This window comes from Polypterus senegalus, chromosome 4 (assembly GCF_016835505.1).
Source record: "Polypterus senegalus isolate Bchr_013 chromosome 4, ASM1683550v1, whole genome shotgun sequence".
NCBI classification, from domain to species: Eukaryota; Metazoa; Chordata; class Cladistia; order Polypteriformes; family Polypteridae; genus Polypterus; species Polypterus senegalus.
In genome coordinates this window covers 178,854,133-178,926,221 of record NC_053157.1, presented here as the reverse complement: position 1 = coordinate 178,926,221, position 72,089 = coordinate 178,854,133, and positions in this window count along the sequence as shown.

Below are 72,089 nucleotides of genomic sequence, written 5' to 3'. Positions count from 1 at the left end.
TCAGAAACAAAACTTGTAAAATATAGCTTTGTATTCTATATTTGATTTGTATACTATTTTCTTTGTATTTGCTTGTTGCTTGTGGATGGTTGATTACTGGAAAATATGCTGCACTGATGCTGTGCCATGAACAATGAAGTATTATGATGAAAATGAACAAAAAGCTTGTTTAGTATTGTTAGAGATGATGAATTTTAAGCTTCTTTTCTCAGTCAGCTAAACTCTTCAGATTTGATTAAGAAGGCAGTGTGTTAAGTAGCAAGGAATGACATTTATGATGGCATTTCTGATATAAAGTACGTGCAGGCAATATTAGATGCAATTTCTTTTATGTTACATAATTGGAGTGAAGGGCCAGGGATATTAGATATATTAACCATTCAGCCGTGCATTTTTAAGACACAAATATCTTTCATTGCTGCAATGCACATTGATCAGCAAGCTCAAATAGCTGACAGAGGCAGATCAGTACTTGAATTCATCATGAGGTACCTCATAGTATAGCATGAGCTTAAAATCATAGTCTTTGTTTGACACTAACAATGAATATGTTATTTCAAACAAAGGTCTCTATTTGCAAAGGAAAACATTGGTTTTTTTGGAAAAAATATATAAGTATGTAATCTTTCTTTTATTTGTTTTCTTATTCAGTTAGGAAAATTAGGCTGAATGCCCTGTTCTCGTCTAGATTGTTCTAATGCTTTAATGTACCAGTAGTCCTTAGATCTTTAACACTATACACTGAAGACTCCACATAACTCTGAATCACATGCTAATAATTTAATACAAAAAAGTGACACCTAGTAAGAGAAGAATTTGCACTGATGTACTATATAAGAGAGCAGCAGGATACCAAAGGACTCCTGTAGCCAAGATTCTTAGCGTATCCCTCAGATTTCTTCATTCCTCCACTTTCTTCAATGTAATTGTTTCATAAGCATTAGGCAGTATTGTAGAAGCTCCATTGGTGTTTCTAATTAAAGATTAGCAGATTATGCGACTGAGCACAGATGCCGGTGAAACCTTTCGTTAACAGTGACAAACACAAATGTTTGACAGCCTGGACTCCAAATGAAACAACATGTGAATGCCTATGAATAGGAGAAGTAAGAACAGAGGAAGGTAGTCTACAAGCATTTATTTTTTTCTATGACATAGAGTTAAATCTGAAGGACTTTCAGGATAGAAGAATAATTTGAACTGAAGCATTTTTGTATTATGCGTGGTGGTCACATTATTTAAAAAGGTCACATACAATTCACAGAACTTTCTGAAAAGTGGGAAGCAATTATTTTTTGGGAGCTAATAACTTTGGGCATGCAAAGTAAGTAATAAAAACGAAAGAATCACAGTTTATATAAGACTAGCAAAATACCCACACTTCGCATTGGCAAAGTATTGCCTTAAAATTTTTATTAAGAAGAAAAGTAAACCTTTTTAAACTGAAGGAAAATATACCAATAATTATTTGTTAAGGATCTCTTTGTATACCACATTGTCAGTTCGGCCCTCCAGTTGTAATATGACCAAGCTGTGCGCTGAGTTTACTCTTGAGCATGCAACGTACAGTTGGCCATGTGAAAAGCAATCTTGCCTCAAATCTCACAGCTTTGATTGCTGCTGTCATAATTGGTTTGAGTTTCATTGTTTGTTTTAATTAAGACACTATTTGCAGGACTTGTTGTGTTGAAGTGACATTCGGCATCTGTCAAGCGTTGTAAGCATACAACCGGTTTCATCGATAACTTTGAATCTAGCTTTTGAGAGTTTAAACATTCATAAACATCAAAGTGTCCACTACTGAAATCGTCACCTGTAAATCTAAGATGTTTAAGAGGCATTGGCGGTTATCAAAAGGTGTAAAATATTTGGCCATTTCGGTACACTTGAAAGCGACAACCGAACAATTCAGCGGCAGCCATCAACTCACATGCAGAACCATAGGTGAAGGGCCTAAGCATTTCACTCTTATAGTGCTCCTGTGTAGTATAATTATCTCCTGTGCCGTCATCAGTCCACACCTTGAACCTGTCCCAGTCATTCAATACATAAGACACAATGTTCCTCCGGATATCAAGAGTGAGCCTGATATGGCCGTGCAATATGTAATACAGAGAATGGAAAAGGCAGGTGCCATCTCCGGGCATGGAAGCCACTCGGTAAGTGACAGTTCTTTGATCGATGGTGATCACCTCGATAGACATGTTAATGGGGTTACAGTTGGAACGATAAAGAAAATGGGTACCTGAACAATGTAAAGTAAGTCTAAAATACCTACACAATAACTGTAATCGCAATAAACGAACAATAAAACAGCGGAGAAGCCGCGGATTAAAAAAAGGCTGCAGTTATCAGCAGGGCGACGTGAATCCCGTGGCGAAGCAAGGAAGGGAATGAAGAGACTGGAGCGATGGATGGCCTTATATAGGCAGACAGCCAACAACGTGGGAGGCGTTGGGATGGGTGACCCAACGGCACCTCACACGGTGACCGAGCTGCAGACTATGGACGTATATATGTATGTAAGTAGAATTCTGTTAGCGTTGGGAACCCGCGTACCAAATTTCTTGAAGATGGGCCCATAAGTAACAAAGACCGTTGGAAAGTTCAATATGGCGGCCGACAGTGGCATCATACCACTGAAATAAGTATGTACATCGTTTTCGGTTAGCGCAGGGAAGCCGCCTACCAAATTTCGTGAAGATGGGGCCATAAATAAGAAAGTTCAACATGGCGGACGTTGTCGACCGTTATGACCGTTACACATAGAATTTCAAAATGAAACCTACTTGACTTTTGTAAGTAAGCTGTAGGGAATGAACCTGCCAAATTTCAGCCTTCTACCTACACGGGAAGTTGGAGAATTAGTGATGAGTCAGTCAGTCAGTGAGGGTTTGCCTTTTATTAGTATACCTGTAGATTGCGGAGATCAGTGTCAGAAAAGCAGCTGATGAAAACAAAAGATGTTACATCACCAAGTAGTGACAAGTAGAACAGCAAAGAAATTGGAATGCTAGCACACTCTGCAGCGAGACTATACACTGGCATCATACCCTGTTACCATAAAAGTGCCCAAGAATAGGTTGGATCAGTTGCAATATACCTGAGACAGTACCTTAATAACAGCTGATCAAAACCAGACTAAGTAGTATGGAACTAACAGCAGACAATTCTCAGGTCTAAGTGCTGTTGCAATGAACAGCAGAAAAAGATCATTACCAGGTTTAACTAACCTGCAGCTATTCTTGTTTTGGCCTTGTGTTTCTCAGTTTGCTTAGCTGGCTGTCTGACTGCCAGATAACAGCGGCCTCTCTTACCTTCTCTCAATTAAAGATGTGCTGCTACACATTCCTCAAGAGCACAGTCCTCATGTAGATTTAAAAAAAAATAATTGTAATCATTTAACTACATTTGATAAAAATGCATGCTGTTGTCTTTATTGTAAATGTTATTCCTTTCATGCATGGGAAGAGGAACTGTAATTCTTACGTGGAAAGTAATGACGACATGAGGTACATGTTAGTAGAATCGTATTTGAAGTGTAATTGTTTTTCTGTAACTCATTTCCCAATTAGAGAGATAATATAGAAGAGCTAATAAGTGTCATTTATGGTGTTCACGTCACTTTGATACTATCCGTATGTATGGTGTTCACGTCAATACCTCGACTCTTAGCTCAAGTTAGAACCATGCAATGGGACTCTGCCTCTGTAGTTAGAACATAACGTGGCAAATGCAGACGCAGTATTGCATGATTGGCTAAGAATGTTCGAATGCTACAGTGACTCCGCTGAATGGCCGAGTATAGTAAGTCAGTGTTGGTTCGAGCAGATAACAGTAAGTTTGATTGATTTTTGCAACGTTGGTTTTGTGGGGCGTATTTTCCAGGATGAACATCGTCGACTGCCTTAAACCCTTCGACAGCTCCGGAACCGTAAGTAATTTAGAACGTATTACCATTTGCTTGGTACGTCGAAATCTATCTTTGGGCAGTTCGGTTTTGGCATCCGTCCTTCTGACATCTATTGGCAAATTGAGTAATGACGGCTAGGTATTAACAATGGACATTGTTTAAATTTTAGCCAATCTCAGATTTACAGTAAAATGACCACGCCAACATAATTATTACTCTGACTCTGATTAGAGTTGTAAAATATGTTTTTTTTTTTTAAATTAGTTTCCCATAAAAAATCAAATGAGGTGTGCTAAAGAGCTGAGTTCAAGTCTCACAGCCCCGTTTAAACAGGAAGCTCTTCATTACATCATCCAAAAAGGTCTATTTTAAGCACAAATCAGTGCCATGATAACAAAATCATTTCAAGGACTTAAAAAAACAATTCTTTGCAGAGAAAGTATAGATTTCACAAACATAGAATTTGTAGCCCGATTTGAAAGATCTGAGATATTCAGTGTCAGAAATTTGTAATAATAATGGAAATTAACATAGAACAACTATTTTTTCATGGTACTCTATATCCTGCATGACATTATTTCTACTTGACTACATAATTGAATTGCATGAACCTTAAGTTACTTTAAATTTAACCTTTTTAGATGCATTTAAAAATCTTTAGGAAATGTAGCTATACGAAAATAGTATTGCTATAAATATCATTATCATATTTGTGTTTCTTTTTCTTTATTAATTTTGTATGCTTATATTTTTTTCATTATTTTATTTAATTTTATATTATGTTATTTTTTTGCTTTATTTGTTCTTAACTGGTAATGTTTAACTTACCTATTTTATTTTAACCTATAACTATTGTTTACTTATTCTTAACAATGAAAATTATTTATATGTCACATATCAAGGTATTAGGACTCTGCTATGTCTATTTCAAATATGTTTGTTAATTGGAATGAGATGGGTGGACTTTGCTGTGTAGCGTGTTAGAGAAAACTGATTTTCACTGGTTTTGCTTTTACCTTTTCTGGGAGAAGTGCTACAGATATTGAGGGATTGGGAAGTAATTAAAAGTTAAATCTTATTTGTTTATAACTTTCTTTGTTATTTTTACTTTTTTTGTTCAACTGCCTTGCTCTAAGTAAAAACTGCATGGCTTATTTTTAATTAGAAGAGAATCCTTCTCTGTTATGAGTAAAACTATTAACTCATGCACCATCAAAGAGTTTCCTAGTCTGGACACTATTCAAGGAATGAATGTGGAGGTGGTACTCTGCTACAGATACTTGGAAGCCAACATCAATGACAAGCTGGACTGGTCTAGAAACACAGAGAAACTATATTAGAAAAGGCAGAACAGGATCTTTTCCCTTAGTAGACGGTGTTCCTTTAACGGGTTGCCAAATTCTTGAAATGTTTTTTAACTCTGAGATAGTTAGTGCAATTTTTATACATTGGGGTGTGCTTGGCTGATACTGTTTCTTCAAGATAGGCCCACCAAATGAATAAGCAATTCAAGAAGGCAGATTTACGTTTGGGATGCGCTCTTGGAACACTGGTGGTATTTGTAGATCAGAAAATGTTGACAAAATTGACAAAGATGCACAGCTTCTCAATATCATTCTGTACTTTTAGCCAACAAATTATTACTAGGGTTCCTACGGACCTACATAAATATATAAACTCTTATGATGCTTCATTGAGACTGTTTTTTTAGTATTTTAGACTTTTTGTGTGTGCTTCAGTAAGTATGTAAAATTAGTATGTGGAATTGTCTTTATGCCAAGAACTGCAGTTTCTAGCTGATGGTACCAACTCTATTGCAGTGTTCTGGATTTCCATTTGAGTGTGTGCTTGTGAGTGTGTATTCATATGTAACTTGAATTTTCCAGTTTGGTGCTGGGGATTGAAAAATATATCCATTAATACTGTACATATATCTGCTTTTCTAGTTTGAGTTTTTTCCAGTCAAAGTAATACAGTGCAAACCATCACAAATGGATGACAATTCCAATACCATTTGCTGCATTAAAGGTGGACTCGGTAATTTTCAGAAAAAAAAACCCACCAAAGTTAATATCAAGAATGCATCAAGGCTAAGACATTAAACTGATCAGATTGAGGCTGACAGACATCTGATCTTCTTCCACAGCTGTGGAGGATTGCCTGATAGTGACAAATGTGAAAACACCATAAAGAAAGCCTTACAATTCCTCCCTTCCACTTTAACAACAGAAACAAAAAACCCTCAGTATGATGCCCCTGTTCCAAAGATGTGTAGAAACAACAGATATATAGAAAATTGCTTTTCCAATTTTTTGCCCATCTCATGCTGCCAGCAAACTCATGGCTACACAGTGGCCAGCATTGCAGATAGATGGTTGCAAAGTCTTGTTTTTGATTTGTGTAGTGTGTGTGTGTAGTCTGCACATTCTGGCAGTGCTATTGTGGCTTGTCCTTTTTTACCTAAAAGTTTTTCGATTTGTAAATTTGAGATATTACTGGTTGAATGTATATAGTTCATAACCAATATATTTTCCTGTGCAGTGAATGGTTGCAGTGTTCTCAGTATAAATTATGTTTAAATCTATCTTGCTATATTTTTGTCAGATGATAACAATGTCTGATGATATCATAATTATCTGATGGCAATAAAGACATAACAAGCAATAACATACCATTGACCGATTAATTTTTTTTTTTTTTTTGACGTAAATGATGTGAGAATTTAAATGTCTAGCTGGTCATTAGCAAAAAATGTACAGATATTGTTAATTTGGTAAATTAATGAGAAGTCTGCTCACATAAAGAAAAATTGTGGCAAGGCCAACCAGAATTTCCATGCCAAAAAACATCAATGGTGGTCCATACTGTACAATGAGAAATTACCATTTCACGTCATCAAAAATGTAAAATGTGCCAATCAATTATTCCTTTTATTCTTTGCATTGAATTGTTTAATTTCCTAAGTTAGAAACATTATAGAGTTATTTATAATTAACTGAATGCATTGCATTAATTGGTAAATGTTATGACTTAAGTGTAAAAATTTTAGTTCTCATCAAACATTATTTAAACTCTTTTTTCTATTTTTTGTTTACATTTAAGTTCTAGATGGCTATACTTTCTTTTTTGTAAATATGGAACTGTGGCATTGGTTCTAAGTCTAACTTTGCCCATTGGCCTAAATAAAAACATAAATTAATTAATAATCAGAATCTCTATTCATTAAGAAACACATCTGGCCAGTTTGAAAATATGCAAATCAATTTTTTAAGTTTTAGCTATTAACTATTGCAATTCAGTATTAAAAATTATAGGAATTTAGGAATTCCCTTTTTATTTGACTTGAGATAAAGTACAAATCATATCCCAATAGGTAAAAATTAGTCTCTTAAAAAGGGTATCCCAGTCAGGTATTAATAAGTTCAGCTATTATGAGACAACTAAGCTACCTACTGTGTTGAACTTCAACCAAAAGCAGATTTTTAAAATATTTTTACTATACGTAGCATTACTTGATTCAAATTATGCCTGTATGTTTTATTAAGACTCAACTCAACTCAATTTACAAATTAATGTATTTATCTTGACAGGCTCTGGTGAACCAAGCCGAATTTGCCTCATTATCATATATAGGTGAATGAACATGCAAGATGATGACAAACTAAAGGTCATCTTTACAGTTTATGTGAAGAAAATCCTTTTTTAGATATTGAACTGGAAGTATGTGGAATGACCCAACAAGGAAAGTTGTTGAAGTGAAGTCAATAGAAATTTTTGAAAAGAAACTGATTTTTTTTTTTCAGATTAAACAGTTACTCTTGACTGCTGGAACAGCAATCCTGTAGGACAGGGATTCCCAAAGGTTTTCCTCTAAACCAATCTTTTTTTCTCCAGTCTCATGCTCCAATGGATTCAAATTTACTGAATTTTAATTTCTTTTGGATTGATCCCAAGTGGGCTCAGTGGCCTTCTCTTGTATTCGTCCTTGTCCTTGTTTATGATCTTATGTTACTTTTGCTGAAGAGTGCAGCTTCAAATAAAAGTTTATGATCAGATTCAAATCAAAAGGGTGCTGTATTGTTTTTCCATATCTAAAGAGTTTTTAGGATGTTTTACAAAGCAGGTTTTAATCCCACCATTCGCACCACTGAAGGTAAGCTTATAATTCAAAGGTTTAGGCCACAGGGCCTCAAAGTCATACTAAAAATCAAGGCAGTTGCAAGGAGCATTACTGTATTATGTATTTATGTATGTGTGTTTATACATATGTAATGTCTCGTACCAACCACATACCTTTCAACAAGAGCATCAAGAAGTTGTGCCGAGGATAAACCAGGGTTAGTGTGAAACGTATAGACAAGACAGTACAAACTATGACAGATATTTATTGAAAACAATGTGGCACTAATAAAGAGCAAAATATTAAAAGTTGAAGTCAATTGAGTTCTGTGAAAAATAAATCACTCTAGTAAGTACAATAAAAATTCACAGTTCATGTGTATGAATAAATATGAAATAAAACCAAAAACATTCCCAAAAACAGACAAAAATTAAGTTTGTCTAGTACTGTTCCCTTCTTCCATGTCTAGGCTGCTAGAAGAGACCATCAAGACTTTCAGAACCCAAAAACACAATAGAAGTCACTGTCATTTTTCCCTTTACCTGCTTTCAAGAGCACTTCTTACAAAAAAACAAAAAAACAAAAACAAAACAATGTCCCAGCTCATCATATTATCCCTGTTTCTCAGTACTTCTAGGTGGTAATCAAGAGTAAGTGCACCTCCCTCTGTCCTTACTTCAGGCTGTGCAGGAGTATCAGAGTGCTCCCTCTAATAGCAACAGATTTTCTGTTGCAGAAAAAGATGAATTTTGATATTAATCTTCCTCTACTTCTGTGCTCCTGGGATTACTTCCACTAATCCCAAAGGATGCCACACCCTGTTCCCTCCAGATACCAAATGCACCTTATGAAGTCTACTCTACGTGCCTTAACCAGCCAGGCCATGTATGCTACAACTCCAGTTACCGTCCAACAAGTTATAACTTTCTCTTTTCTCTCACTCAGGCCCTCTTACTTAAAAGGCTTTGCTGCTGTTTATTCTTTGCCTCACAGCTTGGTACCTTGCACCTGGATGCCTCCTCACATCCCAGCGGGGAAGAATCATGTAACGCTCCACAAATTCCTGCCCACACTGCTGCGGAATGCACACTTGAACAGCTACCTCGTAATTTCTCACTAATGGCACTGTCTCAATGGCACCACCATACAATGCTCAAGGTAACATGCCTTTGTGTAGCTGTTTAAACCAACCAAACAACAAACAATTCTATAAATAGTTACATACTCACACATACATGCAGATAAATTCTGTTGCCATACTGCGACTTACCACAATGTATTATACGAAGGAAGTAAACAAGAAGATTTGGAAAATTAATGAGGTTACCGGTTTAATACATGTTGCGTTAGGTTAGAATTTTAGTAATAAACATCTTTAATGTCAAAATGATTCTTCAGTAACTATCTTCAGCAACTGCTCGTCCAAAAAGAATGGCAACTTCCTGTTTCCAATGGCTGTTATAGTAGAATACAGAAACTGGGCTAGAGGCATGCTTAATTGTTTATCAACTGGGTTTTTGGGTCTAGAGACGGAAGTTTCACATACAAATCCTTCCACCGGTGTTGTCCCCATAATTACAGGCATATTACACTACCAGTACCCTCAGCTTATGCCCTAGCGTTTAGACCAAGAGCTCATGGGCATGAGAGAAGAAGTCTGCATTAGTATAAAGACAGTGTAGATATTTATCTCTTTTTTCCACCATTCATTTCATGTCAGTAATGGTCCATGACCAAAGTGATTTCCCAACCCAACAAGTATCATGTATGTGTTTGTATCTGCCAGTACCCAGCAGCCTTCTTTATCGGGTGACTTTTGACCGTGCAGGAGGAGAACTGATTGAACAGTTGGCCCAGCTGACTGTAGCGAGATAGTATTGAAGATTGCTCACACGGACTTCTTGGGCAGTCATCTGGGAGCTGAGAAAACTAGGGACCAGGTCTGGGAGCAGTTTTATTGGCTGAATATGGACAAGAATGTTGATCAGTTCTTTAAGTCTTTCCCTGACTGCCAGGTGGTCTCTGCTCACAGACCTTCTAGGGCACCTCTATCTCCAATGCCTATTTTAGATGGTCCTTTTCAATGGTTTGGGTTGGATATTGTAAGAATGGTTACCAATATATTCTTGTGCTGGTTGATTGTGCAACACAATATCCTGAAGGCAACTCCTCCACTGTGGCAAAGGCTGTTTGTGAAATCTTTACTTGTATTGGCATTCCGTGAGAAATTTTAACTGACCAGAGTATGCCCTTTATTTACCACATGATGAAACAATTGTGTGAAAGCCTTGCCATTAAAAAAATGAGAACCACTGTTTACTATCCATAGATGAATGGTCTGACAGAGCAATTTAACAAGACTTTAAAGCAGATGATCAGGGGGGTCGCTCATGATGACCTGACATCCTGGGACTCTGTTGCCATTCCCCATGTTCACAATTTGAGAATCACCCCCAGCGTTTACTGGTTTGAGTCCATTTGAGTTAATGCTTGACAGGAGTTTGCAGGGTGTCGGATGTTATTCATGAGGAGTAGATGGGAGTGTGGACTAATCCTCACGGTCTGTGCATTGCGGACAGCGTTGATTTGCTGCAGGAACACATTTCTAAACTGTCCTCTATCGCTATGGAACATCAACAGCATGAGCATGATGCCCAGAAACATTATTATGATAAGAGATGCAAACTCTGAATTTAAACCTTGTGATCGGGCACTGATTTTGGGTATTGGATTCCTTCTGACCCACATAAATTCCTTGCAAAATGGCAGGGTCCAGCTGTGGTAGAAGAGTGTGTGGGTCCAGTAAATTGCAGTCAGGATGCAAGGCCAGCAAAAGACCGTACAGATTTTGCATGTTAATCTCTTGAAAGACTGGCATGAGCTTCAGGAGATGTTAACTTCCATGGCTGCAGTCTCCCAGACCAACGTTACTATTGGTGACGATTTGACTGGATCTCAGAAATCCTACTTGCTGTCTGTGATAGGATGGAACACTGATGTCTGTACCTCCCTGCTGGACCTAACTGGACTAGCGGAACGTAGCATTATTACTGAGCCTGATGTTAAGGTGCAGGTGTGCCTGTATTGAATACCAGAGGCACGGTTGAATGTAGTGCATGATGAGGTCAGACAATTGAATTAGGTGTTATTCCTGAAAGTAAGAGTGATTGGTGTAGCCCAGTCATTCTGGTACCGAATCCAGATGGTTCAATTCAGTTCTGTATCGATTTTAGACACTTAAATAATGTTTCCAAATTTAATGCTTATTCAATGCTCCGTGTTGTCTGGTTTGAAGGCTGCTTTGTTATCATACCCAGTTTTAAGGATTCCCAACTTCTCTAGGGAGTTCATCCTGCAGACAAAAACTAGCGCATTTGGATTAGGGGCTGTCCTATCTCAGGTTTTCAATGGTGTGGAGCATCCCATCATGTATTTGAATAGGAAATTGCTTTGCAGGGGGCATAATTACTTAACATATTGAGAAAGAATGCTGGGTGTTAAAAGGGGCAGTGCTATTGCTTTGTTATTATTTGTGGGGGCGTAAATTTACTTTGGGGCGGCACGGTGACGCAGTGGGTAGGGCTGCTGCTTCGCAGTTAAGAGACCCGGGTTCGCTTCCCGGGTCCTCCCTGCGTGGAGTTTGCATGTTCTTCTCATGTCTTAATGGGTTTCCTCCGGGTGCTCTGGTTTCGTCCCGCAGTCCAAAGACATGCAAGTTAGGTGCATTGACAATTCTAAATTCTCTCTAGTGTGTGGTTGGTGTCTGTGTGTGTGTGTATGTGTATATGCCCTGTGGTGGGCTGGCGCCCTGCCCGGGGTTTGTTTCCTGCCTTGCGCCCTGTGTTGGCTGGGATTGGCTCCAGCAGACCCCCGCGACCCTGTAGTTAAGATATAGCGGGTTGGATAATGGATGGATGAAAATTTATTTTGGTGACCAATCATACCCCCCTGCAATGGCTCTACAGACAGAAGGATACACAAGGTGGTTCATTAACGTGGTTCATTATTGGTTCATTAATTTTATTGTCTGCCATTGTCCTGGCTCTGCACATGTCAATGCGGATGTCCTGTCTTCGTTAGCTGAGGCTGGTTTGGTAGTTTGCTTAGTTCATGAAGGTGTGAACAAAGCTGAGGGTGGGAGTGTGACCGCTACCATTGTTTGGGAACATGGCCGCTCTTCAGAAACTCCCTCTTAAACAGTATTTTAATGGGAAATAAGCACACTCTTGTACACTGTTAACCCTTCTGTGGGCGGGACCAGCTGCAGGCTTGCTTGCAACGCGATGTGCTCCTCGCGTGGAGCTTCAAACATTTAAAAGACTGAGCTGCGCCCATCCTAATATCTCACTCTCCTGTCCTCTCTCTCCCAAACCCTCTCTGCTCCGGTCGCTGCTCCCAAGCTGCTGTACCCACTTGAGGAGGAAGACTTTGTGTTCTTTTGACCAGGAGTCATGTGCCAAGCCATTTGACAGCTGTTTCCTGTTAGGGCAGACCCCCTCTGAAAGGGTCTTGTGTTTGTATCTGCCAGTACAGCAATAAAATGTTTACTCATCTGGAAAACGAAAAACCTTCTCTGCTCTCCTATGCAACTTTGTGACCATAGACTTGACAATTTAATGACCTATTTAATTGCTAGGTCTTATCTTCAGTTGTTGCATACTTTCTCTCTTGAAGTACATCACAGGGTGTTCTTCTCTGATGAAAATCTGTCATATGTGTCTTTCTGCAGGATAGAAGACTAAGAAAAATTATGCAAAAACCATACATGAGAAGTAGTCACACCCAACTTCAGTTCAGTAAACACTGTCTTAGCTTCCGTATTTCATCCCACGAAAGAGAGGGAACTTTTTCAGATTATATCCATCAAAGAAGCCACTTTCTTAACACTAGAATTACCAGAGCCTACGAAAAACCCGTAGATCCGGCCCACCTTAAATCCCATTGCACCTCTCCATCACTGTGTTTTGTCCTGTAAATGTGCTGATAAAGACAAGGAGCAAATAACCTACTATTCCATCCCCCCACCGCCGCAGAACGTGCTTAAAGTTCTCCCAGCTCATTCCTTGATTATCTGGGAGTGAAGTGCTGGAGTTTTAGAGTGGAAAAAAAAGATTGTTATTTGGAAAACATGCATTTCATGTGTTTTCCGTTTCTACAATAATCTGTGTAAACACATTGTTAAAACAGAAATGTTTTTCATATTTTAGTAGTAAATGACAAAATGTTGGCATAAACTATAGAATGTGTGAAGCCTGAAGTTAAAGATTACTGTAGAAATGGAACACACATAAAATGCATGTGCTTCAAATAATGATCTATTATTTCCACTCTAAAACTCCAGCAGTTCACTCCCAGATAATCAAGGCATGAGCTGGGAGAACTTTAGGCACATTCTGCGGTGGTGGGGGGATGGAATAGCAGGCTGTTTGCTGCTAGTCTTTATCAGCACATTTACTGGAGAAAAGATGCTGATGGAGAGGTTCGATGGGATTTATGGCCATATCTATGAGTTTTTTTGTAGGCTATGGTAATTCTAGTGTTAAAGAAGGGGGGAATGAACCTACCCCACTAAACATTTGTTTTGATGGATCCATTTCTATTTTTTGAGTGGCAAAGTAAAAATCTGATTCCTATGCTTTTCTTTGTCTTTTTTTAAATATATATCCCAAAAAACAAGCATGGTGAAGTCATTGGTGGCTTCCAATTTGTTTGGTTTGAGAGAGACTGGACATGTGCCTATATTTGTACTCTGCAAAGTACCAAAGTCCTGGCCACAGTTAATTCGAATGCATCTAGAATTATGTTTGCTAACCAATAAAATTGTAAAGGAGTGAACAAATGACTCAGTTTGGAGGTGGTATTTTTCTCCATATTATGTTTAATGTGTTATGTTTATTTTTATTAGCAGTAACTTGATGGCAGCAGATAATAGTTGACCTTTTGTACACCTGCACCCATTTTACTCATGAAATATGAATATTTGAAAGTTATGGAAAATGTGATGTTTAAGACTACTGAGAGAAAGAATAAGTGTTATATAAATATAAGATGCAATAAATGAACATGACTTTAAGTTGTATTTTTGGGCTGGGAGCATTATTAAATCTGTCCCTAGCTGTTCCATGTTTTAATTTTCTTTTGTGTTCCCCACATGTATATTCTCGCTTAAGCAAACAATAAAAAGAACCACTCACAGGAATGCCTACTGAAGGCTGCTTGTGCAGCTTTTGTCTTACAATGGTATGGTTTATTTACTTGAACAATGGTTCACAGTCCTCTAAATTAGTGCCTGATTTTTAATTTACAACATAGATGAATAATAACAGTTTAGCTCTTTGTGACGTCTATAATTTCAAATTTTAAATCTAAATATGCTTATTGAGGCTCTGTTTATAGGCCGTTGACAATTCTTTTAATTCTAATTGTATGGAACTGGTGCTTAAGGGATCATTTCAGTAAGAAGTGGAGCAGATGCCAAGAAGATTACTGCCTCTGTTTACTATCAAATTAAAGTTGATGAATTTGAAGTCTAAGTACAGATTATCAAAAAAGGTGAACAGCAGCCTGTAACTTTGGAAAAATATTGAGAAACACTGGTATGGTACATTTCAAATTTTAGATTTTGATTCTGAATGAGGCAAGGTGTCTCCATTAGTCAGTCTTACTTTTTCTGTTCTTATGGGGTTTTCCTCTAACTCTCAGAACATGCTATTATTGAGTAACTCAAACCTACTTGTTTTAAAATATAGTTTATTAATCACACAAGAATTACAGAAAGAAACATGCATATACAGTATAATTACTAACAAAAGGAAAGCAAACACAAACTAAATCTGGAGCTAAAATATGATTGACATGGCCAGGTGGGTGTGCTAAATCAGGCATGTCAAACACGCGGCCCGCATTACAGATCCTAGTTAGCACTAAACTTGTACAAAATGATTACAATCGTTTGTGATTGAATCATTCTGCATCTTCAGCGTTACTTATTGACTTTTCTTATTTCTGCCTTCTGACAAAAGCATGTTTTCCCATGGCATTATGGTACCGGAAAAGTCATCTGCTAGTATAGTTGCAGTCGCAACTGAAGTGCTAGGCTGCGGTCACAATAACAGGCCGCGAGAGAACTGCTAGCAACGGAGACTCACTCAGTGAAGGGCTACAGCAAAAAGGCTGCCTTCTTCACTGAGGACACTTTTCAGAACGCTAGGTTGGCGGGGCTTTGCAGCGGCGCAGAAGAGGAGAAAGACAGCGGTGAATGAGTATTACAACAATGTATTTTTATGTTTCTGACAGATTCCCCATATGACACGAGTCCACAGAAATCTCATTACTACGAAGTACATTCAGCAGCAGATACTTTCATTACAACGAAGTGACCTTGAAATGCTTGAATGAATCATCCACTGAGCAGTTAGTTCTGCGGTCACAGCTCAGTTGTGGACATTTGCACAATGATGCCCAAACAGAAACATTGTAAAAAAATGTTCTTTCTTCGAACTTTCCTTGTACTGTTTTTTTGCTGCTTTTGTTTTGTGTGGTTTTAAGTGATACATTTTCCTTATTGCTCATCAACATTTGAAAAACATCCATTAGAATTAAACCCATTATCACCCTTCTATAGAAACAGCATACTTGTTATATGCTAAAAAGCAGAAAAATCTCGGGTTGAAAAATCTCGGGTTGCAAATGTATGCGAACTGCTGCATTTGAAGCCCATTCATGCCCTAAAAGTTCCACCACTAGATGGCGCTTTGTTCTATGTGCGCTGAGTTGCACGTGATGCTTGTTCAAGAAACATTCTTACTGCTCTGTACTATTCTGTCCTCTGCATGTCCTGGAATGCGGTCACTCATTCAGCGTGTATTCAAAATCTGACGCTAATATTGCATGTACTTAACTATGTAAATGCATGATAATTGTAACGGTTAGCTTTTTTAAATTGATTCTCTCAGTCGTTCACTAAACCCCCTGACAATGCTGTTTTCACATAAAGACGCGCTATAACTCAAATGTGATTTATTTGGAGACGCTATAGCTCGAATGTGATTTATTTGGAGACGCTATAACTCAAATGGATTTATTTTTTATGTCAATGTGATGATTTTATACAGCACGGATCGGAAATCAGCAATTCTTAGCATTCTCTTGGGATGCTTACCATTTACTACTACAATATGAAAACAATGATCTATTATTTCCTCTCTAAAACTCCACTTCACTCCCAGATAATCCAACAAGGCATGAGCTGGGAGAACATTAACAAAAGACACTGGCGGAGAGGTGAGAATCTCATGCTTTAACTGTTGTCTTGTAAATCGTTGATTAAACCTATGAACACAGCTGTTCAGCAGTCCTAAACACAAGCGCATGGTCTATTTTTGTCCTTAATTAAAAGACATCAATACGTTAATAATTAACACAAAGATAACATTGTTTATTTTGCTGAATAAGGTAATAAGCTATATTTAAAATAAAACAAACCAGGAAGTTAGTGTTTTATACATTAAAGTACTCTGTATAACCAAGTGCCCTAACAAACAGCAACAGTGTACAGTACAGACAAAGAGTGTGTGTGCTGGTGGGGATTGGAAGGTGAATTAGGATACCTCATTTACAAGACAAAAGACGGTCTGAGGTGTGAATGCAGCCCGCTTTGCTCTTCGTGTGTGTGTGTTTTTTTAGGTTACTAGGGGTGCATTCTTAAATTCAGTCTGTCTAAATCTTTATAAACGCCAAGTTGGAAAATCATGTTTGAGAAAATGACAACAACAATTAAAATCTTGATCATTTTGTCCGTGCTATTTCGGCTTAAGTGACCCAAAATATTTTTCTTAGTTTTCTTAGAACTTCATTAAAAGACAAACTTAGGAGGAGTGGAATGTGAGAAATCTCAACGGAGAATGTACTGACTTCTCCTTATTACTGACTGTTAGATGGTGCTAAAATGTTTTTTTTCGTCCTGCTGGCGCGCAAATGTGTTTGTGTTAAAGCCAGCTCAGACAAACCTGACGAATGCCGGAGCGCGCGCACACACACACACACACACACCGGTGGCACTTTGGCAGTTAGTGCTTCAACGTTAAACGAAGCCCCGTAAACTTGATCCTGAACAGCAGACTGACTTTAACAATAATAGTTGATTGTTTTTATATTTATGTTTTTGTATATACTGTATTTTTAAATGTTCAAATGAACGTTTCAGAGTATATAATTTGTTGTGTCATCTGTTTACAGTGTTGGCTGATTTTGTGATTGAGACCCATGGGTTACATTGAACTGGAGTGGGACAAACGGCAAAGCCAAATTGTCCAAGAATTTAAAAGAGAATGTGCACGAGACTGTCATGCAGAGATTTCCGGATCTGACAGCGCACCACTGGTTCCGAGTCGGCTATTCCATCCCCCCAACGACTTAAAACATGCACAAACTTCTCCCAGCTCATGCCTTGATTGATTATCTGGGAGTGAAGTGGAGTTTTAGAGTGGAAAGAATAGATCATTATTTGGAATACACGATTTCACGTGTGTTCCGTTCTACAGTAATCCGTGTAAACACAACTTAACTGGGTCGGGAACACTTAATATAAAGCATTTAATGTGCTACATTAATTAATGACGGGTTTGAGAAAATCTAGTAAATTAAACATTCATTTTAAGATTTAGTTTAGTTTGCGACATTCTACTGACAAAATAAACTATTAGAATAAAGTGGAAAATGTCGACTTTAATCTCGACATAATTGGCGACAATAAAGTGGAAATGTCGAGAATAAAGTCAACATGTCGACTTTAATCTCGACATTTAGATTTTTTTCTTCACTGTGTCCGTATTTTTTTTTTCACCGGGGCCCTAATACGCTTCCGTAATGTACACTGGCTCTTACAGACTGACTGAAATCAAATTTATGTTTTATTCTAAAATAGTTAAGTACATGCAATATTAGCGCCAGATCGGGTTTGAATACACGCTGTTACAGAAGGAGTCAGCTTATTCAGTGCAGCACTTTCAACGCACAGTACATGCAATATTATTTGAAACGAACAGCGTTCGCTATTCGTTTTCAAATAATATTGCATTAGTGCGATGATGTTTTTACATATATTGTCTCTTTCATTCATCTTGCGGTTTGTAATCAGTGACGCGTTTTTTCCCCGAACTTGCCAGTTCGCACATGTTGCTGTATGGTGCTGTTTCTTTTATACTCCAGGACATGCAGGGGACAGAATAGTACAGAGCAGTGAGTTTAGCGCTATATGCAATCAGGCAGAAAGACAGACAGGCAGAGAAGGCACTAGATATATAAATAAACAGGGAAGGCACTGTATAATAGATATATAAAAAACAGCTAAGGGGATAGATATATAGATAGGTAGGAAGGAAAGGCACTATATGATAGGCAGACAGGGAAGCTCCTATATAATAATGCAATATTGTTTGAAAACGAATATGTAAATGCATGATAATTGTAAAGGTTAGCTTTTTTTAAATTCAGTTCCATTCTCTCAGTCGCTCACACCCACCCCCAAATCTGACAATGCTGTTTTCACATAAAACGCGCTATAACTCAAATGGCTATAGCTCGAATGTGATTTATTTGGAGACGCGCTATACTCGAATGTTATTTATATAGGGAAGAAAGTACAATGTCATAGCATGTCGTGAATGTAGGAAGGGTGTGTGGAATTGTTAATATTTGAATGTGATGATTTTATATAGCACGGATCGGAAATCAGCAGTTCTTAGCATTGCTTTGGAATAAAAATATTTTACTAACTAGTTTTATTAATTCATTATTTAATAATAAATAGCATAATCATCATGGGTTGTGTATTGAGTGATTTAACAAATCTGTTTTATTAATCGTCATCTATTTATGAAACTATGTTGACAATACAAGAACTGCCTATACAGTATATTAAAGATACGGTATAGGGCTTCCTGGACACTGCAGTTAACTGAAGCATTCAATGCTCCATCTGGCGGGATTATACAGCATTGCAACTTCAGCGCGAACTGCTGCATTTGAAGACGCCAAAAGCCGACATTCATATTAATGCGGCACTCATTCAAAAATATATGAGGTTTTTTAACTCTCTTGGGACCCGAACAAACAATCTCACTCGTGGCAATAGCGCGACTTGGTCATGAAGGGGATCCCAAATCCCAAAAGAGTTCAGAAACCTCACAATGTGAAGAAGAAAAGGATAATTTGGCTTCTGATTGATAACGCTGCTGACCACAACATGGTTCTGCATTTAGATAATGGTCACGCTGAATTCCTCCCAGTGCTTCAGCCATTGGATTTGGGCATCATTCACACCCTGAAAATGCATCATCGCAAGGAAATACTGAGAAAAATTCTCGTCAGCATAACTTGTAGACAGGAGAAGATTAAAATAATGCGAAAGAGGCTATTGAAGCTGCTTCCATTTCCAACATCCTATCTTTGTGATGCACGTTTTCTGCAGTGACAGCAACCAAAACGAGATTACGGAGTATACTGAACATAAGCAACACACTTCGCGTGTCACTGTCTTCCATCCTCCCCAGATGGGATTGTCTGGTTGCAGGAAAACAAGCTCAGGGCTCTCACTGATTCTGCATTATGGTAAGCTGTATAATTTCTATTACTAAAATATAACTTAATAATAATAGAAATGTAATGTAAATTGTGTATAAAACTGCCTTACGGACCCGCCCATAATCACCCCATAAACTCCAAGCTCCAACAACCCACTGGTCCCTGGAAAAATTTGCTTCTAGTAAAGTGGTCCTTGGTGTCAAACAGGTTGCGGACCACTGGGCTACACTACTGGCTGGGCTGTTGAGACTGGGCACAACTGACCATCACGAGTAGTAATAGCTCACATATTTTCACGTTTTTTTGCTCTATTTTTATGTAATTTTGTGCTTATATTGTAACAAACAGTTAGTGCAGACTACAGCTGAAGATCTGAAGTGGACGCACGAGGTTGGTGAGTTGTTTATTAACAGATTTTTGTAATTTCGAGTTTGTATAATTAGTGTAGGTCAGGGGGTTTTTTGCATATCGGCTTATTTTACAATATACACCTTGAAGTAAACTTAGTAAAGTAAAAATTTATTTTTGCAGGATTTGTTTTCCAACTTGTATTACAGAGCAATGAATTCAGTGAGCGTTTTCATGATTTCAGTTCACATGAACAGGACTCTTACAATGTTGAGAATGCGCCTGAGAATATCCAAATTGAATTGATTGAACTGCAGTCAGATTCTATTCTAATGGCAAAATACAACAAAGTTGGTGTGCCAGGCTTGTATGCTTACCTGCCACCCTCATATGTGCAGATCCATAAGTTGGCACCGAGAGTACTGTCTATGTTCGGAAACACTTACCTTTGTGAGCAATTGTTTTCGTTAATGAAAGCTACCAAAACCCCACATCGCTCAAGACTTACTGTCGAGCACCTTTCATCCCTCATAAAAGTTGCAGCTGCACAAGATTTCAAGCCTGATATTGAGAAACTGGTTACTAACAAGAGATGCCAAGTGTCAGGACAAAAGAAACAAATCTCACACTATAAGACTCCTATATAAGCAATGAATATAATATAATGAATATAATATAATAATATAAGGACCTAGCTAAGAGGCTAAGACTCTAATTGTACGCTGTTGTACGGAGATTGTATGGAAATAAATTGGTTTTCTTTAAACTTTAAGTGTTACATTTTTAAAAGTTTTCAGTATTGGAAAGAAAGCTACAGTAACTTTGTATAATAGTATAATAGTATTTGTTGCAGTGACGCACGTATGACAGTCAAAATGGCCCACCAATGGTAATGAGTTTGACATGCCTGTGCTAAATAATAGTGCCTGAGATATCAATACAAATTCTGATACAATATTCACAAAACAATATTCCCACGATGGAGTGCATACTTGTAACAACAGACAAAATAATAAATATGTAACATATAATTGTGAAAAAAATATAAGGATGAGCTTTGCCAACACAATGGATTTGAAACAAAGCAATCAAAATGTGATTGAAATATAGACCATCAGCTTTAATTCAAGGAATTTAACAAAAATATTATACAGTGGGAGCCACGTCAAACAGCCGCCTGGAGCATGACAGGTCCATGACAGGACCATGCACGATCCATGCATGGAATATGATCCCAGCGATGCGCGGGTAGCGATGCCCGCCCATAAACGCCCCCATGCGCTTTCTAAAAAGATGGTTACAATGCTGTATAATCCCGCCAGATGGAGCATTGACTGCTTCAGTTAACTGCAGTATGGGAGTGAAGTGGAGTTTTAGAGTGGAAATAATAGATCATTGTTTGCAACACACGCATTTCATGTCTGTTCCGTTTCTACAGTAATCTGTGTAAACACATTGTTAAAACAGAAACGTTTTTTATATTCTGCTAGTAGATGACAAAATGTAGGCATAAACTATATAATGTATGAAGCCTGAAGTATCAAAGAAATAATTTTACAAAAGATACAAATCTAACACAATTGCGCTTTTATTCAAAAATATAACTGCAGAAACAAAAAGCCGTTTTAACATGCGACATTGACACCTGTTTATTATGACTGCCTCTGTAGTGCAATAGAATCAGCTCCTGGCTGGGAATCAAAAGGTCGCAAGTTCAATCCTGCACCACTACGTTTTGAGAAATAAACTGCTCTTAGTCTTACTATTTTAGAATAAAAACATACATTTGATTTCAGTCTGCAACAGCCGATGTAATTTATGATACTTGTAAAGGTTCCCCGCTGGGGAGAAAATTTATTTATTTTTAACCTTCGCCGTTCTGCCTGCCTGAACTCCCTGTCTATCTATATAGTAATAATAGTAATTTTATTATTATATAGGAGCTTCCCTGTCTGCCATCATATAGTGCCTTTCCTTCCTACCTATCTATATATCTATCCCCTTAGCTGTTTTTTATATATCTATTATACAGTGCCTTCCCTGTTTATTTATATATCTAGTGCCTTCTCTGCCTGTCTGTCTGTCTGATTGCATATAGCGCTGAACTTACTGCTCTGTACTATTCTGTCCTCTGCATGTCCTGGAGTGATTTATTTGGAGACGCGCTATACTCGAATGTGATTTATTTGGAGACGCGCTATACTCGAATGTTATTTATATAGGGAAGAAAGTACAATGTCAGGTGCTCATTCAGTGTAATAGGAACCATAGCACAGAGAGATGTGTACACTGCAACAAGTACACATGTCGTTAATGTAGGTAGGGTGTGTGGGAATTGTTAATATTTGAATGTGATGATTTTATACAGCACGGATCGGAAATCAGCAGTTCTTAGCATTGCATCACGCAAGCTGTCGTATCAACCACCTACTGTAACTTGCTTTATTTTTTCTTCACTTATAGTCTAGAATAAAAGTGCACTTGTTTTGTTATACTTGTACACCAACATATGTTCCTGTGTTTGAGCAACACGGGCATGCTCAAAAAATAGACGTGTAATGCCACGAAAAGTGCATGCAGGCACTTCAGTTCGCAAGCATTGGTACGAGAATGCAGTCACAAGTACGCTGCAGAGCTACAGCGCATCTTTATGTGAAAACAGCATTCTCAGATGGGGGGTAGGGAAGGATCCTGAACACGACTGAGAGAATGAAAAGTGAATAAAAAAAAACCTTTACAAGTACAGTAATCCTCGCTATATCGGCTTTGACTTTCAGGTTTCACTCTATCGGATTTTAAATGTAAGCACATCTAAATATATATCACAGATTTTTCGCTGGTTCACGGATTTCTGCAGACAGTGGGTCTTTTAATTTATGCTACACGCTTCCTCAGTTTGTTTGCCCTGTTGATTTCATACAAGGGACGCTATTGGCGGATGGCTTAGAAGCTACCCAATCAGAGCATGTATTACATATTAACTAAAACTCCTCAATGCTATAAGATATGCATCCCGCGCGGAGCTTGATTGTTTGCTTGTCTCTGCCTCTCTCTCACCCTCTCTGACATTCTCTGCGCCTGACGGAGGGGCTGTGAGCAAAGGTGCTGTTTGCTTAAAAGATACTGAAGCTCCTCTAAAAAAATGCCGCTTTATTGCAGTGCTCGGCATATTTAAAAGCACAAAAGCACATGTATTGATTTTTTGATTGTTGCTTTCTCTCTCTCTGACGTTCTCTACGCCTGACGGAGGAGATGTGAGCAGAGGGGCTGTTTGCACAGAGGCTGTTTGCTTAGAAGATCCTGACGCTCCTCTAAAAATGCCGCGGCAAACTTAAAAGCACAAGTACTGATTTTTTGATTGTTTGCTTTTCTTTGCGAGCGCTCTCTCTCTCTCTCCCTCTGAAATTCTCTGCTCCTGAAGAGAAGAAGATCTATTTGCATTCTTTTAATTGTGAGAAAGAACTGTTATCTCTGTCTTGTCATGGAGAACAGTTTAATCTTTTGACTAAAGGGTGTTATTTAATGTCTAGAGGGCTCTAATAATGTTAACAGTGTGGGAGAGTTTATAAGGGCTTAAAATATATAAAAATAACTACACAAACATATGGTTTCTACTTCGCGGATTTTCGTCTATCGCGGGGGGTTCTGAAACGCAACCCCCGCGATCGAGGAGGGATTACTGTATCATAAATTACACTGGCTGTTATACACTGAAATCAAATGCAGAGACAGATTAAATCCCCATAAACATTTACTCTTGAAAACAATACTAACAGAACTAAACAGTTCCAGAGGGTTAGCACCTGTTATCGCAGGACAGGAATCACCTACAGGATATTACTGTATTTTTCACTGCTTATATATTTTTGCCATAGTTTCATTTGGTTTTACACGATTTCATATATTTGTGTGTGTGTGTGTATGTGTGTGTGCAAGAAAGAGTGAGAGAGAGAGCGCGTGTGCGAGAGAGGGCTTATATTGTGATTTGTCCACGGTTAAAGCCTGACGTACTACTAATAATAAAAAACATTTCAATGTAACCCATGGGTCTCAATCACAAAATCAGCCAACACTGTAAACAGATGACACAACAAATTATATACTCTGAAACCTTCATTTGAACATTTAAAAATATATACAAAAATATAAATATAAAAACAATCAACTATTATTGTTAAAGTCAGTCCGTGGCTGTTCAGGATCAAGTTTACGGGGCTTCGTTTAACGTTGAAGCACTAACGGCAAAGTGCCACCGGTGTGTGTGTGTGTGTGTGTGTGTGTGCGCGCGCGCTCCGGCATTCATCAGGTTTGTCTGAGCTGGCTTTAACACAAACACATTTGCGCGCCGGCAGGACGAAAAAAAACATTTTAGCACCATCTAACAGTCAGTAATAAGGAGAAGTCAGTACATTCTCCGTTGAGATTTCTCACATTCCACTCCTCCTAAGTTTGTCTTTTAATGAAGTTCTAAGAAAAATATTTTGGGTCACTTAAGCACGAAATAGCACGGACGCAAATGATCAAGATTTTAATTGTTGTTGTCATTTTCTCAAACATGATTTTCCAACTTGGCGTTTATAAAGATTCAGACAGACTGAATTTAAGAATGCACCCCTAGTAACCTAAAAAACACACACACACACACCGAAGAGCAAAGCGGAGATGCCATTCACACCTCAGACCATCTTTTGTCTTGTAAATGAGGTATCCTAATTCACCTTCAAATCCCCACCAGCACACACACTCTTTGTCTGTACTGTACACTGTTGCTGTTTGTTAGGGCACTTTAATGTATAAAACACTTACTTCCTGGTTTGTTTTATTTTAAATATAGCTTATTACCTTATTCAGCAAAATAAACAATGTTATCTTTGTGTTAATTATTAACGTATTGATGTCTTTTAATTAAGGACAAAAATAGACCATGCGCTTGTGTTTAGGACTGCTGAACAGCTGTGTTCATAGGTTTAATCAAAAATTTACAAGACAACAGTTAAAGCATTTGTGGATGAGAGGTGTGTGTGTGTGTGCGCTCCTGCATTTCTCCGATGGCTTTAACACAAACACATTTGCAGACAGGTCTAAAGAACCCTCCCCGCCAAAAAAACACACACAGAGCAATTAGCACCATGTCATAGTCAGTATTCTCCACTGAGGTTTCTCACCTTCCACTCCTTCTAAGTTTGTCTTTGCTCTTTTGATGAAGTTCTTAAAACCCAAACAATTATTTATACTGAGAAAAAATTATGGGTCACATTATTACAAACACAAACTAGCACAGATACATATGATCAAGTGTTTAACTGTTATTTTCATTTGTTTCTATGACCAGTAATAATATTAATAATAATAATTATTATTATTAGCCCAACTCTTTGACTATTTAAAATAAAGGCGTCTCCCATTTTTTGCCCATTTACTGTAAGTAGTTGGTTCAAGTAAATGTTTTTTTTAAATACCCAAACAATCCCCCAACAATTAAAACACGCACACATGACTTTAGAAATAAAATTTATTCTTCCAAAACTAGTCAATCGCTTCTTAAAACCGTTCTCACCTCTCCGCCAGTGTCTTTTGTTAATCTAAATGTGCTGATAAAAGAAAAGCTTCAAATAGCCGGCTATTCCATCCCCCCAACGACTTAGAACGTACACATACTTCTCCCAGCTCATGCCTTGATTGATTATCTGGGAGTGGAGTTTTAGAGTGGAAATAATAGATCATTATTTGGAATACACGCATTTCACGTGTGTTCCATTTCTACAGTAATCCGTGTAAACACATTTTTAAAACAGAAACTTTTTCATATTGTAGTAGTAAATGACAAAATGTAAGCATAAACTATATAATGTATGAAGCCTGAAGTCCAAATATCAAACACTTTCACAAAAGGAACAAATATAACAGAACAAGTATGCTTTTATTCAAAAATATAACTGCAGAAAAAAGCTGCCTTAGCATGCCACATTGACACATACTTACTACAGCTACCCCGGTAGTGTAATGATATCAGCCGCTGACTAGTATTCAAAAGGTCATGAGTTCGATCCCACATGGTTCAGTTTTGAGAAGTAAACTGCTCTTAATCTTACTATTTTAGAATAAAAACATACATTTGATTTCAGTGTGTAACAGCCGGTGTAATTTATGATACTTGTAAAGGTTAGTTATTTTTTTTTTATTCACTTTTCATTCTTTCAGTCGTGTTCAGGATCCTTCCCTAAAACACCTATCTGAGAATGCTGTTTTCACGTAAAGATGCGCTGTAGCTCTGCAGCGTACTTGTGACTGCATTCTCGTACCAATGCTTGCGAACTGAAGTGCCTGCGTGCACTTTTCGTGGCATTACACGTCTATTTTTTGAGCATGCCCGTGTCGCTCAAACACAGGAAAATATGTTGGTGTACAAGAATAAAAAACAAGTGCACTTTTTTTCTAGACTATAACTGAAGAAAAAATAAAGCAAGTTACAGTAGGCGGTTGATACGACAGCTTGCGTGGTGCAATGCTAAGAACTGCTGATTTCCGATCCGTGCTGTATAAAATCATCACATTCAAATATTAACAATTCCCACACACCCTTCCTACATTAACGACATGTGTACTTGTTGCAGTGTACACATCTCTCTGTGCTATGGTTCCTATTACACTGAATGAGCACCTGACATTGTACTTTCTTCCCTATATAAATAACATTTGAGTATAGCGTGTCTCCAAATAAATCACATTCGAGTATAGCGCGTCTCCAAATAAATCACATTTGAGCTATAGTGCGTCTTTATTTGAAAACAGCATTGTCACATTGGGGGATCGTGAACGCGACTGAAAGAATGGAACTGAATTAAAAAAAAAGCTAACCTTTACAATTATCATGCATTTACACTGGCTCTTACAGACTGTACATGAAATATTATTTGAAAACGAACAGCGTCAGATCGGGTTTGAATACATGCTGACGCTGTTACAGAAGGAGTCAGCTTATTCAGTGCAGCAGTTTCAACGCACAGTACATGCAATATTATTTGAAAACGAACAGCGTCAAATCGGGCACATATTCAAACCCAATCTGACGCTGTTCGTTTTCAAATAATATTGCATTAGTGCGATGATGTTTTTACATATATTGTCTCTTTCATTCATCTTGCGGTTTGTAATCGGTGACTGCTTGTTTTTCCCCGATCTTGCCAGTTCGCACATGTTGCTGTATGGTGGTGTTTCTTTTGTACTCCAGGACATGCAGAGGACAGAATAGTAAAGAGCAGTAAGTTCAGCGCTATATGCAATCAGACAGACAGACAGGCAGAGAAGGCACTAGATATATAAATAAACAGGGAAGGCACTGTATAATAGATATATAAAAACAGCTAAGGGGATAGATATATAGATAGATAGGAAGGAAAGGCACTATATGATAGGCAGACAGGGAAGCTCCTATATAATAATATAATTGTTATATAATGTTATAATTATAATAATAAAATATAATGTTAAAATCTAAATTGCTGGCGTGTGTTAACGTGTTCTTGAGAACAAAACGCTATCCAGTGGTGGAACCAGGTAAATGAATAAATAGGGCATGAATGGGCGTGTTTACTGTGAAATCTTGACACGCCTTCTGTCAGTAGAGGGAGGGGGGGGGTTGATCACGGCGTGCATAGGGCAGCCGTACGCCATTCGCACGCCATTCACACAGCCGCGACTATTTGACGTGGCTCCATCCGTATGAATTGTTTAGAAAAGAAAGACATCTTTATACATGGCCACCCTATTTTTAGGGGCTCAAAAGTATTTAGAAAAACTAACATAATCATGAATATAATGATCATTTTCAATATTTGGTCGAAAATCATTTGCAATAAATGACTGCCTGAAGTCTGGAACCCCATGGCCATCTTCAAGTGCTAGGTTTCTATCCTAGTGATGCTTTGCCAGGCCTACAGCTGTCTTCAATTGCTGCTTATTTGTTGGATTTTATGTCATTAGTTTTGTCATCCACAAGTGAAATGCTTGTCTAATTTGGTTGAGGTTCAGTGATTGACTTGGCCATTAAAGAATATTCCATTTCTTTGCCTTCAAAAACACTCGATTAGCTTTCAAAGTATGTTTGGGCTCATTGTCCATCTGTACAATAAAGCATCATCCTATCAGTTTTGCAGAATTTGGCTGAATCTGAACAGATAGTATAGCCCTATACACTTCAGAATTCATCCTGCTACTTCTGCCAGCAGTCATATTGTCAATAAACACTAGTAACTGACTTCCATAGATCTTCTTCTTTCGGCTGCTCTCGTTAGTGTTTGCCACAGTGGATTATCTTCTTCCATATCTTTCTGTCCTCTGCAACTTGTTCTGTTACACCCATCACCTGCATGTCCTCTCTCACCACATCCATAAACCTTCTCTTAGGCCTTCCTCTTTTTCTCTTGCCTGGAAGCTCTATTCTTAGCATCCTTTTCCCAATATACCCAACATCTCTCCTCTGCACATGTCCAAACCAAAGCAATCTGCCTCTCTGACTGTCTCCCAACTGTCCAACCTGAGCTGACCCTCTAATGTACTCATTTCTAATCCTGTCCATCCTCGTCACACCCAATGCAAATCTTAGCATCTTTAACTCTGCCACCTCCAGCCCTGTCTCCTGCTTTCTGGTCAGTGCAACTGTCTCCAACCATATAACATAGCTGGTCTCACTACCGTCCTGTAGACCTTCCCTTTCACTCTTGCTGATATCCGTCTGTCACAAATCACTCCTGACACTCTTCTCCACCCATTCCACCCTGCCTGCACTTTCCTTTTCATCTCTCTTCCACAATCCCCATTACTCTGTACTGTTGATCCCAAGTATTTAAACTCATCCACCTTCGCCAACTCACCACAACTCCTCTTGAGGCACCCTGTCTCCTCATCATCCAGCCTCTTCATAAGCCTCTTAAAATACTCTTTCCATCTGCTCAACACACTCTCCTCGCTTATGGGTATGTTTCCATCTTTATCCTTTATTATCCTAACCTGCTGCACATCTTTCCCAGCTCAGTCCCTCTGTCTAGCCAATCGGTACAGGTCCTTTTCTCCCTCCTTAGTGTCCAACCTCTCATACAACTCATCATAGGCTTTTTCTTTAGCTTTTGCCACCTCTCTCTTCACCTTAAGCCTTATCTCCTTGTACTGTTGTCTACTTTCCGCATCTTATTGACTATCCCACTTCTTCTTTACCATCCTCTTCCTCTGTATACTCTCCTGTACTTCCCCATTCCACCACCAGGCTTCCTTTTCCTCCTTCCTCTGTCCAGATGTCACACCAGGCACCCTTCTTGCTGTCATCCTTACTACATCTGCAGTAGTTTTTTAACTGTATGGTATTTCTTCACTACCACCCAGTGCCTGTCTCACCTTCTCCCTAAACTCAACCTTGCAGTCTTCCTTTTTCAACTTCTACCATTTGATCCTTGGCTCTGCCCTCACTCTTTTCTTCTTGATCTCCAACATCATCCTACAGACCACCATCCTATGCTGCTTAACTTCACTTTCCCCTGCCACCACTTTGCAGTCTTCAATTTCCTTCAGATTGACTCTTCTACGTAGAATGTAATCTACGTGTGTGCATCTTCCTCTACTCTTGTACGTCACCCTATGTTCCTCCCTCTTCTTAAAATATGTTTTCACCACAGCAATGTGTATCCTTTTGGCAAAATCCACTATCTTCTGACCTTCTTCATTCCTCTCCTTGACACCATACCTACCATTCACCTCCTTGTCTCCTCTGTTCCCTTCACCAACATATCCATTAAAATCTACTCCAATCACCACTTTCTGTCCCTTGGGTACACTGTTCATCACTTTATCCAACTTACTCCAAAAATCTTCTTTCTCATCCATTGCACACCCAACTTGCGGGGCATATGCACTAACAATTTCCAATTTCCAGCTTCATAATCATTACTCTGTCTGACACTCTTTTCACCTCCAAAACACTCTTGACAAAATGTTCCTGCAGAATAACCCCTACTCCATTTCTCCTCATATCCACACCATGATAGAACAATTTGAATCCAACTCCGATCCACTTGGTCTTACTCCCCTTCCATTTAGTCTCTTACACACACAATATATCAACCTACCTCCTCTCCATCATATCTGCTAACTCTCTCCCCGTACCAGTTATACTGCCAACATTCAAAGTTCCTATCCAAAGTTCCACTCTTATTCTCCTTTAGCAGCCACTTCAATGGATTTTAATGGATCATGCTGCCATGGGAATGTATGAGAAAAAAATAATGATAGATGGCCTGTAAGAAATTATTGCTTGACATTCTAACATGTAATAGCTGTTTAAATACAACAGTACATTTTTGACAATTTGTTTTTGTGACATTTTTGAAGAGCTGGAGCTCCCCTTGTAGTCTTAGAGCAGTCGCCCCTGTTTTAAAATGTTACAAAAATTATGTGGCATGAAAATTCTATTCTTATGAAAGTACCTTCTAAGGTGGCCTGTTTGCTTCAACCCATTTATTGATATGGTCACGACATTATAGATCAGTGCATGAAAATTATTAACTGTCATACAGTTGAAGTTTAGTTCAACAGGCAAAGACTACTTAATTATATATTGCCTGTGAGAGTTATCAGCCAGCTCAGCTCATTTTGTCTTTCCTCTATTATTTTCTGTCTGTCTTTTTAGTGTTATTGGACTAACAGTCTGAGATTATTCCAGAGATTTAAAACAGCCACTAAATCATGACTTTATATGGTTGTTGCCACATTACAATTTGGGCATTGCCCATTGGTCTCTGAAGCAATTTTTTTTTAATTATTTAGATCTTTGTCAGAGCATTCTCCTTGTTTAGAATGTTGTTTACCTCCTTTTTGTTAAAAGATGTTTTGTCATTTCTCTTTCTTTTAGCACTGTGATGTATGTTTTTCTTCTCTCTTGAGAAGATAGATTATCTTTAGTAATCTACACTCATCTGTTGTCATAGGGACAGGATTCAAGCACAAGGTCTTTGCAATAAGCCCAAATTTTTCAGGCAAGTGTTACAACAGTTTTTATGTTACAGATTTCCTACTCCATAATATTCTTGTTTCTTCTAAATGTTAGAAAATCATTTCTAACTTCTCCAAAATGATTTGCTTGACTTCTCACTACATCCATAATGGCTAACACAGTACAACACCCTAGTACTACAGTCATAATTCTAATAAACTAACTTCATATAAAGGACACAAAGAAAAATGACTACTTTCATTCAAAATGGCCACAATGACATCATACACTTATATACACTCATTATAGCCACAGCACAGTCTGTTTCACCTTACTGCAAGCTTTAAGGTTTGTCATTACTGCATAACACAGAGAAGTAAAAATGTGAAGTATACCGTGGGATTTATAATGTATTCAGACCACTTCACTTTCTGCACACTTTATTGTGTAGTGGTTTAATTTTTAACGGATAAACCATTTTACCTATAAATCTATATTCAATAACCCATAATGACAAATCGAAAACTTATTTTCAGAAATGTTTGCAAATTAATTAAAAATCAGAAATGAAAATCTGTTATTCTATAAGTAGTCAGGCTCTTTACTGTGGCTGTACAAATTGTTGTTAGGTGCATCCTGTTTACTTTGACTATCTTTGAAATGCTTCTAGAGTTTGTGTCTGAATTGACACAACATGGACATCATATAGAAAGACACATACCTGTGTATATAGGGACCTACAATTCACACATTAAGTCAAAGAAAAGATGTGATGAATTGTGGTGAGGCACAGATCAAGGTCCAGGTGTAAAACCATTTCTAAAGAACTGAATGTTTGCTGAAGCACAATTGTGAAATGGAAGAAGTTTGCAATCTCCTGGGCTCTTCCTAAAGTTGGCTGTCCGGCCAAACTAAGTAACTGGGCAAGAAAAGCCTTTATCAGAGTGGTGACCAAGAAACCAATGATCATTCTAACAGAAGCTCTTTGCTGAAATGGGAGAACCTGTTGAAAGGATGACCATCTCACCAGCACTCCATCCACCAGGTGTTTATGGCTGAGTGGCTAACTCCTGCTTTAGTTTCACAAGTGGCATTTAAAGATCTGATTAAACTCTTTGGGCAAAACTACAAGCACCATTTCTAGTAAAATCCAAGCTCTGCTCATCACCTGCCTAATACCATTCCTACAGTGAAGTATGGTGGTGGCAGCATCAGGCTATGAGGGTGCATCTCAGGGGATATTACAGGGAGATTGATCAGAATTGGAGGAAAGATGAACGCATCTACAAGGAGAGAGGTCCTTAAAGACAATCTACTCCTGAGTACATGCAAGCTCAGACTGGGATTAATGTTCACCTTTCAGCTAAACAAGGAACTGAAGCATACAACCAAGACAATGTAGCAGAGATTTTGGGACAAGACTCTGACTGTCCTTGAGTGGCCAGGCCAAAGCCCAGACATAAATCCTATGGACCTTCTTTGGAGAGACCTGAACATGATAATTTACAAATACTTCCTCATCCAATCTAATCAAGCTTGGGAGGATCTGGCAAGAAGAATGGGATAAACTGCCCAAATCTAGGTCTGAAAAGCTTGTATTGAGTGTAGATTGATGGGTATTAATGTCAAATTTACTCATTTCAAATTTAAATAAGTGAAGCAGTCTAAATACTTTCTGAATCCACTGTACATACAATATTAACATGCAAAAATTATATAAAATAAAACTAAACAAAAACCCTCAGATTTTAGCAGTTACAAAATATACTTCTTTTTATTATTGGTTTATTCATTACGTCAGTTACGGAGAATGTGCTGTGGGTCCTCAACCCCTGAAGCAGACACATGCTTCCTTGAAAGGTTTATTTGTGAAATTTTGTGAGGGTGTCTAAGATATTAAAAGTTGACCAATTGAAATTATACTTTAAAAAAATGTTTAAAGTGCAAACTGAAAATTAGATAAAACTGAACCTTTTTGTTCATTTTGGAAGGGTGCTACATTTTCATTTCAGTTACATTATAAATATGTTACATATAACGGTGTGTTTAAGCAACAATACCCACATTTTTTATGCAAAAAGTGCAAACTGACAAGTCAAAAAGGCTGATGCTGCTGTGACCCCAGCCTGTACAGATCTGCTTGGTAATTAGACAAGCCAACACTGGAAAGAGTGAAAAGAGTATAACCTGTGGCAGTTTGTCAACAAGAAAGCGGAGGTGCAAAGAGCATTCTATTCTCTGAAAATTGCAGATGCTTATCTGAGTAGTGAATTAATGCAGAAGTTAATGGCCATGCAAAGATAACATTATAGGCACAATGATACCCTATCACATTAATAGCCATTGAGATTACATAAGAAGACGGAGATAAAGAAAAAGAGTTTCTCCCAACAAAGTTACTTGAAATAAACCATTGGTTTACTTCCAAAAAATGACTGTTATAAAAGTTTTTATAGCACTTAATAAAACTACATAAGGATAATTTTGCAAAAGTAGGCACTGTTCATAAACCTGAGCTCAAAAAATGCACAATGCCTAAACAAATGTATCAGGAAACTTTGTTCCATCCCAGGGCAAACCTTGGACACACAGGAAGCAGTTGTGGAAAGGAGGATGGTGGCAAAATTGGATGCCATCATGAATGATCCCTTCCATTCCCACCAGGAGGCTCGCCCATGGAGGACTTTTAACCACAGGCTCATTCCTCCACAGTGTATCTAGAAACGCTTCTAGTGGTCTTTCTGCCTGCTGCTTTCAGGTAAATTAACTCTCCAAGTGAAATGTTTTTACTCTTAAAGTTCATTTTGCAATTTCTGCACAATATCCATTTATTATGTATTCATTGATTGAGTCTGTATCTTTGTTTTTTTATATTTCTCCTGCTGTATGCATCAAAATTTTTCTGAGGGATTAATAAAGTGAATCTAATCTAATAGAACCACGTCTGTGATGAAATCATAGAACATATTACAAATATTATGACAGTTTCATTTCGAAAATAAAATAATTTGAATTACAAATGAGCACCCCAACAGAGGAAAGTGTATACATGGATGTAAAATAAAAATTTAATGGGAGTGGTAAATAGGGATGTTAACAATTTTTGACCCCAAAACCTTACTCAGTTTCCAAAATATTCAGAGGTGAGGTCCCTTAAATGGCACAGCACTATTCACACCCTGGATCAAATAAATAAGCCATTAAATCTCATTTATTAACTGACTTTTAAATGTCTTTATGGTTTGTTGGCCATTAAGAAAGGTTAAACCTTAAGTCATTCTTTAGATGCTTGAAGTCTGTGTGAGTCTCTTTCTGACAGTGCATATCTGTATGATGTTACACAGCCATGCTGTGTGAGGCAAGCTAAAGTGGTCTATGAAGAGAGAAGATGTAGCTTTTTAAAATGTGCCTTTCCTAACAGATATAGAAAATGAAGAATGTGCAAGGTCTCAAAAGTCACTCAAATAACAGACACCTAATTCCATCCATCCACCCATCTATTGTGAAATATGCCTAATCCAGTTCTGGGTGATGGGGCTAGAGGCCTTCACAGCAGCAGCAAGTATAACCCATGGATGAGGCACCATTAAATCACATGGCACACCCACACAAACATTCGGTGTAACATATGCAGTACAATTATCCTAACATGCATGTTTTTGGGATTTAGGAATAATAAAAAGTAAGTTCCAAAGCATAGCACAGAAAGCAATTGAGCTGTGATTCAAGTCCATGATTCAGGAGCTGTGAGAGAGCAGTGCTAACTATTGCCCCACCATGATGCTCCAAAGTAATATCACAATCTGCCAATTATCTGTTCATGCTAGTTGTAAACTTATAAGGTAATCTGTTGTTGAATTATGGCTACAAAGCAGTTATTATACTTAGAACATTTACTTAGTTTTCTCATGTCAAAGACTAGAAATGATCCTTTGTCCTGAAGTTTTACATGTATTGTTGGGAGATTTTAATAATAAAAAATAAAAGGAATGCAATTTCCGTCTTCCCTCATCCAGATATCTTGACTTTTTGATTCACCTTGTGCTGTCTTAGTTCACAATTGTAGTTCATTAGAGATCTCAAAGAGTGATTATCTCTTGCTTGCATACATTACTTTGTTGGGTATTATTGATTAGATAATCCTTTTCTTTCATCTTGACAAGCTTTTACATCGGGTGTCTCTGCCTTGAGCACCTCACTTTCCTTCAGTGAGACAGCAGCACCCAAGCCAGCCTGTCATCTGCTCAAAACACTAAAATTCCCTTTTGGACTAAAGGGATGCTTAATGCTTTCATTTAGGGCTGTGTCATAAAAACTGAACAGAAATTTTGAAGGAATAGCAATGACCTTCACCTAATAGAATCTTGTCTGTTTCCAAGGCCTGAAAAAAAGTCCAGCTATTCAGTTAACCATTAGTGCATAAGGTTGTCATGACTTGGAAAGGTAAGATTTAAGTATCACTTGTTAATTTGGCCACTTATGTGCTTGTTAGGGCTAAGGAAGATGTGACCTTTTCTATTTTATTAATAATGTTTTTATCAAATGGGGAGATAGACATTGCTCTGAAAGTAGCTCATAAATACCAAGACACTCAACTAATGTTTTTGTTTCTTAAATTTCTCTCTGCTTTCCAGTTCTATTGTGTAAAGGCCTGTTTTTTTCAGATCATAAGAGCAATACAGCCTTGCTTCTATAGTACATCAATTCAAATAAAAGGCATAAGAGCAAAATATTTTAAATTTGTTCACAGATGTGACCACAGTTAATATGGGAATGAATAGGACAACATGGTAATAAATAATATCTACAAAAATTTAGATAAAATATTTTTAAATATTTTGATGATAAACTATAAAGCAGTCTTTGTGATGACATCTCTTTCACAATTTTTGCTATTTCATTTAATTTTCCAAATTAAGTTGTTATAGATGACTTTGTTTGACTTTTTTGTCTCTGTGCATGATTTATTTCCATTATGCAATTATTTGTTTTGGATTACATACTATATACGTGAGAGTAAAATATTGCATTTGCACTAGGCTAGATTTAGAGACAGTAAGCGGTTTCAGTGTTGCACAGAAGTTGGATTCTTTTGTAGGTGATGTACATTTTTTGTTTTTGATCACATTTTAATTGGAATATATGAAGTAACAAGGAACTGATACTGAAAAAATGCATCTATTACTCATTCTGTCTTAAAGTCATTATTACTCTTTTACATCTGTTACTCAATTACTCTCAAGTTTTATAATTAAGTACGCAATTTCAAGAGAAATATGTTTTACTTAAGCCACTTCTGACTGTTGCAAAGTGAAGTTATTTTAGTAGGTCACATTGCAGAGATGAATAACCACTTTATTCATAATTTGTAAGTGTTAGAAGAAGAAGCCTTTATTATGGCCTTTTACATAAGAGTACTTGAGTCATAGATGCATTATTTCAGTACCAAAACTAAAGTATTATCAAAGATTATGAATATTGTGACAGAAATATATATGAAGACCCCCCCCCCCCACACCCTCAAATCCACCCTTGGCCCCACACTGTCCTGTGAAAAGTGCAAAGAACAAATGATTAACTGTACACACTATCTAGCTGAGTCTAAAGAAAAGAAAGCAGAGAGGGCTCGAGTCATCATGTCACAACAATTCAGTCCCCTACTACATGAAAATTAGCTGTGCACATGTTGATAGTGGAACTGAGCAACCTATTCATTTGATATGCAGAAAGGTCTAGATAATATAAAGATGGGGTTCAGAGGTTTAAAGAAAAGGTTTCAAAGTTGACTAAAGTCAATTCAATTTTGCAGCAGTGAATGCCCAATGAGAAATATCTATGTTGAAAAGGTGTAAGAGACAGAGCAGAAAGATCCAAAAGCATAACACTGATAAACATTTTAAAGTGAAAGAAAAATGTTAATGATTCTCATAAAAGAAGCATATTCTGTTTTAGGAATTATTTAATATAAGCAAGAGCAACTCAGATATAGTAAGTTCTGCTTTCAATGTTTGTGTATTAGTGAAGACAATCATAAACATATTTTTGTCAGCAAGTGATCTAGTAATCACAGGCATTACAGGCTTTAAAAGATTTGAAAGCAATGTTGGTTCTCTGCCAAGATTGTCTTTCAAAATTTTAATGGACTTAATTTTGGACTTCAGTTTTCATTAAGACTTACAAAACTGTGTCTTTCAAATTCACCATTTTGTACAAAGAACATCATCTGCTTATGAGAAACACCACATCAGAAAATAATGCATTGCTTCCAAAAGAGGATTTGATAGTGTCTGTTCTGATGGTTTTCAGCAATTTAAAATGGACCATATGGCCACTGAAGATGAATAACGCAAATCACATTAAATGCCAGGTTGGTGGTATTTGGGCTTCAATTAGCCATTTTCAATTTTAAGTCTTCTGAATGGAGTATGACAACTGTTTCAGTAAATTGGTTGTTTTACTTAACACATTATTATAATGAAATTATTTTATGCTGTTTTTTGTTGACACATATTTGAAATGTATTCAAACCAATAACAGTCAATGCAGAGTTTAACAACATACAGGATGAAAGGAAAAAACAGTCAGTTGGATATTGCCATATGCATTCTTTACACTGTATAATTCAAGCAAGACAAAATAAAACAGGACATCCCTACTAAAATTGTATTGTTTTGTTTCAATTGTGTATACTGTTAAAATTAAGATTTATTATTATTCATAATTATAATAAATTTAATTATAATTGGGAATGAGCATTTAGTTACAAATTTTGCTTTGTCATCACTTAATAACAACACCAGATGTTCATCTATGAGTAACTGTAAGTGCAGTTGTCATAACAAGAACAGTAGATGTTAAAGCTGGTTGACACTGTGGTGGAGCATGTCCAAGGTCCATGGCATGTCTGAGAAGGTGCAGGTGTTATAGTGAAATAGTGCAACTTAAGCCTTGTGAATGTCATGGAGAAATTAAAGTGGGGAATTGGCTAACTGTACGAGCACAGCTGGCAAAGTTGGCACAGACATCACTCACTGAGGCTCTGTGGATGATTTAGTGCACATGCACACACAGGTTTATAAAATGGTCTGAGTAGGAAAGTAATGGAGAGAAAGAAACGAAGAGGAAGAAATCAAGGGAACAGTGAAAGAAAATTAAGCAGAAATGAGCTAGAGCCACGTGGTGTGAAAGAGGTGAGCAATCAGGGAAGCCCCACAGAGATGTGCCTTCTGATTTTAAGGAGAAGGGATGATTGGAAGCTGTAGAAGTTCTGTTGGCCTGAAGGATGGTGGCAGGACGATGGAGTCTGGCTCCAAGACTCCCAATAGACTAAGCAAGCCTATAAGATGAGCAAGGTCAGATGGGAGAGAGAGAGTACTGGGGAAATAAATGGAATGAAACGTTTCTGACTGCTTTTATCCTCGATTTTAATTATTTACTGGATTTATTTTTTTCTTTGTGATCAAATTTTTATTGATAAAATGAAAAAGGAATACATTAAACGGAAACCAACTATAACAATGGATATTTGGGCTATGTAAGAAAAACAAACATCCCCCCCCCATTAGCACTCACCCATCCCACCTTTCTCCACCCCATCTGAGATGACTAATTAAACAGGACATATGAAGCTCCCCTCTTTTTCCTTGTTCCAATTTATCCCCTGTACTCTTTCACTTTATCCCTTTCACATAAGTCCAAACTGGTATCCGGTCATTGTTCCCTTCTCCACAAAAGTTCCCCAGAACTCAACCAATAATGTCTAATTGACTAAAAGACCTTTTCCCATCATCTGCGTTGTGCTGGTAAAGCATCTTTCTAAATACCAAAAATTGCTCTAAAAATCCTAATAACTAGCACACACAATTTAAAATGGTTCATAAATTATACCCTACTCCCTGGAGATGTTATTGGATTTATTTACTGATTTTAATCTCCTTACATAGCACTGGCCACTTGTGGGATTGTTTTAATAAACACTCTTGGCATTTTTTCACCATGCTTATTGTTTGTGTCCTCATTCACCCTAGTCCATTTTGGCTACGTATGTCTATCAGTGTCCCAGGAAATGGATGAGGCTTATGGCTGTGAGCACCCTGGGCATTATAGGCACCATTCACATATTTTTCACTTTGTTTCCCAACACTGAAAAACTTTTAATCTCTAAAGATGCTATTTTTTTATATATTTAAATACATTTTCTTTGGTTCTATTATTGTGGTTTTATAAGTTAAATATATATGCTTCACCTTGTTTTATTCTAATTAAATTATAATAATTTTCTTATGCAAAATATAGAATTAACAGGTGTCACAAATAAACACACCAAACATCATGAAGGTTTGGGGCTATCACCCGTATAATATATCCTGGCTGCAAATGTAGCAATTTTTAAAGAGATCTTGACAAGACTGAGTCCAAAACAGAACCTATCACATATAGTAAAGATGGTGGATTTAAAGGCCCATTCAGGATGTGATGTCATCTCTGGGGCTGGACCCGGAAGTGGTGTCATCGGGACTGGAAGTGTCATCATCGAGGGTGCCGGAACCTGGTGGGATTTCCTGGGAATGGTCTTTAAGTAACTGAGAATGACAGTCAGTACACTCTGCCACCCCCCGGTCGGTGGGGACTGAGAAGTACTACAACTACTCAGTCCCTATAGCTGCCTTCTACTCGCACGTGTGTGACACAGGCTACTATCTACCATGTAGCAGAGCAACTATCCCTATAGTGATCCCTCAATGTGATGCTATCCAATTCTCTGTTTAGAAACATAACATTTTGTCTCCACCTCACCGTAAATTTTAAGTTCACTTGCTCAAACATGGTTAAGCCCTTGGTCTCTAGTGTCCTTTCAGGCAAAGTTCAATTACTTTGTCCTGAGGTACCAAAACTTCCAAATTAAAGGATGTGGGAAGTTCCCAGCTCTGACTTTACAACATTAAATTCTTTGGAGCACTAACACACACACACACATACAGTATATATATATATACAGTATATATTGTCACACACGTGCGACTAGGAGTGAGCTGAATGGACCAAGTGGAGGTGATTACCCTGTCGGGCCAGGGGGTGGCGGGGTGCTCTAAACCTGTTTCTGTTAATTTTGCAGATCAAATACGGGAAAACCTGCCTGATTCAATGTCACTTCTGGCTCCCAAACTGACATCACTTTCGGTTCAGGCTCCGAGACTATCACTTCCAGTTCCAGCTCCCAGATTGAAGTCACTTCCGGGTTACGGACTATAAATCCGCCATATTGCCAAACCGAGTCAGTTCATTTTGGGAACTTAAACCAACAACATCGATTGCGCTCTAAAAGATCCTTTGCAGCTAGGAACAATATAAGGATGGCTGCCCCAAACCTTCTTTTAGTGTGTTGAGACTCATCATTTCACAATACAGTATATATACTATATATACAGTATATATATTGTGAACCTAGACCCGGACACAGACAGACGGACATCGTTTCTTCACCCAACACACTCATTTATTATATACACTATGTACAATATTTACGTGCACCGCCAGCGCCTCCAGCACCGATCCCCCAAACTCCAGGCCTCACAGTCCAAATGCCTTTCTCCTGGCCACCTCCAGTCCTCTCTCCAGCTCCGTCCTTCTTCCACCCGACTTCCGGGTGGTACAAGCCCGCCTCTGGTCCTCCTGGGTGTCCCGGCTGGGCTCCACCCCCAGCCATCTGCGACAGTGCCCCACTGCCAGCGAAGACATGTCGGTCTGAGCGACACATCCCGTGAGGGCAGCACGTCCCCGGAGTGGGTCCTACTACTTACCCAGGGTCCATCACGGCACCCTGGGACGCCCCATTTCATCGCTCTCGCCTCCACAGTCCCCGCCAGCCGGGGCACCATCCGATCTCTGGTGGAGAGTCCTCCTGTGGAGCAGCCCGTTCCAGGAGGGCAGGTTTCCAACAGGGCCGATCCTAATGCTCATCGGGGCTTCGCTCCTACAAAGAGACAAAAGGGAGGGCCAGAAGCACTGCCTGGACAGCCGCACTGAGTGTCCCACCGGTCTCTGTACTGGCAGGGCTCTCCCCCCCACCGACAGCACGCCACTTGCCTGTTCGGCTCCTCCGCCGCAGGTCCCATGCCCATCCGGACATCCTTGGCGGGATCGCTCTCACAGGTGGCTCCTCCACCTGTCCAGGGGTTTCCCTCTGCCTCCGCAGAGGACCGCCCTTTATTGGACGCGCACACCCAGCGACACGTCCCATCCTATTGGAGGAACCGGCATTCACCCCACGGTTCCTCCTTTTCCTCTTGGACGCTCTGACGGTCTGGGTCTGAGCATAGTGAAAGCTCAAATCTAGCCCCGTCTGCGTCCCTGCAGAGCGACAGGAGACTGCCGCGGGCTTGGAGCGCAGGGCACTAGGACCCAGGGCATTCATCAGCCCCTGTCCTGCCAGCCCATGCAGTCTCGCTCTCCTCGCTCCGCATGCAGCCTGCACGGCCACAACCGCTGTTGGAGAATTGCCTACTTGATGCCGGTCATTCTTATTAATGTCATACTGTACGGGGATAGCAACACTCACCTTCCCCGCCGTACTCTCCCGGCCAAAGGTTCCAGCGTCGTGCCATTCCTCCGTACCACACGGCGTCTCCGATGATGCGAACGCCTTCCCCTTCAGCTTCTCAAACTCGACGGAAAGAGCACATAGCACCTGTAAAAAAGGTGAATCTGCGGGCCGAAGGGACTCCTCCGGCTCGCGCAGAGCCACCGGCAAGAACAGGGAGACAGACATCGGTGGGCTTACCTGTCCATCAGCCGCACTCGTCATCTGCCTCCTGTGGGCCACTCCCTCTGGCCCAATCGGGTCTCTTCTAGGCACGAGACTGACATTTCTTGGTCTCGCCCCTATCCAGTCATTGGTGGGCACACAAGACACACCGGCCAATCCCTTGCCTGTCAGCGGGTGGGACTTCCGGTCCGCAGCCATCTTGTCTCCCCTTCTCCAGGTGCGGTGACGTGCCTCCTGGCAGCCTCGCAGCTGCTGCGAGTTTTTGAGCTTCAGCGGCTCCGATTCCGCAGTCTCCTCTGCTGCCGCCCTTGCGCTGCCGACAGCCTGTGGACCGGCGTGCCCCTGCCACGGACGCGGATCCGGATTGTCCCTGCCTCTGGAAAACAAGGTAAGTTTGACCCCGCAGGGCCGATTACCGCAGGGCAGGGCACTTACCTCCCGGGTCCCGTCACTCCGAGGCCCCTGCCTCGGTGTGGCCCTCTGCGTCGCAACGCCGGCATGGCCGTTCTTCGCGACAGCTGCACTCTGGGCTTGTTCTCCTTCCTCCGCACCCGGGGAACATGGCCATTCTGCAGACCGGCGGCGGTCCGTGGGGTGAACCGCTCCCGTGGGGTTGGGCACGTGCCACTCCCACGGCGAGTGTGTGGGGTCCGCTGCTGCGCCGGGCCGTCCACAGAAAATTGATTTTTCACTGCAGGTCCCAGTCTTGCACCAGACGGACTATCCTGCCGACTACGCCACTGTGAACCTAGACCTGGACACAGACAGACGGACATCGTTTCTTCACCCAACACACTCATTTATTATATACACTATGTGCAATATTTACGTGCACCCCCAGTGCCTCCAGCACCGATCCCCCAAAGTCCAGGCCTCACAGTCCAAATGCTTTTCTCCTGACCACCTCCAGTCCTCTCTCCAGCTCCGTCCTTCTTCCACAAAACTTCCGCTACTGAATGAAGGGAGGCGGCCCCTTATATAGGAGCCTGCATGCCGCCGGGTGTCCCCTGTCTTCTTCCCCCCAGCACTTCCTGTTGTGGCGGAAGTGCTGGGCTCCAGGTTTGTTCAGGCACTGGGGCGCCGCCTGGCGGTGGCACGGGCCCCTACAGGGTTGGGCTTCCAAGCCCTCTACCCGTGGCCCCAATACAACCAAGGTCGCCTCAGCGGTCTGGAGGAGGTACAAGCCCTCCTCCGGTCCTCCTGGGCGTCCCGGCTGGGCTCCACCCCCAGCCGCCTGCGACAATATATACTATATATATATATATAGTGGAGGTTCAGGCCTTTTACACAGACAGACAGACCGCAGAAGTTCAAAAACACACACATTTAATATTTTTTTCTTTATATGCAGCACCACACAATGTACAAAACAGCACAAATGGCTCACAGTCCTTTCTTCTTTCTTGCCTTTTCTTTATTTTTCTGCCACCTCTACTCCTATCCTCACAAGCTCTGTCCTCTGACTCCTGACTCCAGCTCATCTAATGGAGTGAGGTGGCCCCTTTTATAATGCCCCGGATGTGCTCCAGGTGCTCCATGATAATCTTCCAGCAGCACTTGGCGGAACTGCTTAAGACCAAGGCTGTAATTATCTGGGCGCCACTTGGGTGGCTGCCCTCTTGTGTCCCAGGGGAGGTATTGTACCTCTCCCTGTACTTCCACTTTCCAGGCATCCATCACAGTATATACAGTGCATCCGGAAAGTATTCACAGTGCATCACTTTTTCCACATTTTGTTATGTTACAGCCTTATTCCAGAATGGATTCAATTCATTTTTTTCCTCAGAATTCTACACACAACACCCCATAATGACAACGTGAAAAAAGTTTACTTTTGATTTTTGCAAATTTATTAAAAATAAAAAAATGAGAAATCCCATGTACATAGGTATTCACAGCCATTGCCATGAAGCTCAAAATTGAACTCAGGTGCATCCTGTTTCCCCTGATCATCCTTGAGATGTTTCTGCAGCTTAATTGGAGTCCACCTGTGGTAAATTCAGTTGATTGGACATGATTTGGAAAGGCACACACCTGTCTATATAAGATCCCACAGTTGACAGTTCATGTCAGAGCACAAACCAAGCATGAAGTCAAAGGAATGGCCTGTAAACCTCCAAGACAGGATTATCTCGACGCACAAATCTGGGGAAGGTTACAGAAGAATTTCTGGCCTCCATCATCCGTAAGTAGAAGAAGTTCGAAACCACCAGGACTCTACCTAGAGCTGGCCAGCCATCTAAACCGAGCGATCGGGGGAGAAGAGCCTTAGTCAGGGAGGTGACCAAGCACCCAATGGTCACTCTGTCAGAGCTCCAGAGGTCCTCTGTGGAGAGAGGAGAACCTTCCAGAAGGGCAACCATCTTTACAGCAATCCACCAATCAGGCCTGTATGGTAGAGTGGCCAGACAGAAGCCACTCCTTAGTAAAAGGCACATGGCAGCCCACCTGGAGTTTGCCAAAAGGCACCTGAAGGACTCTCAGATCATGAGAAACAAAATTCTCTGGTCTGATGAGACAAAGATTGAACTCTTTGGTGTGAATGCCAGGCATCACGTTTGGAAGAAACCAGGCACCTCTCATCACCAGGCCAATACCATCCCTACAGTGACGCATGATGGTGGCAGCATCATGCTGTGGGGATGTTTTTAAGTAGCAGGAACTGGGAGACTAGTCAGGATAAAGGGAAAGATGACTGCAGCAATGTACAGAGACATCCTGGATGAAAACCTGCTCCAGAGCGCTCTTGACCTCAGACTGGGGCAACGGTTCATCTTTCAGCAGGACAACGACCCTAAGCACAATACTTATGTACATGGGATTTCTCAGTTTTTTTTATTTTTAATAAATTTGCAAAAACCTCAAGTAAACTTTTTTCATGTTGTCATTATGAGGTGTTGTGTGTAGAATTCTGAGGAAAAAAATGAATTTAATCCATTTTGGAATAAGGCTGTAACATAACAAAATGTGGAAAAAGTGATGCGCTGTGAATACTTTCCGGATGCATTGTATATTAGGGCACCTTTTTACCTTATCTTGACTTATCATCAACAAAATGGCCGCACATTGCAACAAACCTTCACGGAGGCACCATCTAGCGGCATATTTGGTCCCTGTGCATCTCTCTTGATGGCGGAAGTGTCCAAGTATGAGAAGGCCGACTGGTTTGATCGGGTGAAGTGGGACTGCTGTATAGATATAAAACGTGAACGACCCAGTGCGCGTGACCGGCTCACACACATGTGTTTCCACAGTCACACTCCAACACGCACTGATAGTGCTGTATTTCATTCCCCAATGTCCGTTATATGGCAGCACGTTTGAACAGAGACTCACCTTAAAAAGACAGCATCCTTCCCCCACGATTTTCCCCACACACAGCACCGGTTGTATGTCATTTCTCTCTGTAGTTACCATCGCCAACGTCCGTTAGATACACAGCACACTTCAAAACAAAAAGACCACCCCTCCCTGCCATTTCTCTCAGTGCAGTTTCAGTGCTACTCTTTCTCACTGGCTTTCTGTACTTGTGGTGCTATTTGCTCACTTTCTGACTCACAGTACGATTTCAGTGTTGCTCTTTCTTACTGACTGGTGCTATTTGTTCGCTTTCCAACGTATTGTAAATAAGGTGAATTCATCTCACTGTGGTGCGTATTCCGTACGTAATACCTTGTAACACATTATAATTTCCTGCTTTTTGCGAATATACCCTTACCAACGAAAAAAAAAACGTACAATTCGACGGTCCACTTCAGATGCCAGAGAAAAGTCTATTTCAAAGGAGTCTCAAATGCCACAGCAGACACAATCCAAAGTGGACGAACTTACAATAAAATGTGAATCAGAAAGCTGTTTGTTTTATTTCTATGTTCTGTTTCTTTCATTTGGGAAATTCACCGGTTATAGATTCCCAGGCAACGCCGGGTACTCCTGCTAGCATATATATATATGTGTGTGTGCGTGTACGTGTGTGTATATACAGTATGTGCGTGTACATACACACAAACACACTCACACACACACACACACATATATATATATATATATATACAGTATATATATTCTTAGGTATGAGTCATAATCAGATTATTTGGGTGGTTACCTGCCAGGTAACACTTGTGGTTGGTTAGCCAGTCAGCAAACATCCACCATAGAATGTAATACACCAATCTTACCCTGTCAAATAAGTGAACTGGCCACCGTGGCTTTGCCTCAGTCTCTGACGTCCGAGGTTTGATCCCCAATAGGAGCAACACATGTATTATATAATATATTTGGCAAATACTGTATCATAAACATATACAGTATATATATAGAGAAAGAGAGAGAGAAGAAGCAGGCACCAAAAAAAAAAGGTCTGTGGCATGTCCGCGTCCCCCTATAATGAAAATAAATAAAAAAAAGAATGTCAACAACGTCTTTTAGATGGGAGTCTAATGCAGAACTAACTAAAACATGACCAACCTTTCAGTCATATGGGATCCAAGCAGGAAGGGGCAGGTCCAGGAGGACAGACAGCAGAAATGACGGCCATCAATCTTTCCTTCTGCAGAGGGAGTCCTTAAGCTGTTTTCCAAGTGCATGTATGTGGCAATATACAGTATATGTACATATGTAAAATATTTAATGTGGACATCCCTTCATTAATTCTGAAACTTTTGCTCAAAAGCTTGTCATGGAATACTCACATACAAGTTTCAAACTTTAATGCTCCTTGTAGTTTTTGTGCAGATATCATTGTGTTCTCAGACTGTATACTTCTCATTCAAAGGTACTTGCTACTTCCTGTTTGAGTCTGTGTTTGTTCATAAAAGTAATTTTAAAGGCCCAAGAAAAGGATTTTGCTTTACCTTCCTTTTTTCTTTGCCACACTGACCAAATTCCCAGTCACTTATTATAAGCCAGCATTTCTAAAATCCCAGAAAAAGAACAAAGTTTGTTAGATAGGGTGGTTATGCTGTTTCATAAAACCTGAACTCTTGACCTGGTTGCGTACAGTTTTTTTTTACAGTCACTCTTCTTTATGTTTCAGATCACAGACTTTCCAATGCCAAATCTGGGACACAAATAAGAAATAACAAAAGAAATTTAGAAATGTAATTTCTGCTAAGCATATGTGAGCAGGGAAACAACCTTCTGTGTTATTTTCCTGATTGATGATTTAATAGGCCAGAGTGCTCAAGATCAATTTTAGTAGCACTTGCAGCTGAAAGAAGTCTGGGCTCCATTCCATTTTAGGCATTACAGGAGCCCCATTTAGTTCCTGACACTGAAGGAATTCTATAGATGCAAGTCTGGTAATATTTTTCTCTGTATGAATTTAGCAATAATAATACATTTACATATATAATATATATATGTTATACAATAATATATTTAAAATAAAGTGATAGTGTTAAGACAAAATTATTGATTATAAGCAAGCAAGTGAAGCATATTGTTTATTTTCAAGTCTTGCAATGTCCGTTTTTGTTCTCTTAAATTATGTGGCAGTCCCTCAAAAGTAAGTCCTTATGTACTAAAATAATATTAGCAAATAATATTTTCTTCTAGAACCTGTGTTTCCTTAAACCTGGAATTATAGTTTGTATATTCTACACAGTACATAATCTTGTATCTTTGTATGACATATCTAACAATCACCTTGCATTGCAGGTGGTTACATGATTTTTATTTAGAAACGGATCAGTTAAGTGCATTTTGAAATCTGTCATTGCAAGTCTTTTTTTCTATAATAGACTTCTTCCAAATGCTTTAAATTACTGGGAATATTTAAAGCCAGTTTTTTATAGGACTTTAAATCAAGCTTAATTTTATATCACTTGCTGGGAGCATAGGAACTTCTGCTAAAAGCAGGTAAAATCCTTGATTTGAGTGACTAAGGGAGTGATTAACACAACGTGATAGTAGAAACATAAGATGGGTCTCTCATGCCTCCCTGTAGGGAAAAGGTTTGATCTACAATGCTTTTATGTGATTTACATAATAATTTAAGCAATTTCTATAATCTACATGAATGGGTGCAGGATAATTCTTTATAAATTGAGTGTTTGACAGAATGGGCCTCAGTAAGCTCAAATTCTGAGAGGAGAAACAATCAACATGCCAATTTCTTAAAGACGGTTACAGGGGCTGCTTGGCCTTATTTTTTGTGTGTACCAGAAAAAAAAAGAAAGCACTTAAGAGGCCAGCATTCACAAATGACTACAATTTTAAATTAAATTAGTGGACATCCATGCCACCTTGATTCCATGTGAGCCTTTTAAACTGCAATAAAAGGGCCAACCCTTTTTAAAGTCCATTACTATAATACTAAATAGATATATGACCTACACAGCTGTTTTTATGTTTTCAATACTATAAGGCTGCCATTATGAAAAAAAATGTAATACAATTCAATGTTCCTTTTTTTACTAACACCCTAAGTTCTATAACTGAAGACATTTTTGCCTGTTGTTTGGTCAGGAATCGGTGAATTCACAGCAGGCATACACTTTTGTGAGCTTCTGAATTGATCTCCCATGAAGTGTTGTGTTTCAGAATATATTTGCCCTGACTGAGGAACTGCAGAAGTGGTTAGATTCAGAGCTTCAGGAGACAAGGCTCAAGTTTCACCACAGTCACTGTCTGTGAATTTTCCAGCCATGTCCCAAATCAGTGTGTGTTGGGTTGATTGGTGACTCTAAATTAGCCTAGTGTCTGCTAGAATGCAGCCTGCAAGGGATTGCCTCCCCATCCAAGGTAAGTTGCAGCTTTGCACCCACTGTCACCATGATGTCCAACCACAGTGGTATAATTTGATTAAATACATTTGAGTTTATTGATAAAAAACTCGGAAATACATTTTAAATGTAAAATTTTAAATACATTTGACCATATCAGGTGTGTTTATCACCATAACTGGTCCACAATAGCTGCCATGACCCTTCCATTTCTTAACATCTTGACACACTTTTACAGACTACGATTTAGCATTTAACCTTCATGTTTTAATGAGATTGCCTTGAGTTCTTACTTTTTTTGGTGTCCCAGAGACAGTGTGTGTCGTATGTGTAAAAATAATATTTTTTAAATTAAACATTTTTTCCCTTTTCCTCTATTTTTTTCCTTTCTTCTGACCTAATTAAAATCCAGTTGAGAGAAAATGATTTCTTCTTCAAAGTATTCATGTACCTTTCAGAAAAGGGATGGAATCTTTAAATGACCACTGAATAGTATTACATCAAATAATGAAATATTTCATGGTTTATATGCTGCATGAGTTAAGTACAGTAAATGAGGGCTGGCCTATGTATGGTAGGCTGGTGCAGGAAATGCGGGCAAGATAAAGTCTGAAAGGCAGTAGACACGATCAAATGTCTGGACATGGGAGACGTCTCTATTAACTCCACAGTTGAACAACTTTACTATTGTAAACTCCCCCTTCCAGGTGGTATAGAAGTAAGAAATCACTCCAAACACAGGCTGAACTCAGAAAGAAGTTTAATTCCTGTTTCTGTGGTCTGAAAACAAAGTTAAATACTTACGGTAAGTAAAAACATTAAAAACAAGTATACATTTTAACTTCACTGCACATCTAAGTTTAACAAACATTTGAACCTCTTTAAATCAAATTATCTAGAATAAACATATTTTTCCACAAAGATGCACAGTATTAATGGCTCAGGTGATATGAGAAAATGACAAACTGATCTCACAACGTGCAGCAAGTAAACAAAGGAACAGAAAAAGTAACAAATCATGAACTTTCACCTGAAAATTTGTAAGAAAAAAGATTGACAAGTGGTTTCCAATGTTCTGCCATCAGAGGTCGCCATTTAACCTGGCAAAGGATTTTCTGATAGGTTATACATGATCAAATTTATAGTTCTTTTGTTTGCCAACAATAAAATAAAAAAAGATGTGTATGTTCTTCAGAACAGTAATAGTATTCATCTTAGATATCAGTTTGAGCCCAAAGAATACACACTGTTTAAAAAGTCAAATACAATTAATTTCAGTTGTGAAGGTTCAGGGAAGGTGTGAACTGATGAAAGGAGAAAAGGTGAGAGTAGGTGTGAAAAGCTACCGTTAGAGGAGTTGGTCTCGTCCGTTACGGAAGATGAACGTCTGAAGCGGAGGTCTGTTAGCAGCGGCTTTAATTTTTCTCTTATTTTTTATAATCCCGAGGTACCTTGTATTTACCCAACCCCAGGAGTTTATACTATAGTATATAAACATGAATAACAAGAAAGGGGGTCAGAAACAAACGGAAAAGCAACCTAAAGCTACATCCAAGTCTAGACAGGCATCAGGTCCAAGTGCAAAGTACGGCCTTTCAGAGACTGACCTGGAAAAGAAAAGGAAAAAGCACAGACTTCCAAGGACCCTGCTCCTGCAGGTGAAAAAGGGAGTGAAGGTGCAAGGGATGCAGGTCACGATAGCTCGCCGATTCCAGAAGATGACTTGAAACTGGAAATGGCCTTGCAGTCCGCGCTTTCTTCTATTTCTCTCGAGCTGGAAGCATTGTAACTGGGATTGCCACTTTACCAGTGGAGTACGAAAGCCGAAATGATCGGTCCGAACTGAATGTAATGATCGCAATAATGGCCACAGCCATAAATGAGCTAAAGAAAGAAAGCAAGAAGCGCCAGCTGGAGATGCAGGAGCTGCAGCAGGATAATAAAGACTTGGAAAAAACATATATAATCGCTTTGATACAGCTTTTAAAGGTATGCTGGGAAAAATTGAGGAACACATTCAGGAATATGTGTCCAAACTGAAAGCACTTGCCGACCAGCTGGAAGATGTTAGGCAGACATTCATGACTCGAATTGAAACAGCTGAACATTTGGCATTTAACGCTGATGAAAAAGCTACAGCTGCAAATTCCAAATGAAAAAACTCGGAGACAGACTTGCGGCTCTGGAAGATGGATGCAGGAGGAATAATATTAGAATCAAAGGTCTACTTGAGAATCGTGAAAGTCCAAACCCAGTGAAACTCGTAGCTGAACTATTGACAAAAATAATTGGAGAGGATTTTAAATCAGATACTGAGATAGTGGCAGCTTATCGCATACATGGATCAAATACCTCTAAACCTAGGACTCTAATTGTTCGATTCGAGAGATTACAATTTAAGCTTAATGTAATGTCACTTCTCAGACAGAAACAAGAGATTATATTTGAAAATAACCACATTCATATTTTCCCTGAATTCTTACCCTCACCCTTTTTACAACATTAAACAGCGGTTATGGAAAGCCGATATCAGATACAACCTCTTGTATCCTGCCAAACTGAAAGTGGATATTCAAGACACATATTACATCTTCTCCACCATGGAGGAAGCAGAAGAGTAGTTAAGAAAGCTGATCCCGATACTTTTTTGGAATACGATAGTGAGTCGCATCCTGTCATGGCATGGCAAGCAGATATAACTGCTGTCTGGTCCGCTTGCAATGATACTGGTACCATAATTACACATCATTTTCTCTTCTCGGCCACTTTCTGTTTATGTTTTAATTATAAATAGACTCGTATGTGTGGAAGTGGAAGAAATTAAAGTAGATTTTTTTTTTTACTATTCTTAAGGGGACTGTTTAACATCATACCCTTGGTTTATTGTAATTACTAGCAGAATACCCGCGCTTCGCAGCGGAGAAGTAGTGTTTTAAAGAAGGTACGAAAAAGAAAAGGAAAAATTTTAAAAATAACGTAACATGATTGGTAATGTAATTGTTTTGTCATTGATATGAGTGTTGTTCTCATATCTATCTATCTATCTATGTTGTTCTCATATCTATCTATATATATATATCTATCTATCTATCTATATATATATCTCTATCTATCTATATATATACCTCTATCTATCTATCTATCTATCTATCTATATATATTATATATCTCTATCTATCTATCTATATATATATATATAGCAAAATACCCGCACTTGGCAGCGGAGAAGTAGTGTGTTAAAGAAGGAAAGAGAAAGAAAAGGAAACATTTTGAAAATAACGTAACATGATTGTCAATGTAATTGTTTTGTCACTGTTATGAGTGTCGCTGTGATATATATATATATAGCAAAATACCCGCGCATGCGATGTCATGTGTTAAAGAAGTTATGAAAAGAAAAGGAAACATTTTAAAAATAATGTAACATGATTGTCAAAGTAATTGTTTTGTGTATTTGGTGGCAGCGTCACAAAGTTGTTTTCGTAGCTGCATCAGAAAATGTACCACGACGTCTGACACGCCTCCTTTTTACTGTTTTCTCACAGCTTGGATTGCTGCTGTCATATATATATACACACACACATACACACATACATACTGTACATATATATATAATATACATATATATATATATACACATACATATCTTCATATCTACATATCTATATACATATCTACACACACAAATTATATATATGTGTGTATGTATGTATGTATGTATGTGTGTGTGTGTGTGTGTGTATATATATATATATAATCTAGATAGGGGTGTGTGTGTATATATATATATACACATACATACATATATATACACATACATATACTTGTGTGTATGTTTGTATGTGTCTATATGTGTGTGTATAGCTTTGGTCACTGAGTGCAAGGGAAAAATAATGAAATATAGTCTATAAGTTATTAAACAGTAAAACATTAACGTTTTAAGAAGTACAGGTACATTGAGCACTACTGGAGTGGTTTGGGTAAACTACATTTTAAAGACTGTGTAACAAAACAGGTAAGTAACTAACAGCAGCTAAAATGTATATGGATCATCTCTCGGTAGTAGATCCCTTTTGAAAGGCGCTACACGACGGCTGTGGTATAGAAATTACATTTTCTATGTGAACGTTCAAATTTGTGCCTCTGGTAATGTGCCTTACCGGCAATTAAAGAAAATTATTTTTGTGTCCTCTGCCGTGTTAAGAGAGAAAGGCTTTGGTTTGGGATAAAAGGAAAAAAGGTGTAAAGAAAGGAAAGTTGCCTTTTTCTTTTATATAGTATAGAGAGATGTGTTCGCTGACGTTATGATCGCCTTTTGGGACAGTCGCGTGGGTCTTGTGTAGACTGGTGAGACGTCCCGCCATTAATCGGCTGTGATGGCACTGTGAGTCCTCCACTCGTATGCGTGTGTTCATAATCCGAGCTGAGGACCTGATAATCGATACGTGCAAAAGAAAGTGTGAATCGCCTTAATATTATTTTGCCGTGGTGTAGAAAAGGGGTCCCGTGTTTGCACTTGTCTGGGCTATAGCTCAGGGGGCGGATGAAAAAAATTAAAAGTGCTCACTTTGACTTAAGGCAGAAGCGCAGTCACTTCTCAAAGGCCGGCACAGCTATGCACGCGTGCTGACTGCTCGACTTTTGCTGGGCAGGAGACCCCTTTTGTACACACGTTCATGATATCAAAAGTCTCAGCGCTCTTTGGAGGTAATTCATATATTATATAGATAGCAAAATACCCGCTACCGCAGCGGAGAAGTAGTGTGTTAAAGAAGTAATGAAAAAGAAAAGGAAACATTTTAATAATAACGTAACATGATTGACATTGTCATGAGTGTTGCTATCATATATATTCCTGCCTAAATAAGTCACCTCGCGCTCTTACTTTTTACCGTTCATTTAATCATGGCTAGTGGCGGAAAAATTATAAAATGGAAGGAGGATGGCTTTACCAAAACAATTATTGATGGCGAATCGATTATTCATAAAGCTTGAATTGGTGATCTGTTTTTCTGTGTTAACCTCATATTTTTTCATACTTCTTCTCAAACTAAGGTGGTGCGAGGGTAAAATGAATCGGGATGCGCTGATCAATGTAATCGGTGTACCAGGAAATCATGCATTGACAAAAGCTCCCCTTTGCTTGTAATGCAAAGTGTGATTAAATGCATTATTTTTCAATGCGTTATGGAGCACATGCATCGAAGCTTCTCAGCTGTGCTTGTGCTAAGAAAAGGAAAGATTTTAAAAATAGCGTAACACGATTGTCAATGTGACCTTTTGTAAGTAGTGCCTGGAGGATTCAGTGTGTTGAAACTCTAGAGACAGCGTGTGTATTAACTTGAGGTAAATGGGAGGGAGATGATGACGTGACTCCCTCACCCCTTAACTGTCAATCCCCACAAACACAGTCTCGGAATTTGCATAAGCACACCCCTTCACCTACAATTTTAACTTAGTTACAAAGTGATCAAAACTCTCGTTTATATCCTGCGTCCTCTCATTAAACTTGTATCCCGCATTACCTGTGGGCATGTGAAACGCCAGCGGTAGCCTGTCTATGAACTTAATTTAAAGTTTAGGTTTACACCTTGCTTTCTTTCCGAGGTAGCAGCACTCATGAATATGGTAGTATATGCCACTCGCTCGCTTCTTATTGTTTCGCTGCCTTCTCAATTATATAATGCATGTTTTCTTAAGCGCTTTTTGTAGGTCTTCCTGGTTTTCTACGTACTGCGTTGACAGTCAGTTCACGTGATTACGTGGGAGGCGTGATGATGTCACACGAAACTCCGCCCCCTACGTCTTTGCAGCTCTACTCCATTACAGTTAATGGAGAAAAATACCTTCCAGTTATGACCATTAGGCGTAGAATTTCGAAATGAAACCTGTCCAACTTTTGTAAGTAAGCTGTAAGGAATGAGCCTGCCAAATTTCAGCCTTCTACCTACACGGGAAGTTGGAGAATTAGTGATGAGTGAGTGAGTGAGTGAGTGAGTGAGTGAATGAGTGAGTGAGTGAGGGCTTTGCCTTTTATTAGTATATATTATTGCATTAGGGTTTACTATGCTTATCCAGGGCCACCTTTTAACACCATTCCCTGGGTTTACTATCTAATTATTTCAAGACTGTTGAAGCTGGGGGGGCTTGTTTTGTTTTGGACGTGCTCTGTCTCTAGGTATGTCAGAGGACTGGAACTTTGTGAAATGGGGTCCAGCCTCACGTGGGGAAGCAAAATGGGTGGGGTGAGGGGGATAACTGGGGGAGAGAAAGATAGCAAGCTACATCTAATCTATCTCTTGTGACAGATAGAGGGCGCTATCGCTCCCTTGAACCCTTGTCCAAGACATCAGACACCAGATAAAAGTCCAAAAGTTGACTTTATTTATAATCCATAGTGCACAAAGCACCCTCTCTAACATTATACTCACCAAATAATCAATACAATCCTCCACTCCCAGATGCATTGCCACCCTTCCGCCCAGCTCAGCTTGCCATCTGGGAGCTCCCACAATCCTTCTATATTCCCTGACCCGGAAGTGTTTTTCATCCTTCAGTCCATGATTCCTTATCACTTCCCGGGTCAGATAAAAAGTCCTTTTCTTCACCTCGGAAGCATGTCATTCCCTCTGTTGCCTTGACTAAGACGTACTTCCGGGTTATAGGTGAAACCCCCATCTCTGTACCTTCCTGCAGCGTCCCCTGGAGGTCCCCATGGTATCCAGCAGGGCTGTGATGAAAAACTCCATTGTCCATGATGCCCTGTTTGGAACTCGGGGACCTCTATGTTGCTTGCAGGGCTCCACCTGGCGGCCTGGGGGTATTGGCCAAGATGAAAGACAGGCCATATCCCACACCCTTTATTTCTTATAATTACCAACGTAACAATAGACTGCATGGCAATAACTCGTGGGTAAATTGGAAATTAAGGTTAAAGCTGTCTCACTTCCAGTCAAGACTACAAAATGACATAAAAAATTCTGAATCAATGTCTCCATGATGGGACAGTTAACTTTGTGAGCTGGAATGTTAAAGGCTTGAATCACAAATTAACGAGAAAGAAAGTATTCTCTCACCTAACAGGTATAAACGCTAAAATAGTATTTTTACAGGAGACCTACTTACTAAGCACGGATCAGTTCTGACTGCAAAACGACTGGACTGGCCAAATGTTCCATTCCAGCTTTACAAAGAAAACTAGAGGTGTGGAAATTCTCATACATAGAACAGTCTCATTTCTAGTATCAGATGTAGTATTGTGAATGTCAAGTGCAATTTATTTAATTATAAAGTGATTTTGATAAATGTTTATTCACTCAATTTCGATGATAGGGAATTCATGCAAAATGTATTTGCATCCATTCCCAATGTGAACACTCATAAAATTATAATGGCTGGGCACTTTAATTGTGTTTTAAATTCACTCTTAAATAGGTCTCCTGTCACAGGGGTGATGACATCTAACACTGCAAAGACAATTACACAGTGTTTAACTGACCACAACTTATCAGACACCTGGAGGTTTCTAAACCAAAACTCAAGAACATATTCCTTCTACTCACCAGTGCATCATTGCTACTCAAGAATTGATTATTTCTTTATAGATAATCATTTCTTGCCAATGATTAAACAAGTACGACACTATTGTTATTTCCGACCATGCCCCTCTGATCTTGGAGCTAAAATCATTATGCCCTACATACTCATCTCACAGATAGCATCTTAACTCACTTCCATTAGCAGATGAGAACTGCACAGAATGTATATCAAAACAAATCAGTCTCTTTCTAGAGACAAATACATCCTCAGAAGTCTCTGCAGGAATACTCTGGGAAACTCTAAAGGCCTTGTTAAGAGGACAGATTATTTCATATCTTTCCCACAGAAATAAATTGGAAATAAAGAAGGTGTCAGAGCTAACCAGCGAAATTACTAGAATAGATCAAGAACATGCCAGGTTTCCAAGTGAGGCTTTTCATAGTAAAAGACAGGCTCTGCATTCAGAGCTCAACCTCTTAACAACCAAAGAAACTGAACAACTCATTTTTAAATCAAGACATCATTACTATGAACAATATCATATAACAAGCTAATAAGTTCTTAGTTCAACAAATCCACAAGCAAGAAGTTCGCAATGCAATCCCAGCAGTCACCAACACGAACGGAGATAAAATCATTGACCATAAAAATATAATGCACACATTTAGGGACTACTATAAATCATTATATTCTACTGAGTTTAAAGAAGACAACACACAATCTAATGCATTTGCGGATGCATTACAGATACCACAAATAGATACTCTTAGTGCAGAGGAATTGGATAAACCTCTGGCGTTATCAGAATTAGTAGATGCTATAAAGTCACTTCAGAGTGGGAAAGCAGCAGGCCCTGATGGATACCCTGTTGAATTTTATAAGAAATTCTCCACTCAGCTAGATCCCCTCTTATTAGCAACATTTACACAAGCAAGAGACAATCAAATTCTACCTAAACTTTTCACCAAGCATTAGTCACCGTCTTTCATAAACAAAATAAAGACACACTAAAATGTGCATCATACAGACCAATTTCACTTCTAAATAATGAAGTTAAGATACTCTCCAAAGTCCTAGCTAGAAGGATGGAGAAAGTGCTGCCTTCAGTAATATCACAAGATCAAACTGGATTTATTAAAGGCTGACACTTAGCTTCCAATCTTCGATGCCTGTTTAATGTAATATATTCACCTGCAAAGTCAAACACCCCAGAGATATTATTATCGTTGGATGCAGAAAAAGCATTTAATATGATTGAACAGATGAACATACAAAAGCCTGGTACGCAATAGAAATAAAATCCTGCATTACTTATTTATATTCCCTGCTTTGTGCCCCAAAAAGTGCAAGTTATCGCCAATATACTAATAACCCAATTGTGCTTCACTCACTCAGAAAATGGAACCAATGTAGGAAGCATTTTAAGATGGAGCATCTTTTATTTGTGGTTCCTCTGCATGAGAACCACCTTTTTCAACCCTTGCAAACATATCCAGTTTTTAATATCTGGAAAACATTTGGGATTAAATTACTTGGAGATCTTTATATAGACAACATCTTTGTATCCTATGAACAATTACATTCCAAATTTAACTTTCCAGCAACACATTTCTTTCACTATCTTCAAATTAGAAACTTTGCTAAACAGAACCTGCCCAATTTTCCTCATCTCCCACCTTCCTATATGCTGGAAAAAATAGTGCTCAGTTTTAAGGACTCAGACAGCATTTCTGCGATATATAAAATTATTTTACAGTCCCTCCCTTTCAAAGATCCAAGATGACAATGAGAAAAGGATCTCTCACTCAACATATCAGAAATGGAGTGGAAGGTAGCAATGCAGAGAATTCAATTCAAGCTCCACATGTGCAAAGCATACAATTATTCAACTCAAAATTATATATGGAGCACATCTGTCTCGCTTAAAACTATCCAAAATGTTTCCAGGACAAGATCCAGCTACCGAACACTGCAATCAAGTCCCATCCTCACTGGGTCACATGCTTTGAGCCTGCACCAAATTAACATCATTCTGGACAAAAATTTGTAAGTGCCTTTCAGACAGCCTTGGTGTCACAATCCCTCCTAACCCATTAACAGTTGTGTTCAGTGTACTTCCAGATGGGCTTAAAGTGGAGAAGGACAAACAAACTTTGATTGTCTTTACTACACTATTGGAATGCAGACTTATTTTGCTAAACTGGGTGAATCCTAACTCTCCTCTTTTAAGTCAGTGGGTAACTGATGTTACATACTATTTGAAATTGGAAAAAAATCAAATTCTCAATTAGAGGATCTGTGCAGAACATTTTCAAAACCTGGCAGAATCTAATCAATAATATTTTAGAATAAGCTCTTAAAGCACTGAGGAAGTAGATTCTCTTCCCATTTGTTTTTCTTCTCCATTTATCTTTATCTGCTTATTAAACTCATCAATTTATTTATTTTTACTAGGTTTAAGTTTTACTCTGTTGGCCATGCTCTCTTTCTCAGGGGTGGGGGTTCATTTGTTTTTAATCCTATTTTTGTAAAAAATTGATCTATTTGTATGGAATGATTACAATAAAATTAATAAAATTTAAAAAAATAGAAAAAAAAAAAGAAAAAGCTACCTTTAGAGAAGAAGAAGGGAGAGATTGACAAGTTAGTCAAGCATTAAGACCTGAAGAAATATTGGATCTCAGGCCAAGATTGAGCTTAGCTTCTTATGTTTATCTTTTTAAAGAGTCTTTAAAAGCACTGTGAAAAAACAAACAGAAAGATCAGTGTGGCTATGATCAAGGGAAGTGAAGTGTCCTACCCTAGGCTTTGTAAGGTCTTTGGCTCGAACATGTTCCTGAAACAGTCTGCTAGTTGTCTCCCTATTTTACCAGAAATGTATTAAGCATGATTTTTATACTGGAAAGAAACATGTTGTTTAATATTGAATTTACAGAGAGAGCAGATACAATGGTAGTACTGTCCAGCCACCTACCTACTCTTACAATTTGTCCTTTCATCTGACCTGGCTTTGTTTCCTCCCTCCATTTCTGTATATATTACTTTTTTTTCCTTTTTGCTGCACACTTGAAAAAGGTTATACAGCCAAAACATTGTTTCTTGTAACTTCTTTTCTTTTAAGCATGGAAATAACCTTTAACCCATTTGTCCTTGGCAGATGCATGTTGTCACAGCCCTACACTAAATCTAAATCAGACAACTAATCTGCCTATGAACTTATCCTAAAGAAAACCTTTGTAAAAATCTGAAATCTATAAAACCCCTCCACCATTACTCCCTGATCAACAAGACTGCCTGCCAGGCACACATTACAGTTCCCTAGAACCCAAGCATTAAATGTTACCAATAGGTCCTGGAAAAGAAAAATGTACTTGAAACTGCCTGCCAGTTTAACTAGGACATCCTGACATTTGTACCAGTATATTTAAATTAGAAAATAAAATCATGTATAACATTTAACTTTATATTTTTGGCTCTGATAACAGTTTACATACAAACAATCAGATTTCTTTTAACCAGTGTGGTAGATAGGGGACGCTCTCGCTCCCTTGAACCCCTGTCCACGACTCCAGACACCAGGTAAAAGTCCAATCTTTGACTTTATTTAATCTCCACAATGCACAAAGCACACTCTCCTCCACAATACTCATATACTAAACACAAATACACAATAAACCAATCCTCCAGCTCCCAGACGCGTTGCCACCCTTCCACCCAGCTCAGCTCGCCGTCTGGGAGCTCCCACAGTCTTTTTATATTCCCTGACCCGAAAGTGTTCTCAATCCCCAGTCCATGTGATTCTTAATCACTTCCGGGTCAGGCACAAGTCCTTTCTTTTCACCCCGGAAGCCCATCGCTCTTCCTATTACGAACTTCCGGGTCATAGGGCACGAAGAAGTCTTTGTTCCTCCCTGCAGCTCCCTCTTGCGGCCCCTGAGGTCTCCAGCAGGGTCTTGTACGAAAACTCCATGTCCCATGATTTCCTGCTGGTCTTCGGGGCACCTCCGTACTGCAGGGAGGGCTCCATCTGGCGGCCTGGGGGTACTGGCCAGGATGATAAGCTGGCCACATATCACACCAGGTATCCACGTAATAATATGTTAATCTACTTTGAGACTTACCTAAAAGCAAAAGTGTGTTTCTGGACTATACCATTTATTTGTATGGTGATTGTTGTGTTTGAAATGATTTGTAGTGATTATATATACATTTTTCATATTTCATACATACAATCTAAGTCACTTGTACAGATCAGGCACCTTCCACATTTTCCATTTACTGCTACAGTGTCGGGGTTTTCAGCCAGATTTTGAACCTCCTTCACAGTGGATGCAACCAAATCTTGATCTGGAAAGGTACTCCCTCCTCACGATATAAGGCCTGACAATGGCTGCTCAAAAAAAAATCTCTTTCAGCTCAGTATGCCACTGTACCAGTCATTGCTGTTGTTAAAATGACAAAAGTATTATAAGTGCTAACATTAATAAGGTTATGAAATGACCAAGGGTCAGCAGGTAGCTTCTCTAAGAGAAAGGGTCATTATTAAACTCACCCATCATAAATATATTCTAAGCTTGCCAGCTCGTCGTGCTTCCTTCAATATAGTCAATGCAGGCCCTGTTATGAAAGTATTTAACATAAGAGGAGACATTTTCTTTGAACATTCTGGCTAGGATGGTTGGCTAATCAGTCTATATATTTCAAAGGTCTGATTTTGTTTCAGCTTTATGTCTGTATACTACCACTTGAATCAGGAGGATTACATCCACGTCTTTACACTTTTTTCCATATGTCTACCTCTCCTCTAAATTTATTATGTTAAGTAACATGTTTCCTTTAAAAGGACGAGACATATCTCTCAGAAGTTAAGTTTATATCTGCGATTTGTTTGGAAACATAGCTGGTGGGGCAAGGAAAAATTATAAATTGGATTTCTAGCATTGTCTGCCTATCCCATGACAGTTATCTATTTTTAGAAGTGAATATGTCTGCTCTAGGTAGCCGAACAACAAGTTCTCCTTGCGACTGAGTGAGCCTGAAGAATCAGGAAGGCTATGTGACACCCCATGTAGTGGCAAGGTTAGCACCAGGCCACACAGTGGATGTCTTGTAGTTCAAGACTGACCAGGATCAGACTTGAGAGAAATCAGACATGGAGACACAGACACAGACACAAAAAGGTGGTATTTTCCAAAAAGCAAAGTGGGTTTTATTTACAGGTGCACAAAAACAAAAATAATATCCCAAACAAAAATAGTAAATTATAAACTGAAACTTTGAAAGTCCCAAAATGAAAATTAAAGACAAAAATGTATATACACAAACTGAAAATCTATATAAATACCTCCACCAAAATAATACTACAACTAGGAGATAGCTATACTGTTATCCAAAAGAAAATATATACTCGTAAGGAACAAGCTGCTGTTTGCAATACCAACTACAGTAATTCCTCCTCGATCGCGGGGGTTGCGTTCCAGACCCCCCTGCGATAGGTGAAAATCCGCGAAGTAGAAACCATATGTTTGTATGGTTATTTTTATATATTTTAAGCCCTTATAAACTCTCCCACACTGTTCACATTATTAGAGCCCTCTAGACATGAAATAACACCCTTTAGTCAAAAGATTAAACTGTGCTCCATGACAAGACAGAGATGACAGTTCTTTCTCACAATTAAAAGAATGCAAACATATCTTCTCTTCAAAGGAGCGCCTTCAGGAGCAGAGAATGTCAAAGAGAGAGAGCGCGAGATAAGAAAAGGAAACAATCAAAAAATCAATACGTGCTTTTAAGTAGCCTATGCCGAAGCACCGCGATAAAGCAGCATTTTGTAGAGGAGCGTCCATATCCTCTGTGCAAACAGCCCCTCCGTCAGGCGCAGAGAATGTCAGAGAGGGTGAAAGACCAAGAAAAAGCAAACAATCAAGCACCGCACTGGAAGCATATCATTGAGGAGTTTTAGTTAATATGTAATACATGCTCTGATTGGGTAGCTTCTAAGCCATCCGCCAATAGCGTCCCTTGTATGAAATCAACTGGGCAAACAAACTGAGGAAGCATGTACCATAAATTAAAAGACCCATTGTCTGCAGAAATCCGCGAACCAGCAAAAAATCCGTGATATATATTTAGATATGCTTACATTTAAAATCCTGCGATAGAGTGAAGCCGCGAAAGTCGAAGAGCGATATAGCGAGGGATCACTGTACACTTATCCACAACACTGAGTTTAAAGACAACCCCTAGAGGCAGGAAGTGCTGTTATGTTGTGTTATTAATGTTATTTAATTTGGACAGTAGGTGGCACTGTATAAACATGATATAAATAGAACTGGGAGAGGGATTGGAGGAGAGTTTCCAGAAGGAGATTGTATGACAGAGGTCTTTCTGTAATAAACAAGGTATTTGGAGATTTCTTTGTGTACTAATTAATACAACAAGTGCCACTTACACTCTGGGAACAAATCTTCACCCAATCCTGCACAGGTGGTACACCGCAAACCCAGCAAGGCATATAATAAATAGTCCCACGGGCTCGCCTGCACGTAAACTTGAGCACCGCCCGACGTGCTGATAAGTTCTATGAAAGTAAATTACTTTTTCTTAGGGATCTCCTTTTCAAACTAAGGCATACACAAACTTAACTAAACGCTTCACATCTCTTTGCTAACGGCAGGTAGCTAAGAAGACATTCGACTTGATGATGAGGTATGCGCTGGCGTCCCACTACGTGCACCTGCCGAAACCAAAGTTTAAATGCTCATAAAAGCACACCCCACACTTCAACGATTTGAATGGGTAAGTGCTTTAACTGTTTACTCTGTAAAAGTCGATTGTACACGACTGTTAGGACTTTTTTCCTTTAAAGTAGTATCGTTCTCATCAAAGAGGGATTCTTCATAATGAAGCTCTGCAATGATGTTTTCCATCTCAGATTTATCCTCCTCCATCCATCCATCCATTAACCAACCCATTATATCCTAACTACAGGGTCACGGGGTCTGCTGGAGCCAATCCCAGCCAACACAGGGCGCAAAGCAGGAAACAAACCACGAGCAGGGCGCCAGACCACTGCACTTATCCTCCTCAATTTCAGCATTTATTTAAAAAAAAAAAGCACAATAGAGGAAAAAAGTACCCAGTATAGGAAAAACAGAAGTGATTCAGAAGTCTGTCCTTTAAATTTTACATGCTCTCCTTGTACAGTCATGGCTGAAATTATCGGCACCCTTGAAATTTTCCCAGAAAATGCACCATTTCTCCCAGAAAATTGTTGCAGTTACAAATGTTTTGGTATACACATGTTTATTTGCTTTATGTGCATTGGAACAACACAAAAAAAAAAACAGAGAAAAAGCAAAATCTGACATAATTTCACACAAAACTCAAAAACCGGGCTGGACAAAATTATTGGCACCCTCAACTTAATATTTGGTTGCATGCCCTTTGGAAAAAATAACTGAAATCAAGTGCTTCCTATAACCATCAACAAGCTTGTTATACATCTCAACTGGAATTTCCGACCACTCTTCTTTTGCAAACTGCTCAAGGTCTCTCAGATTTGAAGGGCGCCTTCTCCCAACAGCAATTTTGAGATCTCTCCATAAGTGTTCAATCAGATTTAGATCCAGACTCATTGCTAGCCACTTCAGAACTCTCCAGCGCTTTCTCCAGCCTAATTCCGTTTTCTGTAAAGAGTAGAATGATAAGCTTTACCAAAAAGCTCTACCTAGGTCTCTTCTGTCAACAAGATGTTCCCCAAGGAGGATTCCTCAAGTACATTTTGGTAAACTCCAGTCTGGCTTTTTTATGTTTCTGTGTCAGCACTGGGTGTTCCTCCTGGCTCTCCTACCAGAGCGTTTCATTTCGTTCAGATGTCGACGGATAGCTGACACTGTTGCACCCTGAATCTGCAGAACAGCTGGAATATGTTTTGAAGTTGATTGGGGCTGTTTATCCACCATTCTGACTACCCTTCGTTGCAGTCTTTTATCAATTTTTCTCTTCTGTCCACGTCCAGGGAGATTAGCTACAGTGCCATGTGTTGTGAACTTCTTGATTGTGTTGCACACAGTAGACAAAGGAACATGAAGATCTCTGGAGATGGACTTGTAGCCTTAAGATTGTTGATATTTTTCTACAATTTTTGTTCTGAAGTCCTCAGACAATTCTCTGCTCTTCTTTCTGTTCTACATGCTTAGTGAGGTACACTCAGACACACAACAGAAAGGTTGAGTCAACTTTTCTCAATATTAACTGGCTTCAGGTGTGATTGCTATATTGCCAGCACCTGTTTCTCGCCACAGATTAGTTCAAACAAGCATCATATGCTTGAAATAATACGATTTACCCACAATTTTGAAAAGGTGCCAATAATTTTGTCCGGCCCATTTTTGGAGTTCTGTGTGACATGATGTCAGATTTGGCTTTTTTCTCTGTTTTTTTGTGTTGTTCCAATGCACATAAAGGAAATAAACATGTGTACACCAAAACATTTGTAATTGCAACCATTTTCTGGGAAAATTCCAGGGGTTGCAAAAATTTCAGCCATGATTGTATTTATCTACTACACACAATAAATAGACTTTTGGGAATTGTTGTTGAGAGGGTTAAGTTAAGAGCACAAGAGAGACATAGATGCAGTTTGCTTTGCACCTGCAAGAACTTGATTGCAGAAAGCAAATGATGAAATACAGTATGTGTTTGTGTGAGTATGAAAGAGAGAAAGATTCAGAGAGATAGCAGTGGTGTTCTTTTTTATAAAAAGATTAGCGTATTTATGCATACGTGTTTTTCTGAATGTGCGAGTATGTACACATTTATTTGGGAGCGATAGCATTGAACCAACAGTAACCATAACACTATTTGGAGATTCAATACAAAAATTCATTACAGTGATCCCTCCCTATATCGCCGACTTTAAGGCTTCACTCCATGCTGAGAGGATTTTAAATGTAAGCATATCTAAATATATATCCGGATTTTTAGCTGGATTTTACGGACAATTGGTCTTTTAATTTAAAGTACATGTTTCCTCAGTTTGTTTGCCCAGTTGATTTCATACAAGTCCAGTCTTTTGCAGCCGGAACTGATCCTTACTTAGTAAGTGGGTTTCCTGTAAAAATACTATTTTAGCATTTAGACCTGTTAGGTGAGAAAGTACTTTCTTTCTCTTTAATTCGTGATTCAGGCCTTTAACATTCCAGCTTACGAGTTAACTGTCCCATCATGGAGACACTGATTCTGAGTTTTGGTGTCATATTATAGTCTTAACTGGAAGTGAAATAGTTTAGGTCTTAATTTCCTATTCCCCAAGAGTTGTTGCCATGCAGCTTATTATTACGTTGATAGTTATAATTATAAAGGAATTGTTGTTGAGAGGGTTAAGTACCCAGAGAAGAGCACAAGAGAGACATAGATGCAGTTTGCTTTGCACCTGCAAGAACTTGATTGCAGAAAGCAAATGATGAAATACAGTATGTGTTTGTGTGAGTATGAAAGAGAGCTTTATCATTTAGATTCAGAGAGATAGCAGTGGTGTTCTTTTTATGCCGGATAAAAGATTAGCGTTTAATATTATAGAATTTATGCATACGTGTTTTTCTGAATCTTGGTCGGGTCTGACGGTGTGCAGTATGTACACATTTATTTCACGGGAGATTCTCCGGGACTTTGCCGTTGCTTTCTCATTAGCCTTCTCGGCTTCACTCCATCAAATGTGCCTTCTTGTGGATTTTAAATGTAAGCATATCTAAATATATATCACGGATTTTGAGAGGCCGTTATCTCGAACTGGTTCACGGATTTCCAATTGGTGGAGTTTGTTTGTTGCATACAAGGGATGCCATTGGTGGATGGCTTAGAAGCTACCCAATCAGAGCATGTATTACGTATTAAATGAAAATCCTCAATAACCAGGTTTCCATCCAAGGAGTTTTTGCGAAAAAATATTTAGCACTTCAAATTTTTTTACCGATAGGGCTGATGGAAATGCTAATTATAGATAAAATGTTGTATATGTCGACATAATATTTTTCCATTTAACTTTAGCGCATAAATTCCATATCGATACTTCAGATGTCGCAAAAACTACATTGGAAACAGTTTTTGTCGGAAAAAAGGGCTTTAACGCAAATAAATGTGTCACATGATACATTTTCATCATGTGCAATCAAAACGAGAATGGCGGAGCAGTTCACATGGTCTGATGAAGAAACTCGTTATATCTCGTGATGAGCCAATGCAGTAGCGGATAGGCTGGATCTCCTGCTACTAAAAGGGGTACCTGAACTCCCTCCACATCAACTGTAGCCTGGGGGTGTCTCTCAGGATGTCTAAATAATACAAAAACCACAAAGGTAATTTACTGTGCCAGTGAAAATATTTAATAAACCTAATGTTTCATTATCTAAACATTTTTTTCTTATTATTAAATGACAGATGTTTTAGCATATATGAGAAATTCTCTCATTAATATTAACTTTAGTTTTTTTTTGGTAAAACGTCATTATTTTGTATTAATTCCAATAGTTTTAATTAAAAACCTTAAGGGAAGCAGGTTACAGTACTAATTCAGTTGTTATCGCACTGAGAAGGGATGTTGAAAGGTAGGCTCACCTGTACAGATCCGATGCTGCAAACACAGCTGCATCATGGGCACTTCCAGGAGTGCCACCGCAAATGTCTAGTATCATGCACCTGTCATCAACAAGGGCCTAGAGAACAATAGATGGCCACCCTTTGTGATTAATGTAATAACGGTAGCCTTTCGTCGGGGAAAGAATAGGCACATGCGTGCCATCCAGCGCACCGTAAATCTGTGGCACAAGATGCACCAAGGAATTGCGGTATGCAATTTCATTGGCCTCTGCTACAGTCGGAAGTCTGATATAACGTTGCATTAATTTTTCTTTAATAGCGGTGCACACAGCATATACACATCGATGGACGGTAGTTTTACTAACCCCGAAAGTTTCTCCAACTACTCTATACTCGGCACAGGTTGCCAGCTTGTAAAGGGCGATGGCAATCCGCTTTTGGATTGGTGGTCGGTGGCAACCTGTGATGGGTGCAACATCAGGACTGATAAATCCACACAACATCTCAAACGTCGGCCGTGTCATTCTAAAATGTTGCAGCCAGAGATTTTCTGTGAAGTGTCTCTCCACCACCTCCTCCCAGAAGGTCTTATTCCGTCGTCTCTCCCATACCCATGGGTTTCGTCACACTGGGGTACTTTCTTCGAGCTCTAGGGCTATCAGACAAGCAACTGCTTCATTCTGCTGTCGTTTTCAGATATTATGTACAATTCCAATTATTTGTGAAACTGAAATAACAGTAAGCTGGCAAATTTTAAAAAACTGTCTGAATAATCTCTCCATTTCTTTGTTTCTTTGTTTAGTGGAGGGGGTGTAACGTGGAAAACAAAAGGTAGATAATTTGCGACATACACAAAATTATGTATGGAAACGGCTCAAGGGTAGATTTTTTTTCGCGATACAACAAAACATGCAACAGTTTGTTTTGGGGGGGATGACGTCATCACGCACACCATTTTATCGATAAAAAGCCAGTTGTATGGAAACAGGCTGGAGACAGCAAATTTCGCACATTTTTTTTTTACGTATATTCTATTTGTCAATAACAAAACGTTGCAAAAAACTGGATGGAAACTTGGCTAATGATATATGATGTGCTTCCCGAGCGGTGCTTCATTGCTTTTCTCGTTCTCTCTCACTCTCTCTGACTTTCTCTGCGCCTGACAGAGGGGGTGTGAGCAGAGGGGCTGTTTGCAGAGAGGCTGTTTGCCTAGAAGATACAGACGCTACTCTAAAAAATGCTGAAAGACTACCTTCACATTGCTCCCTTCTTTGCAGCTGCTTTATCGCGGTGCGCATACTTAAAAGCTCAACAGCACGTATTGATTTTTTGATTGTTTGCTTTTCTGTCACACTCTCTCTCTCTCTCTCACTGACATTCTCTGCTCCTGACGGCGCTCCTTTGAAAAGAAGATATGTTTGCATTCTTTTAATTGTGAGAAAGAACTGTCATCTCTGTCTTGTCATGGAGCACAGTTTAAACTTTTGACTAAAGGGTGTTATGTCATGTCTAGAGAGCTCTAATAATGTTAACAGTGTCGGAGAGTTTATAAGGGCTTAAAATATATAAAAATAACCATAAAAACATATGGTTTCTACTTCGTGAATTTTCACCTATCGCGGTGGGTTCTGGAATGCAACCCCCGCGACCGAGGAGGGATTACTGTAGATTTATTCACATTTTATAGGTGGGGTTTTCTAAGACCCCAAATGGAGCTTATGCGTAATTTTTAAATTCTGATACAAGTCATCAAGACAAATCATCTTTATATGCAATTCTTATAAAATTAAGAAAAGGCATGCTGTATCAAAGCTGATAAACAGTATTATGTATTTTTTTGATTTATTAAAAGGGGTCTGGTGTTTCCTGGACTACAAACAAAACAATAATACTGTTATTCCATTAGGACTATTTACCAAACTCTTAGAATTGGGACTTATGGCCACCATCTGCAACTGCATGTGCAAAATATAGATATCACTTTCTCCACAGTAATCTACAGAAACATCACACATCTGTTGTTTACGTATGATTGTGTGGACAAACACAACTCCAGTTACATGATTAAATTTGCTGTTGACTCCACCATCACTACAGAATGTTATACAAAGAAGAAATGTATCCTTTAACTCTGTGGTGCCAGGTCATCCATTTCTCCCACAATGCCACAGAAAGCAAGAAGCTCATCAAAGACCTGAGGAAATAAAAGGCAAAGTATAATTTCATGCACACTGACACAGGTACTATGAAGATAGTCAGAGGTTTAAGTTGCCATCACTAATGACCTAAAGTGGGCACAATACCTCTTTACTTCCTTAGCTTTCTGCAGAAATCCTCTGAATTCCTCAACTATACTTAAAAACTTTGTTAGGTAGAGAGTAGAGTCTATCCTTACTGGCTGCTTAACATATTCGGCGTAAAGGCACACGCTTTTCCACGGTACCTCATACCTTGTCGTATGCAAGTTCTCTGCTCAGTTTTGCAGACTGGCGGCACCCAGCATCAAAGCAATGCTACTGTTCCTGTGTGGTTACTCCTTATTTTCCTGACGCGGCTTTATAAATACACTGAAACTAACCGCATATTGTTTATTAGTGTAATGCATCTCAATGTAAATAACTTGTAACAATATAATGTTCCAGGGAATAGCCATAGTATTCCAAATACCATAACTGCTTTAGCATTGTTACCTTCACTGCACCTTCTTCTTCTTCTTTCAGCTGTTCCCGTTAGGAGCTGCCATAGCGGATCAACTTTTTCCATATTACTCTCACTGTGCCACTCGGAGTATTTTTATCACTGTATCTAAATGTGAATCACAGCAGCAGCTGATTGGAAAGAGAATTATCGGTATACCGCATCAAGCCCACGCTACCTCAGCCACGGCAAAACATTTCAAATCCTTTCCTGTATGGACCTCGCGGTTCAGAAACAGTTTCATCCCAAGAACTATAAACGCACTTAACCAATTTCTCCTTGTAGAACTGTTTGTACTTATAAGTACATATTACCTCAGTGTAAGCTTGCACTACAGTTATAATATTGCACAACCTGAGCCACTCTATAAAGCACGTATTTACATATGATGACGATATCATTTTTAAGATGAAATGCAGCAAAATATGTTTATTATATTATACAGGTAAAACTTTAACTTCATTTAAATAGTCTATATTCTTCACTGGGACTGGCGTGAAGGATAGAATAATTAAACATGTACAACGAAGATAGTTCAATGTTCCTTAAACATTTTGAAGAATCAGCGCTCTAAGCTTACAGATGGCTTAATATCTAATACAGAGCTGATTGTGTGGCAATCGGTTACTTGGAGAAAGAAAAGCAAGGAATGCAGGGGGGCCACGCCAATATATATTGAATATAAAACAGAAAGAGAAAATAACGACACAGCTAAAAACGCAGTGGCAAATTTCGACAAAAGTTAAACGCTTGTGTCATAAACACAAGGCGGCTATGCAGTGTCCGCAACGGATGTGGCCATCCACCGTGCATAAGATACCATATTGACATTGGCGGGTGAAGGAGCCACAGATTCTTTCTCTGTCCAGGGCCGCCACAAGCCTAGAACTGCCCATGAGTACTGCTGCAATAAATAATTTCATCGAAGGTCGCGCACAATCACTGTGCCGTGAAACCCATGTTTAATAACGTGCTTTATCTCCTTTCATCATGAAAATGATATCACGTATACATCTCAGTATTTTAATTATTCAGAGAGCTGTAATATCACGAATGTAATGGATTCTGCATCCAGTCGGAGGAAGAGAGCAGGTTTAAAAAGCAAATAGTGATTCACACATATAGAGCACATAGAAGATCAAATACAAAACAAAGCATTTAACGTGCGACTTTAATTACAATGTGATTTGAGAAACTGGTTAATTAAATAATTTTAAGATGACGTTTATGATGTTCAACTTTAATGACAAAATAAACTACATGGTTAAAGTGGAAATTTCGAGATTGAAGTTGACATTTCGTGCTTTTTTCCCCACTGTATGCGTTTTTTTTTCTCTGTACCCTAATAAGCTTTCATATGACACTCAGACGGTGGGCTACGACTTGCCTTTTCACAGCGACTTTGATATCTGAGCTTTCCAGTTTATCCAACACACTATGTCACTCGATCAACTTCCTTTTGTTGATTATACCATGGTTTATTTGAACAAAGAGTATGTTTTTCTTTGCCTCCACTTGGTATTTGCTGAAATTCTTATATTTTCCCTGTGCTTTTCCCCTTGTCTTTTCACAGAAGGCTGAGCTTAAAGGCGATTTATACTGATGTGCATATTCAAAAAGGCATAATTCTGGGAGGAGTTGGGGCGTTACATAAGGCGCATGCATGAGCGTTACTTTTCACGCTGACCAGGATTTATATAGAGGAAGAACGTGGAAGTTGGAGTACGCACAGATTCCAGCATCTGGATTTTTCTGTGCGTAAGCACATTTCGGCTTTTGTGCTTACGTCATGTTATAGTGCGAATTCTATGCACAGCGTTATACATGAGGCCCCTGGTGTTGCAAATAATGATGGTGGCAAAGTTGGCACATCATTTTCCTAGTATACAGTTGTACTCCAGGAGATATACAACACATGCTGGCTTAGAAATGGAAACAGCACCAGAAACTACCTAACCGAAATGAACCACCAATTCTCTTTCTGACAAATGGTACAGGACCACTGGAATTCAAAAAGTTTGGTTCAGGACAATTTATATCTTCAGAACATAAGATTACTCCACAGTTGCTCTTACTGACTTCTACATAAGTGTAGCTAATGTGTATTCTGTATCATTTGGTGTTGCATCACAATTATCTGTTTATTATTATAACTTTTTTTTTTTGTTTTGTGAGACACACAACCAAGAATAACATTGTACTGAATTAGACCTTACTGTTGTTGTTCACTGCGGTGGGCTGGTGCCCTGTAGTTTGTTTCCTGCCTTGCACCCTGTGTTGGCTGGGATTGGCTCCAACTGACCCCCATGACCCTTTCGTTAGGAATTAGCGGGTTCGATAATGGATGGATGGATGAATGTTGTTGTTCAGAGCATTGGTTTTCCTAACACATCCCACAGACATGAGTAAGGTTTATTGGCAAGTCTGTATTTGCCCAGCATTAGTGAGTATGCAAGTGTGTTCTGCTTTGTTTCATGTTAAATTTGGTGTTGCATTCTGCCTTGAAACAATCAGATTGGATTTAGCTACCCTAAAATCTGTAATAGAAAATGTGGGTTTGAAAAGTAGACAAAAAATGGATGGAGGTCTCTGCTAAATACATAATTGTAATAGAGTAAACCCAAGGCTTACTATGAAATAGTAATTGTGTCTTTCATTGCAAATGCCATATAAGGCCCAAAATCTTTTCCAACAGTCAGCAGAATAAATAATAATTTTGAGACAACCCAACTACAATTAAAGTAGACTGTGGTTAAATTAAATTTACAAATTTGTGTAAGTGAAAAATCACAGTCAATTAAACTATTTTTGTAGCT